The sequence below is a fragment of the Mustela putorius genome, unplaced genomic scaffold, assembly GCF_011764305.1.
Source record: "Mustela putorius furo isolate JIRA1106 unplaced genomic scaffold, ASM1176430v1.1 tig00000832_pilon_pilon_pilon, whole genome shotgun sequence".
NCBI classification, from domain to species: Eukaryota; Metazoa; Chordata; class Mammalia; order Carnivora; family Mustelidae; genus Mustela; species Mustela putorius.
In genome coordinates this window covers 4,076,003-4,136,950 of record NW_025421491.1, presented here as the reverse complement: position 1 = coordinate 4,136,950, position 60,948 = coordinate 4,076,003, and the positions used below count along the sequence as shown (strand labels likewise).

The following is a 60,948-nucleotide window of genomic DNA, read 5'->3' as shown; positions in this document are numbered from 1 at the left end:
GCGGCTTGTCCGAGTTGGCCGGGTCTTGCTGAGCCGATTGGAGCTGCCGACATTTTTGCTGACTGGAGTCATGCTATCTTTGCCAGTTTGCTGGAATAGACACAGACACCGATTGGGTCACGCTGAAGACATTCCTGTCTTGTGAAGCAAGTCTGTTTGTATTTTAGGTTTGCCAGGACTAATGAATTAAAACATTTGGACTCTCCACAACTTGCTGTTTATCAATGCCTCTGACAGGAGGAGGGTTTTCTTTTGCACTTGCTTTTTCTAGAAGCATGACCACATCCTGGCTGGTGGCGAGGCAAGGAAAGGAGAGAGGGGTTGCGGAGGGAAGCGGAACAGGGAGGCCCGTGGGACGCGGGGTCTGGGGGAGAGCAGGTAGCAGTGACGTGCCCTGACAGCTGTCCTTGCTCCTCAGACTGCCCGTGACTGCTATGCAGCAGGTGCAGCCTGCTCTCTTACTAGGTCTTCACTCCACAAAGGCAACGACTGGCCAAGGCAGTGGCCGGCCCTGGATGACACAAGTGCAGACACTCAACTAAGTGAGGTAAGGCAACAGGTGTGGAAACCGAACTAAACGCTCGGGGCACCAGCAACTTAACCGAAGCCCTGGTACAGCCTAGAGGAGGAATCAGTGGTCCATTTCCCCAGGCGGTGTGATGAAAAGGCAAGTTGGTTGAGGGGCTCTCCTGGCTGACACCGTGAGGAACTCAAAATCCACCCCACTTGGCCGCTGTCATCCTTTGCAAGGCAGACAGATGTTCTCGGTTGTGTGGAGGGGAGGGGCTCTCACGAGCTGTGTTTATCAGTTTCATTTCCCCGCGCTGGAAACCTTGAGGCAAATTCCCACCTCTCGTGCTTTATTTCTTGGTGCAGGAAAGCATTGGGAGATTGAGCCAAAAGAGCAGAGCTTTTCATCCTTAGATGTTAGGATATGATGGGTTGGTGATGGTACAGTGTATAACAGTCAGACTTTTTCTCTTAGCTACAACTTTAAGGTTTTTTTTTTTTTTTATTGTTTGTTTTGTTAAATTTGAGACAGTCTGTTCTATTCCCTAGGAACAGGTGGCTAACAAGATGGTTGATTCTAAGCAGAGGAGACTACACAGAAATGTATGTCAGAGCTAAGATAAAACAAATCCAGAGTCAAGTAACAGCAATTTTATATTACCCTTTTCTTAAGTTGAATGTTTCATGTTATTATTTTTTTTTCTAACTTAGAAGGACATGACTCGGAGTGCTTTATGGTTCATTGCTGTTTGTGGTTTTAAATGAATGGGCCAAATACGATTCTAACTGGGTGATAAACAGCTGCTGGTTTTTCTCCAAAGCTCTACTAGGTGTTTAGTATAAGCCTGTTCTCTTTCCATATACTGGGTAGGATGATTCCATATCTATGTATGTCTAAATATATGTGTGTATGTGTGTGTGTGTATGTATATATATGCATTTGAGTTTGCTCTATAAATATGTGTAAAAACAAATTCAGTGTTCTAGACACTATTTTTAGATACAAAAAAGTTATGGGAAAGAGTCGGAAACCTTGCTCTGAGAAAATGTCCTGCTAAACAGTTCCCAGAATCTTGCTGGGGATGGTTAAAGAGATGATTTATATTTTGCCATTTTTAGAGACGTTTTCCTAAAAATATCACTCAGAGCTTTTGCTTTATGGTCTACATGAGAAGGAAAGTAGAGAGTTTAGGGGAAGCAGGATTAAAAATAGAAAAGTTGCATATGTGTATTTAAATAATGAAGATATCATGTATTCATAACAATTTCTTTTCCTTAGTCCCACTGAACCAAAATTATCAAATATCTTGGTTAAAATGTATTTGGGCTAAATTCTATTATTATAACAAGGAAATATGCATGTATTTTTGCCCATCCCAACTCATCTGTAGGATGTTTTTCTATTCATTCGATCTGAGTTTATTAATGATAGTTTAGCAGGTACAGTGAAACATCTGTAGGATGTTTTTAAGTCCTTTTTTTTTTGCTTGCACAATGCATTGTTAAGATGTGCAACCTGATAAAAATTTGATAGATTTATAAGTAGTTAACTAGATATTTAAAGCACATAATATTCATATATTACAACTGCAGGATATTTTAAAATGTCTTTGGATTTCTTGAAGTGGTCCTTGATATTCATTCTTTATCACTCAATAATTCAGATCAATAATTCAGGTCCAATTTAGGCTTTTGAGTGTGAGAAGCTAATTTAATATGAAGCCATCTGATGCCCTACTAGGACTTCTTTATCCTCCTCAATTAAAAATAAAACACTATATAAGAACTTGAAGGCCAGGGTTAGATCAGTCAGTGTGAAGAGATACTAAAAAAGTGAGGTGGGTGGAGATTTTGCTCTATGTTGTATATTTTATTCTAGATATGTATTTCCAAAACAATTTTTTTTTATAAGCCAGAAAAAGAATTTTAAAAGGGGCAGGTGAATACTTTCCATGTAGGGAAAGAGAGCTAGGAACTGAGAGTATCTTCAAAATATGAATGCAGTGCTTACTAACTTTCCCTCCAATTCCCAAGATCCTCTGAGTATTTGAGGGATGACTTGGGTAAGTGACAACGGCTCTCCCTTGTCCTTACAGCTGGAAGACCCAGGGGAAGGCCAAGGCTCAGGTGCCCACATGATCAGCACAGCCAGGGTACCTGCGGATAAGCCAGTACGCATTGCTTTCAGCCTCGATAATGCCTCAGGTAAGCTCTGTTCCCCGGGGAGGGGGCCATTTCCCTGCCTGTCACTGCTTTGTGGTCATCCTTTCCTGCTCCACAGAGGATGTTTAAAAAATGCATGCCTGCCATGACCTAATGATGGGGTGTGTGATTTTTCATCAAGCATTATGGGAGCGTGGCTTCCAGAAATGCCTCTGGGGGTGCTTCTCCCCCCGCCCGCCCCCATCCCCCGCCTCTGATGTCTGGTTGTTTTAGCACAACCAGAGGAGTTGTTTAGCACTTTTTGCTTTCCCTATTTAACTTTCTTTTAGCATAAAATTCACGGAGCTATAACAATTTCTAACAATTCCACTGTATGTCATCATTGAAACTGTGTGAGGAGACGTTTATTAAAGCTCTGGCAGTTGGTTAGGTGATGTAAAAATAATCCCTGTCCCAGTTCCAGCAGCATTTCCTGGAGCCCGAGTTCCAAATGCTGGTTTCTCACTGCTGCTCCCACACTTCCGGCTGAGCAAACAGACTTCAGCCAAGAGTGATGAATGGGACAGGTGAGGCAGACCCTCTTGAAATAGTAAGGTCTGAGGTGAGGCTGCCACACTTAGAGCCCTTCAGTGACCTCTTAACACACATATTGAATTACACCACCTATGATGGGGACCTCAGGTGGTGTGAGGTCACAGACGCGAGGAAGGGAACGCTTGGATCTCTTTCGCTGGCATCAGCCTTGGCTGTCAGTCTGTCATCTGATAAAATCCATATCACACACTCAAACATTTCTCTTTCAACCTTGGGACTTTGGAGGACTGAGTCTATTTACATATCTATCCGTCGATCAGTCATCTATTTTTCTTTGTATGCTGCCCCTCGATGGGTAATATTTTAAGAAGTAATAATTGAGAAGAAGCAAGTTTATCCCCCAAATAATGCAGAGTAAGGATCTGGGCTCTGTGAAGTCCGACATTACCCAGCCAATTCAGGTTTCACTAATACCAAGTGATTATGGTGACGGTACATCTGCCTCCATTTTCCTGGACCGTGCAGCCCCCCGCAGAGGATTTGTTCTAGAGAAAGAAGAGGTGAAGCCTTGACTCTCAGTCACCTGTTCTTTCAACCCTCTTCCCAATGGCCTGCTGTTGTCCTATATCTTTGCTCAGGGGTTGCCTTGAAATGCAGTGGTAACGGGAAATCCTCCCAAAAGGCAAACCACCCAACCCAACAAGGAAAGGATGACTAACATTAATTGCATTTCGCATTTCTCTTTTGTATTAGGCATTCATATGTATTATTTTAAATCTTCAAAATAACCATGCAATGTAGGGGCACCTGGCTGGGTCAGTTGGTAGAACATGTGACTCTTGATCTCAGGGTTCTGAGTTCAAGCCTCACACTGGGTAGAGAGATTACTTAAATAAATAAGTAAATATTAACAAAAATAACCATGTAATATAGACATTAGTATTGCCAATTTGCAGACACAGAGCTTGAGGTCCAGAGACCACGCTGTTAGTAGGTAATAAAATTATGATTTAAGTGCAGGTCTCTAGACTTATGAATCTGAACTCTATTATTCTATATCACTACTCTAAAAAGAAAAAGAGGAACCCCTCCTGCTTTCATGCATTTCATAAATGTAAGATTTTGAGGAATAGTTCATGCTTGAGTGGTTCGCTTTCAAGACAGATACATGTGAGCCCCCAAATCTAGGGACAGAGAAGTATAATTTACTTCCTTGTGATTATGTGCCATGTGAGCAGAACAAGTCTGGTCACAATCAGCAGTCTTACAAAGACAATTTCAGTACATAAAGGTTAGTTATTCCAAGCAGTGTTATTATATCATAATTTTGCGTGAGACAAATACGTATACTGTTTCTTCTTTGTTGTATTTATTTATTAAGATTTTGTTTATTTATTTATTTATTTATTTGAGAGAGAGAGAGAGAGAGAGAGAGAAGGCGTATGAGCAGGGGGGAGGAACAGAGGGAGAAGCAGACTCCCCACTGAGCAGGGAGCCTGATGCGGGTTTCGATCCCAGGACCCTGGGATCATGACTTGAGCCAAAGGCAGATGCTTAGCTGTATGAGCTACCCAGGCGCCCTCCTCATCTTTATATTAACATAATTTAGTTCATGTACAGAAAAGAGCCATGGAGAGGTGGATCTTGATCTTTGAGCTGCATAGACTTTTCCTTGAAATACAAGATACACAACTTGTCATTAATTTGCCACCATCCTTTGAATGGTATCAGCCCCTGACTAGGAGCTCTTGCATTTTTTTTTTTTTTTTAATCAGTCAGTTTAGATTGATTCTTCCCAGTCTTTCAAACGTCCCAAGAATGCCCACTTTCAAAATTCATGTTTATTGATACGGGAGCTTCCAAAAGGGGTTGTTGTTTAAGTAATCCCTAATCTCTAGCTCCACAAAAAGATGCATGGGAAGATGTATAAATATACGGTTACAATTAAAAAATTTTTTTTTTTCCCTGTGATCTGTGTGTCCTCACATCTCTAAAAAGGCATCTAACTTGAGAATCCAAGGCAGGAGTAGGTTTCTGTGTTTCTCAGCCTTTCTTAAAATAATGACCTGACCAAAAATACATGTTCCAAGGCCCTACTCTTGTATATTCTGGGACAGTAGGGACAGAAGGAGGCCCAGCAATCTGTATTTCTGTATGCATGTGAAGTCGTGAGTGCACAGAAAGATGCTTCGCAGATATTTGGAGACACTCCCTCTGAATTCTTGAGTAAGGAGCCTGGGCAGTGTCACACTGAGCGACACTTGCAGTCACGCACCCTGTGCATGCCTTTTGAATTCCAGCGCATTCTAGAGCACACATTTAGAGGGAAAACAAAGGCAAACATCCTAGATTCCCATGGTAAATAGGGAAACTAGATGGAATTTTGGGAAGTAATTCCATATTTATGGACTGATCATTGAGGGGTATGCAGAGTCCATGAGAAAAGAGACCTCTTTGCCTGTTAATATTAAATTTATTCATTTCTTATGAGTCTAATACAGTGCTCATTCCTTTAGTTATTTTAGAATTTTTTTTGCCTATTTTTCTGACATGATTTGGTGTAGAGGTTAAGGACATAGGGCTTTGGAATCCCCAAGACATGGTTTCTAGACCCATCTCTATCTATCACGATGTGTGTGATCTTGGGCAAGTCACTCAATTTTGCTGAACCTCAGTTTCCCACAAGATGTATATAGTGATAAGTCATGCAGTGGTTATAACAATTAAATATCGCTATATAGGGAAAGCATTTAGCATAGTGCTTGACACAGATTCAGGACTCAAATGGTCCTTGTACCTATGATAATCGGTTCTGGAGTATTAAGGAACATATAGATGTCTTAAGCAGTTTTATGTCTCATCTACATCTTCCACATCCACTTAATGTCACGATGGAGATTATAGTACAACTGGCCTGAGATTATGTAGAGAGTGGTTATGCGATTGGTGGATTTTGGGTACCCCCGTCTTTCCTCTTATCAATGGGCTGAACTTAGTTTCTATGCTCTTGCACTCTGCCACAGGTGAGTGAGATGTGCAAATGCAAAGTATGCCATGATCCCTCCCATAGGTTTCATAAAGAGAGTTGGGGGAAAAATATCTGTGGCTTGAACAACTTCTTGGGAGATGTGATATTCAACCTGCTCTTGAAGAAGTGTGGGGTATTAAAAGGCAGTGTAGGAAAGGACCCATCTCTGGGTACCAGGTAAAAAAAAAGGGGGCTATATAACATTTATTTATTTATTTATTTATTTATTTATTTATTTATTTGACAGACAGAGATCACAAGTAGGCAGAGAGGCAGGCACAGAGAGAGGAGGAAACAGGCTCCCCGCGAGCAGAGAGCCCAATGAGGGGCTCGATCCCAGGACCCTGAGGTCATGACCCGAGCTGGAGGTAGCAGCTTTTACCCACTGAGCCACCCAGGCACCCCATGGGCTATATAACTTTTAAAAATTCTTCCTTTTCCTTCCAAACAGAAAGGCTGAGCAAAACCTAAAGGTCAGGAAGAGCATGATATATTCATGAGATAGTAAAATTCTCATCAGCTGGAGCAGAGGTCTGGGGGGTAGAAGAGTGGCGTATCATTTAATGAACCTGCTTTGAGTTTTACCTGGAATATCTGTGTATATAGCCATTGGCTAGGGTTAATAATATAATCCTAAAAGTTCAACAACAGGGTTTGGATTTGATCCGAAAAAATCGAGTGTCTACAGTTCTTGCGCAAGGGAGTGATAGGATGAAAATGGTAAATATTGGATTGGTTGAATAGTCTGGAATGGATAGAGAGGAGAGAATAGAAGAGGCTTTTTTTTTTTTAAAATATTATTTATTTATTTGAGAGAGAGAGAGAAAGAGAGAGAGAATGAAAGTGAGCCCAAGCAGGTAGAAAAGCAGAAGGAGAGGGAGAAGCAGGCTTCCCGGTGAGAAGGGAGCCTGACTTGGGGCTCGATCCCAGGACACTGGGATCATGACCCCAGCCGAAGGCAGACGCTCAACCGACAGAGCCACCCAAGCGTTGCGGAAGAGGCTTTTTGTAATGGTACAGAGACCAAGTACTGAGTGCCTAGATCAGACGATGGAATGGGATGACTGAATTCAGAGTGCATTATGAAGGGAGGGTTGAAAGGACTTGTTGACAGCCTGGCTCTGGATGGGGCGTTGATCATAGTCTATTGATAGCAGAATGTGCCACAAACTCCAGATAGACTGTGGACCTCCAGGGGCTTAAATACAGGAAATAAGTTTTTAGCGGGGAAGTGGGGGGTGGTGGTGGTGGTGGTGGTGTAGAAAAAGCTCTTTAAAATACAATCACCACTTCTAGCCCATCATCAGAACCTTTCATTAAGTAACACTTAGCTAACCACAGTTCCTGAAGGCATCAATGACTCTTTTTAATAAACTAATGATATGATTGGCATTACTTCTAACCTGAGAATTCCAAAGAGTTAACTTTCTAAATTAGGATATTTCTGGAGTTAGTTTTCCCAATAGAAAATATGCAGAATAGAAACATGAATCCCATCTCTTGGGTTATTAGAGAATCACTGGCTCTTCTCCAGTTGGAGAGAATTTGGAGTTGGACAGACATGAGGATTTCGTGTTCATTCCTTGAGAGTTTCCTTTATTTCAGTCAAGCTATTAAATCTGCTACACTCATGTGCACATTTAGACCTTGGCTTTGGGGCTCTTTTTGTTGTTGTTGTTAAGTTTTTAGGGTTTATTATTATTATTATTATTATTAGTGTCAGCCCAAACCGGTAGCTTCCAACATTTTTGTTTTTATTGTATTTTGTTTTATTTTATTTTTAAAAAGATTTTATTTATTTATTTGACAGACAGAGATCACAAGTAGTCAGAGGAGCAGGCAGAGAGAGAGAGAGAGAGAGAGAGAGAGAGAGGAGGAGGAGGAGGAAGCAGGCTCCCCGTGGAGCAGAGAGCCCGATGTGGGGCTCGATACCAGGACCCTCGGACCAGGACCTGAGCCGAAGGCAGAACCCACTGAGCCACCCAGGTGCCCCTCAACATTTTGTTTTTTAAAAAATTCTTTCAGACTATTAGAATTTTTCATATCTGGCCATGAATTAATCATATGACACTTAGTTAAAAAAAAAAATCCAAGACCCATTCGGTCAATATCTCTTTGAAGTACTACTATTCTCCTCACATATCAGGGAGTTTGTGTGGCAGCGGGAATTGTGTCGAGCAGCTGAAGTAGTGAACGTTGAATCTAATTTCACTGGCCGTTGTGTGAATGTCGAGTGTGCACGTGCACAACTGGTTCTCAGCAGAATCGTGACGGCGGTGAAAGGTCTCTTGTCATCATTGTTTTCCTTTGACTTTTTCTACCTTTGGTAGCTTTGGCAATTATTTCCCTCTCCCTCCTCAGGACCCTAATGCTTTCTGTCTTCTTTGGCTCCATGGTCTCAATCCTTGTATCTCTGGAAAGACTGGAAAGCCTCATTCACACTAAGCATTAAGTGAATGAATATTGAGGTTTACTTTAAAAACAAACAAACAAACTCTCGGGGTATTTTTTCTTTCTTTCTCTCTCTCTCTCTATATATATATATAATATTTTTTTCTTTATTTTTTAAATACCCACAGGGGAATTGGTAGGAAGTCAAGGTTTAAAGCTCCCCTTGGAATTTTACCAGCCAGTGAAGGGTCAGGATGGTGTTTAGAAGAATAGGGGCTCAGGGAGCCGTTTGGGGCTCTTTCAAGTGACCTTTCCTAACTCTGACCCTGCCTCCAAAGCTATTTTAGCACTCTGTAACAACAAGCAGTCAAAAGCCCTCATATGTCCATCTGGGGGGAATTGAGGGGGCAGGGATCTCCTATATTTACATCTTTTACAAAGCATGGAGTTGAGAACTGTAGTAGAAACATAATCATCAAATACCATAAAATCAATAATATAATATCTGTAACCACTTTGAGTTTGTTATTCTGATATGGATGAAGTTTCTTTGAGATACAACCAGATTTATGCATTTGTATCTGTTGCTTAAGGCCACAAAGGCTGGAAGGGAAGTCATTATTTGGGTACCGAGATGCTTTTACTCATATCATCTCATCCGTTTAGACTGGCAGCAGCTCTGTGGGAGGATGTCATTATACCCATTTCACAGATGCGGACCGTTGGCTAAGGGAGGTTAAGGAACTTACCTCAAATCAAGCCGTTAATAAGTAGTAGGAAGGGGTTGATTTTGGGCTTGATTTTGGGGCTGATTTTGCTTGATTACCTGTTTGAAGGTAGGGACCGTGTAATTGAGAGAGAAGCATGATTGTTTCTGATAGCAAACAGCTTTCTCAGTAGTCATGGGAAATGGTAGAGAAAGGTTAGTTGTGTTATATTTTTATAGAGCAGGAAAGAGGAAATGTAGAGATAAGTTTTATTTGGTGGTGTGCTGTGAAATAAATAGATCTCCAACTGGCTCTTTTCGAAGCAAATGTTTCTGGGAAAATATGTTGTAAGCTAAATAAGTAAAAATATTCTTACAAAAGAATAAACTGGTAAGATTCACAAACTCATAGCTACAATAATAGTGGCTAGATGAATGTTTTTAAGAAACATAAAACCTGTCTTTAAACTGAATCAGGTCTCTCTGTGTGGAGAAATTCAGTCTGTTTGATGTATGATCTTTTTTTTTTTTTTTTTAAAGATTTTATTTATTTATTTGTTAGAGAGAGAGTGTGCACAAGCGGGGGGGGGGGGGTAGGGTAGGGAGAGGGGGAAGGAGTCTCCCTGCTGAGCAAGGCGCCTGATGTGGGTCTCAGTGGTAGGGTCCTAAGATCATAACCTGAGCTGGAAGCAGATGCTTAACTGACTGAGCCACCCAGGAATCCCTTAATGTATGATTTTATTTGTAGGTACTGGCTGAGATGATATGATGATTACTATTAATTATAAAGAACTGGCATTCTGCTAGGTGTCATATGAAACTGATACCTGTATCCGTATCCATGTCTATACTTTTAATTTGATGGGCCCTGAAAATCCAGTGTGTATTGGAGGGTTCACATGTCCAATGTTTCACAGGCAGGAAGCAAAATTTCAAAAAGCTTTTGATGTGTTTCAAAATGACGTGATGTTCTAACAAGAACCAAGGTATACAGAGGTATACAGACATTTTTAAAAAGTTTTTTTTTTTTTTTTTGATATATTAGTTTATGTGCTGCCGAAGTAAGCACTTTTTTCTGATATATTGGTAATGTGAGTTGAGAACCTTAGATCACTTATTTCTAAAAATAAAATATGAATCTTGATTTAGATTTAAAATGAAAGTTCTCAAAGACCTTTCATGTATAAATTAGAAGTTTTTAAAATAGTATTTCATACAGAAAGTGTTTGCTTTAATAAGGAAGTTAAAGGGAAACCCTTCCTAAATTCAGATTTAAATGAAGAGAAAACCCACGAGACCTGAGGTTGGGGCTGCACCAGGGAACTCTCTCTTAACCAGCATGGGGAGAGCTAAGCAGTCAGAAACAATGATTCTCATCCTGTCTCCTGTCTGTATTAATCAGGCGAGGAATAATACTTTCACCCCCAACCATCATACACACACTCTCATGTGCACACCTCCACACGCAGGTCCCTTGCCCCCCATTACCCCTTTGGTTGGGTTTATGCTGAAAAGGAATGGAAAGTGAGCTCAGTTATATTAAACATTCATTATTGTTCTAGATTATTTCCTAGGTATCAGGCTTTAGGCTGAATGAATTGACATGCATTCCTTTACTAATAAGTTTTTGAGAAAGGGGAGGAGAAACCAGGTCTCGAAGAGATTATGTTGCTTGTCCGCATTAAAAAGTGCCTGACCTGAGTCCTATAGAATGTGGATTGATCCACTGGGTCTCGAGTGGTTAGGAGTCTTCACAGTTCCAAGAACGTTTTTGCATGAGTCTTGGCACTGTAGCCATTGTCTAAACCATCTGCCTTCTAAGTGTGAGTCTGTCCCTGGTGCCTTGAAGGATGATCTCCAGGACACTAACTGGCAGGATAGCTACATAATTTGTGGAGGCACAGTACAAAAAGCACCGGGCTACTCTCTAAGAATTTCAAGTCCTCTTGTTAGAGCATTGTTAGAGCATTACACCAGGAGCAGGGCCCAGCTGGGGGAAGGTCTCTGTGAGTCTTCGTAGACACAGGCTCATGGGGCCAGGTCTGACTACAGAAAATGCAGTCAAATGGAGTGCATTCCGGGCAGGGCTGCCTCTTGAGTTTCTGGGTAGAGATTGGGATGGGGCATGTCCTCTGAGCATGGCTTGTCTCTGTTCTGAGGTCTACTCTGTGTGGAAACCAAAACTCTTCCTGCCAAGGATTTGCCCACAGTTAATGCCCAGGTTGGAGAGCCCAGTGGAAGGGGGAGATAATGGATCCCAAAGTCCAGTCAAGATGTTGCCCAGAACAGTGGTTCTCAACTGCTGCTTTGCAGACCTGGTCTGGTTTTGATGAAGTTTTCACTTCTTCGATGTACAACAGAAGAAACAAGAGCATGGCAGGGAGGTTTCCTTGGTGTGTGTTTGCTTTCGTCTCTAAATTTAAATTTATCCATTTATAATGGACACTCTTCTTTGATTACCTTTGTCTTAAGATTTGGGGGCTAAAATGTTCTTTCTGTCGTAAAGAGATCCTAACGACACATGGTAGGTGTTTTGAGTCATCTTCACCTGCTGAATAAAAAGTTGGACACTCTAAGGCATGATTCCCAATGTTTTGAGGAAAATGCACTGTCGTGAAATATAAAAAAGTCTGGAGCCAATGGACCAGAAAGTGAAGGAGAGTGGAGTCGTATAGTGGAGACCCTGGGCAAGGAGATACCCCTTCATCTTATGAGACTCTTTTTCTTCGTTGGGGCACTTGTCCTTTGCTCTTCACTGACTCCTGGACCGGATGATGGCTTAGCCCTGTCCAGCTGCAGCATTCTCTGAAAACTCTAACCACATAGCTCTCATTGCTAAATAACATCGAGGGTTTGGATTACAGCCCCAGCGGTTCCCACTTATCTGATTCATGGAGAAACACAGAGAAGACAATTTAAAGAAATCTGAAACAGAATAACCACAAAAGTAACTCAACAGCTGCTCCATAGATGCTGGGACAAGCCCATCATAAAATGTACTATGGCATGTCTTAATGGTTGGGATATCAGTAAGAAAGTTCTATCTTAAGTACCATTGACTTAGTCATGTTGTGTTTTGCAAAACAGCAAATATCTGCTTATCCAAAAACAAACAAACAAACAAACAAACAAACAACAAAAAACCCCAACAAAACAAAACAAAAAACCCCCCACAAAAAACCCCCCAAATCTTTAAATTATTTCCTTTATATTCTAATATTCAAAAATTCTGTAGGATACACTTTGCTTGGTCCATTAAAGCCCACAGGGGCATTTTGAATAATGAAGCTGATGAATCACTTTAAAAAATAATAATATATTAAAAAACATGATAAAGTGATTTGCCAATTTAGCAAGAGCCCGACTACTTGCCTGGTACGTCATAGGCATTCAATGACTATTTGGTAAATAAATATATTTCAATAAAAATGTACTTGCATTCTGATTTTGTCATATTATAACTGCTCTCCTTTAAAAAAAAAAAAGCCAAATTTGCCCAAGAGAGGGTCTCTTGCATACCTACTGTACAATCCACTTTGTGCCTCTGAATTTTCAAAACAAATCTAACTGCTGTCAGGAACTCCGATCCAATGTCACTGTCAAAATGTTTTACAACGATTTGGCCAAATGTTGGTAGAACAGCTGTGCTCCTAGTCTGCTTGAATCATTTTCCTTCTTTCCTTTTGGCCCAATCCTATGATTCATCATTCTGCTTTTAGAATACTTGCCTATTTTTAAAACCAGTCAAAGAAGGCAGCCACTGTTTAAAAGTAAACACACCGCGCATCCACTCAGACCAGCTTTGTAAGCGGCTTCACAAGCCCTGAAATTTCTGGCGGGCAGGGGCGCCTGCTGAACCAGATGGCCTCGGGCAGTGAAGGCAGCCCTGGCTTCCAGACTCGGTCGTCTCCTTACATCTGTCTTTGGTTTTCTTATTTCCGCTGCCGTTTCCCGCTTGGATTAATCCAACGTGAACCATTCTTTAACCAAAGTCTTATCTTTATTTTGCTCAACATTATTACAACATCTGTTACATGTTTCTATGTCAGTGAGTTAGACTTTTTTTTTAAACTCAAGAAATCCAGTCTTAAGCCATGTCAAAATTATCAGCATACTTACATATAAGTGCCACGGTTTGATTAGATTTCTATAATGCACTGTATTAATTCCAGGTCATATCAGAATAGGCTACTTACTTTACTATAATAAAGCAATTGAATAACTTTCTTCGTTTTTATAACTAAGCAGGAAGGTATATGACTTCATAGACAGCAAGGTAGATTAAATCCCAGGAAGCCCTGAGCTCCCTTCCTGGCTGACTTTTAGGATTCTGGAAGGCATTATCTATTCTGGTACTTTACAGAAGTGGTTTCTCCTTCTAATGAGTGCCTGCTCATCTACGATTATTAGGGTTGGCGTGCCAACGTATAAGATGTTCCCATTGACCTGTGCCAAGTTGTTCTGGCCTTGAAGTCAATGAATTGACAAAATCATGATGTCAGGCTTATTGATATTTTATTGAAGTACATTTAAATCTGCCTTAGACCCAAGTTAGTTTTACAAATGATAGGTTTCATCGCGACGGCTCAGTAGCAGCAAGTGAATATCTCTGCTTTCTGTCCAGCTCTTTGCCGATGAAGGGATGCACTTGAAAACCACAGTATGTGGCGGACGTTGTCGTTCCGAGTAGGAAGTGAGCACTCACAGGGCCCGGGGCTCAGATCTCCTTGGGTCCTCTTGATGCAGTCCTCCAGCCCGCAGCAAGGATCCTGGGGAGATTTCTCCATTTCTCCATGCTCTGTGAAGCAGAACAGTGTTAGTGAACCTGCGGGCATCTCTCGTCTGGCATAGGTACAGGGAAAAGGAGATTCAAATGTGGTGATGCATTATCATTGTCGTAGCCACTTTTAAACGGAAGTATTCTTATACGACTCTTGACTAAAATATACCAGAGGCTATTAACTGCGGTGACCCGTGCGGTGCTTGGCAGAGGCAAATACTGTTCTCCTCTGAATTCTCTTTCTGGTAATTATCTTTGATGCCTTCAAAGAATCTTACTGCCTTAGAAGCCAGGAGCTCCTTGCATGCTGTGTTTTATTCTGGACTCTGCTTTCAGCGAGTAGGGAGAGGAGACTTGTTTCTTCATTGGGTACGGCCCATAGTCGTGCTCTTGTTCAAATAGAACAGCACAGTTTTATAAACAGATTGGGTTATGAGAGTGAGAACATAAAAGCCACGAACTTTCTTTTCTTTTGTTACAATGTAAAAGGGATTCGGTTTTTAGACGATTCTTTAGCTTGTCTTTTGTCTTATTCTCAGAGTTGTCTGTCTCGGGGTAGGTGTTGCCAACACGGAGGGGACAGGAATGGATGGCCCGGGAGAGCCAGAGTCTACCTGGACATAGGAGGTTCTGCTGACAAGGGGCTGTCCTCTTGTAGCGCAGCTGGGTCCCAGTTTGTTCTTGAAGACATTTGGGGGTGATTTGAATATTTTAGGCCAAACTCCTCTCGGGTTTCCTTGGAGGCCTCTGAGAACGTCTTTGGATCCAACAACACCTGCCCGTTGCCAGTCATCAGTGAGGGCGGTTGAGGTCAGAGTGCTCTTGGCTCTCCACATCAAGGCAGTGCATGGGGCCTCAGGTGGGGACTGCTGCCTCCTGCGCAGGGAAGAACCTCTCTGACTGGGTTGCTGCCTGGTGGTGGTGGTTTGTGGTAAGGACATCAAAGCTTGCCAACTTCGGAGTCACTCAGAGTCGAACTTCTATTTTTCACTAACACATTCTTCTGTCCCATTGAGGTTGCTCTGGTCACCTCATTAGCGCCTTGTTAAAGCACTTTCTTGCATACCAGGGAATCTGGTTTTGGCTACTGTGAGAATTTTGAAGGACAAGCAGTGCTTCTCAATTGTAGAGCCACCAGACTGAACTGTGGAGGATTCTGGTATTTGTTTGCAGAATTTTGGCTGGGTCATCTATGCTCTCCAGGCTTCTGTTTCTATCAAAAATGAACAAGATTTCTTTCTTTTTCTTTTTTTTTGTATTCTCTGTGGCCTCACCTGAAGTGATGAGAATAATTAAAGCAGTATATGTTGATGATTTAATTGTATAAGTCCAAAGATGGTGAGAACGGGACCCCCCACCACCCCCCACCTCAAGAGAGAAAGAGCTCTATAGTGAAGAATCCTTTTATTTTTCTTATTTTAGATGATACACCTTCTGAAGACGCCATTCCTCTGGTCTTTCCAGAATTAGACCAGCAGCTACAGGTAAGGATATATTGAGAGTCTTTCCTTTTTCCTCCTTAGCTTCACGGATGTAGTGAATGGACACGTGGCCTCATTGAGAAAGGACGGACTTGGAAACAGAGCGGGGAGCTTCCAAGTCAAGTCATCCAGGCTTCTACTTTTAGAACTCCAAAGTCATGCAACTCGCATTTAACCTCCCTGTCTGGGTATCTGGCTATAGCACCAGAATATCAAGAATTTATAGTGTAAGCAAGCACCTACTTTTAAAAAAATTTCTTTTCAGTGTTCCAGAATTCATTGTTTATGCACCACACCCAGTGCTCCATGCAATACATGCCCTCCATAATACCCACCACCAGGCTCACCCAACCCCCCACCTCTCTTCCCTCCAAAACCCTCAGATTGCTTCTCAGAGTCCACAGTCTTTTTTGGTTTGTCTCCCCCTCCAGTTTCCCCCAACTCACTTCTCTCCATCTCCCCATGTCCTCCATGCTATTTGTTATGCTCCACTAGTAAGTGAAACCATATGATAATTGACTCTCTCTGCTTGACTTATTTCACTCAGCATAATCTCTTCCAGTCCCGTCCATGTTGCCACAAAAGTTGGGTATTCGTCCTTTCTGATGGAGGCATAATACTCCACAGTGAATATGGACCATATCTTCCTCATCCATTTGTCCGTTGAAGGGCATTTTGGTTCTTTCCAGTTTGGCGACTGTGGCCATTGCTGCTATGAACATGGGGGTACAGATGCCCCTTCTGTTCACTACATCTGTATATTTGAGGTAGATACCCAATAGGCAAGCACCTACTTTTAAGGAGTTCTGGAGCCTGGGAACAGGGCTGGTCCCTGCCTTCTTTCACTGAGAATGTCTCTGTACCATGGCACTGGTTGCCGATTTTGAATTAGTGACTAGGGGCAAACTGTATGGAGGTGACTTGTCATGGATGGGGGTAGGGGATGGATAGGAGCTTCAGAATAATCTTTCCCTCCTCCGCCTGCAGCCCCTCCCCAGTCCTCTGACAACTTTCTGTAGAATATAATTATTGTGAGTTAAACATTCTGAATGCTGTGTGGTTTTGGTCCACAGAAAAACTATTTTGTGTGCCTAGGTACGGATGCTCTTATCAAAAAGATCCCATTTTAGTACACCAGAATCCTTTGAAAGGGGCTGACTTATGACATTTCAGTTTTCTTTAGATGATATATGGTGATTCCAGGTGAAGATGGCTTTAGGAAGAGGCTCTGCCCAGAAGACGTGGATATTGGCTGTGGGTCAGACGAGCTCTTGAGCACCTCACTTTGCAGTCAAACTTAGACAAACTGAATAGGGGACTTGAATCTGGCACACAGATATTTACTCAGTCACTACTTTTTAATTTTCCCTCTAAGTATGGATTTTGAAAGCCTTTAGGAGGGATCTGCATCCTCTACTTCCTATCGGGCCTCATGTCCACCATTGTCTTACACCCCACAGCTTTTCCTATTTGCAGGTGTGACTGGTATCCTGACGTCATTCACATTCGTGACCCCCAGTCCTGAACAGTCCCCGATTGAGGTGGGAAGAACCAAAAATGAGCCCTGGTGCAACCCAAACAATGCCCTTTTTGATGGGTTCCAGTTCTGATTTCAGCACCCAGTGCACTGAGTTAAAAACCTAGAAGTAGCCAGGTCAGATCAGAAGAGCCTGTGTTCCAGTACTGGAAGGGTCTCTTAAAAAAAACAAACACAAACACAAACAAACAAACAACAACAACAAAAAAAAAAACAAGAACCCAGCAAGACTCCAGCGTCACTAGGCTGCTTGGAGGAGAGTCCTCCTTCTTACGTCTGCCGTGGTCCTGGGCATCGTCACAGCCCTCCAACAGAAAGTCCGCTGAACAGACCGGGATCCGTTATGCCGAGGTTACTGGACAGCGCCGGAAGTGGGAGGGTTATGCTGATCACCACACAGTGGTCAGAGGACAGAGCTGTTCTCCTTGAAGATTTCTTCTGTGGCTATCAGCCACCTTATCTCCTCCTTCTCCTGCTCCGCATGCAGGGTCTTCAACCCAGCTCCCCTAGATCCTGATAGCTAACTTCGTTCCAGTATCGCTTTTTCTCACCACGGAGAACGATTCAGCTCTCAGTTTGCTTTGCTGCCCGAGGTGTTCTATACACACAACTTTCCCCACTTTCATTCTGTCCTCACAAAACGGCTGTGCACGTGCTACTGGTGTTAGAGATTATAACATAAAACGAGATATTGCGGGCGCCTGGGTGGCTCAGTGGGTTAAGCCGCTGCCTTCGGCTCAGGTCATGATCTCGGGGTCCTGGGATCGAGTCCCGCATCGGGCTCTCTGCTCAGCAGGGGGCCTGCTTCCCTCTCTCTCTCTCTCTCTCTGCCTGCCTCTCCGTCTACTTGTGATTTCTCTCTGTCAATAAATAAATAAAATCTTAAAAACAAACAAACAAACAAAAAAACGAGATATTGCTCCTCCAAGTCCCAGTTTTTTTTTTTTTTCTTCTTGATTTTATTGTCACCTCAAGGTTATTTCATTAATTATCATGGCAGCTAGGTGAAAATAATGAGTATACATGTTTTGGAAATAAAACAAGAAAAACATGTTTAGTTATGGTCTCCATCCAACAATCGATCATTAATTCTACTGTTTTTTTTTTTTTTTAAGATTTTATTTATTTATTTGATAGAGAGAGACACAGTAAAAGAGGGAACACAGACAGCAGGAGGGGGAGAGGGAGAAACAGGCTTCCTGCTGAGCAGGGAGCTGGATCCCAGGACCCTGGGATCATGACCCGAGCCAAAGGCAGACACTTAACAAGTGAGCCACCTAGGCGCCCCATTAATTCTACTTTTTTTGTATTGACAAATTTTTTTTTTTCCTTTGGGAACATTGATGGTCTTCCCTGTTTCACAGATTATTCTTTAAAAGATATTCATAGTGCCCTTGACAATTCTCTAGACATTTTTCTGTTAGAACATCTCGAGATCCATTTGGATTTTATGGTTTTAATTCTGTTTTATATATATATATATATCTATATATATATATACACATTAGAAATTAGGTCTATTTAGTTATTTTAATCCAATGAGACTATTTCATCTTCATTGATCCTTAACAAGAGAAGCAGTTGAGATACTACTTTCTGACTCATGGGTTTTGAGCCCCCAATTCCCTACCCTTAAAATATGGTATTGTTTTACCTCTTCATGAATAGAGGGAACAATCCCAGCTTCACACCTAAAATCATCTAAGTAAGTGCTTGCTTCCTGAGTGAAGGATCTGATCCAGTTTGCTATAAACATCTGCCAGTTGTCCATGTCCTAACCATTTGGTTAGGGTCCCCTTTGCCTGGTGATAACCTACTACCTTTATTCTATACTCCAGGGCATCAATGACTCAAAAACCAAATGGTGGGAATTGAGAGGGGGGAAGCTAAGACAAAAAAATCACATCTAAAACCAGATTCTTCTTTCCATGCTTTGCATAAGCGTATAAATTTAAGGCATTCAGCAGGAAGTCTCTGTACTGAAAGCAATGAAAATGCTTTATGTAGGAAAGGAGCAATCCATTCTGTGGAACAGACCATCTTCACAGTCAGTGTCATGGGCTTTCATCACACAGTGATGGCTCTTGGAATTTTTCCGACCATCATAATCCTCTATGGAAGAATAAAAGTTAGGTTACAAAGGCAGAGGAAGTGCCTTGTGGTTGTCACTATTCGCTCGAGGATAAACTGAGTCTTCATTATCTCTATAGGAGCCTTCAAAACATGCCAAATGAAAAATAAATGATGCCAGGTGATTACTGCCAGTGCTATTCTCTGCATAGCCTCAGATTTAAATCCCACCATGCATACAGAGTGTCGCTAGACAAGTGACGTTTCCTCACAGATAATCTCATGTGAGCCTTGCCATAATTGTGTAAGCTAGCTATTATGTCTCCACTTTAGAGATGAGAAACCCAGGGCCAGATTTTGACCTGAGTAAATTTGCTATTTCTGACTCCATCTGGAATTCTGCATCTTGGTGGCTTTCTTTCCCTTATAGCTTTTGGGAAACCTGTGGATTGCTTAAATTACTTTGATAGGTAGAGGGGTTTTTTCGTTTGTTTCTGGTTTGTGAGGTGGCCCTGATGAGGTTATAGGACAACGTTGTCAAGTCGGTTCTGACTTTCTGATATCTCTTACGCATTCTTGTGTTGTTTATAAAATGGAGCTATAAAGTAGCTATTTGGTAGACACTCTCTCACCAGTTTGACCCCCTAGATTTTTCTGTTGCTTTGCCAAGAATGTGGACATGTTGGAGCATGTAATTCATGGTACTTCTATTTTCACAGAAGCCAAAAAAAGCCCTATGCAAGAATAGCCGTGACAAACATTTCTCTTGATGTCTCTATTAAAGCAAAAGGTTGGGCAAGAGACTTTGGGGTAAGGTAGGTGTTAAAAGGAGCATCTCTTTATAATGTTTGTTTGTGGGCCTTAGGCCTCAGCGAGGGGGCAATGGGTAGGTTGATTCTATTTTATGCAGATTCCTTTCCTAGAACTTGGTTTCTAAATTCTCTCTGGCTATTAGAGGCAGTAGTTGGGTAGAGCTGGTTTAGCACACAGTCCAAAGAAAGGAGGCTCAATTCTATGTCCACTTCTAAGAATGATTAAAAATCACTCTTTTTTCTTTAGGCTCCAGTTTCCTTCTATTGGAAAACAAGGGTATGCCCAACCTCCCTCTTTGTTCTGAAGGATGGTCTGAGTTGGCATCACGTTTGTTTTAAAATTTAACCATATTGTTGTGTTTTGGAGATTGTTATTTGACCTATAGATGACCCAAAGCTGAGCTGTAATCTGGTCTTAATTGCATTGCAGTGAAGAATATGCTTTCATAATCAGGTAGAGAATATTGTAACAAGTAAATTGTAACAAACTTCCTTAATGGGGAATTATAATGGTTGGAATAGGGACAGTGGCATTAGATTGCCCTGAATTTGGATCTCAGCTATGTACCATTTTCACAATTTGGGGCACAGTATTTACTTCTTCTAAACCTCACTTTTCTGAACTGCAAAGTGGAGACAATATTGATCTCACAATGTTGTGAGAATTAAATGTGGTAATGAGTAGATCTAGCACAGTGCTTGGCAAAATAATTGCTCACTTTATGTTAATTTCCTTCTTTAGTGAAATCTTTTTTTTTTTAAAATGAAGTATTTAAGAACTAGTCATTTATTTTTGTATGTGTACACCGACAAGAGAATCATCTCTTTGGATATTTGAGTTAGGGATACAGGTTCTGATGCTCTCTTCTTTCCATTAAGCTAAGATACTTTGAAAATAATATGGCTTTATTTTTCAAGCCAAATTGAGCAAGAGCTTCAATCCTTCCTAACATCCTCTCCTCTAATCTGAGAAGACAGGGACAGGTGTCTCTGTGGTACACACTGAACTTGCCTTTTCTCAGACAGAGTCTAGTAAGTCCAGAAACTGATGTCACCTCCACAAATAAACAATTTCCTAGCTTCAGTTGTGTGCTGTAATATCTTGTTATCCGAACAGTCTCTCCAGAAATTTCTTTTAGGTCTTATTGTCAGTGTATTGCTTGATATCTTGGAAAGGAAAATGAGAGCGAATGGGGAAGTCTTAGTATTCTGGAATTCTGCTATGCTGGTCTTGAACATCCATCTGGAAATGCAATTAGGAAATAATCCCATAGAAAACACTGAAAATGTCTGCATTTTCTTCCCTATACGCATGTTGAAAAGTATTTTATCATTCATTGGCTGCTGTGACCACATGGAAAATATAGCCAGATACCTTGGAGCTTTACTATGGTATCTTACTTTTATTTATTTATTTATTTATTTGCTTGCTTATTTTGAGAAGCCTAATAGCCATCCAATAAGATGCTTTATTGGAAAGTTTGAGACACTCTTGAGTAATCTCTCCTTTTAATATTGCTTACGTTAATAAAAATGACTTAAATATCTGTCATTTCAATTCTATAGAAGATATGCAGTACAATGACTAGTGTTGACTCTGGCCATCAGGTAGATACTATAGAAGTGCCAATTCTTAAAACAGTTTCAGAAGTGTTTTAAATTCTAAGATAACAGAGTTTTCAAATATTGTGATTAGTCCTGATGATGTTTTTTTTCCTTTTAGTTTTAACAAATTGTACCTTTTCATTTGGGGACATTAAAATGCAACATAAATTCAAACCAGATACCTCCACCCCCCCCTGCAATAAAGATAACACTGAGATTCAAGGAATAAATAAAAAGTCTGCTCAGCAACTGTAGAATATTTAGCTTCCTAAATATAATCTTCTGTGTGGGAAGCTGGGAGAGGAAAGTTAAATTCTTACATTTTTTGAAGTAGATGGGGCCAGTAGTATTTGAAGAAGCCAAGTAGAAAACGGAAGCACTCAAGTTGGCTTTGCCCCTTGCAGAGAGAGATGCTTGGCTTGGTTCTTTCCCACGGGGCGCTCTCCAGAGGACGGGAGTCCATTTCAGGAGGAGCTTGCTATAAACTCCCAGGCAGAGAGCAGAGAGGGATGGTGTGGCTCAAGCCAGCATTCTTGGAACAGGAGCCTGCGGTTTCTCTCTTACTTCATCTTGTTAAATCTGTCCTGTTGATTGGGTGGATACCAGGGGTAGTAGCAATTCACTCACTGTGTGTGTAATTTAAAGCCCTTACAAGTTTCATCCTCAGGCAGCTGCGGGATGGGGTGGAGAGGAGAATAGGGGGTGAGTGTGGAGCAAGTGCCCCCTCCTGGGCTCTGACCTCATCCCAACCTCAATGTGGGTCTCGGAAAAATGTGCTTCAAAATTGGCTTGAGTTGCTATTAGGAGAATATCTTGATTTAACCTTCTTAGAACTGCTGTATTGTGATTAGGCTAGATACCAAAGCATTAAGGGGAATGAAGGGTCGTCTCTGTGATTCCACAGGACACGTGCTCTAGTGCATGAAGGATACCTTTACCTTTTCACTTTCAAATCAAGTATCTTTGGACTCCTTGTCTTTGGGATGCAGTAGTTCATCCTTTAGGCAGGAGTGTGGGAGAAATGTATCCAGAGTGTGGGAAGAGGTAGTAATTATGGATAAAACAAGGAAATTTTTTTTTTCTCCTAATGTGAAAAGAAATTCCCTGTCAACATGAAGAGTTTATTTATTCTTTGCTTGTTCCCAGCGAATGACGACTACAAAAGCCTCTTGCACGGAATAGTCGAAACAAACAATGAGCAGTAAAGCAAAAATATGTGTTAATTTTTATCCCAAGAAACTAATAGAGGGGCGCCTGGGTGGCTCAGTGGGTTGGGGCCTCTGCCTTCGGCTCAGGTTGTGATCCCAGGGTTTTGGGATCGAGCCCCGCATTGGGCTTTCTCCTCGGCAGGGAGCCTGCTTCCCTTCCTCTCTGCCTGTCTCTCTGCCTACTTGTGATCTCTATCTCAAAACAAAACAAAACAAAAAAACCAAAACAAACAAAAAAATTTTCAAAAAAAAAATAGCTAATAGATTTTTTCATTTCGTTATCACCAGTATTGTCTTACATTATTTTTTAGTTTTCAGTGTGAACATGTGTTAAAATGCTATCTTTACCTATGCATGACTGATTAATTCATGAATGCCAGTGTTTCAAATATCACATGATATAAACCCATCGATAGCTCCATTTTTGCCCCAGAAACCCAATTCTTGTGTTTAAATTCTAAGAATCTGTTTCCTCAGGCAAACACTTTCATTTTATTCAATGAATGCTGGTGGTCATATGTCCTCTCTTATTTTGTGGGGTTATAAGAAGGTTAGAGAGAGTCACCCTCAGGGAAGACCTTGGGATGCTACACACACACAAACATGCAAACACAAGTGACAAGCAGTGACAGTGTTTTATATTGTACAGAACAAAATGTCATTACCTATAGCTATACTTTTTTTGGGGTGGTATAAAACCAAATATCTCTCTTTTTTGAAGATTTTATTTATTTATTTGACAGAGACAGAGAGAGAAGGAATATAAGCAGGGGGAGCAGGAGAGGGGGAAGCAGGCTTACTGTTGAGCAGGGAGCCCGATGTGGGGCTTGATCCCAGGACCCTGGGATCATGACCTAAGCCGAAGGCAGACGTTTAACAATTGAGCCACCCAGGCTCCCCTAAACCTAAATATCTTAATACTCTTCTTCATCAGAATTTGTGTTGGGATGGGAACCGTATGTATTTTAAAAATGCTCTGATGAGTTTCTTTGGCTGGGATAAACGTCCAATGCCTTCCAACGACAGTGCATCCTGCTGCCAGGGGTAATTTGTTTTGTCTAATGACATTTAGGGTTTGTGATGAATGACTGTAGACATAAAGGGATGAGAAACTTTAAGTTCCCTGGGGAGAAATTTGGGAAGGAGGGAGCATTAGGTTGCATATGAAGTGAGCCTCAGATAGCGAATCCTTGCCATAATTCTTAGAAGTGAATCTTTGCAGCAATTCTTAGAAGATGAGTGGGGTGGCAGCTGCGTGGCTCAGTGGGTTAAGCCTCTGCCTTCAGCTCAGGTCATGATCTCAGGGTCCGGGGATCGAGCCCTGCATTGGGCTCTCTGCTCAGCAGCAAACCTGCTTACCCCAATCTCTCTGCCTACTTGTGATCTCTCTCATTCTGTCAAATAAATAAATAATATCTTAAAAAAACAAAAACAGAAGAGTAGGGATAGTAGAAAGCTCTAAAGATAATTTTCTTTTTTTGCATTAACTTTTTAAATTTGTGGTGGAAACGCATAGCACATTTTCTTGGTGATTTTTTAAGTGTACAGTTGAGTAATGTTAAGTCTATTCACATTATTGTACAACTAACTTCCAGAACATTTTCATCTTGGAAAACTGAAACTCTATACCCATTAAATAGCTCCTCATTTCCCCCACTTCTCTCCCAGCCCCCGGCATCTAATGAAATGACTTTACAATGTTGTGGTGGGCTGTGCAATGTAACTTCCTTCCTTGCTTCAGAAAACCTTCTCTATTGGTCTTTAATGCTTTCATACAAATTGAGAGAACTGAAAGTGGTGCTGAGTTACATGCCAGGTTGGGTGAAGTCAGAGCTTGTGGGAGCTGAAGGCTTGAAGTGACACCTGGCATTCTTTTTTTCCCTGAGATATGGAACACTAAGTATTTTTGGCTTTTCCTTTTTAAATTGGCACTACTTTTTAATCGTGGGAAATCTTGAAAATAGTGTTATGTGTAAGTAGCATGATTATCCTCTAAGAGCATATGAGGATACTGAATCTATTCTGAAATTGTCCTTATCCTCAATACCCTTAGCAGCACGATCACACTACCTATACGTAATATCTTCAAATTTCCCACAATTAAGAAGTGTCAGTAAATCAGAACAGACAAAAAAAATTCCCACTAGTAAAATGGATTGCAAAGTAGAAAGCTAAGGGGGGAAAAGCACTCTGTTCTTCAGAAAATTATATATGTAAATGTATATTCTCTTCTTAAGAGAATTATATATGTGAACTTAAAAAATTATATATAGAACTTTATGACATAGTGTTGTATGTTCACACACAGACACACGTATATGTAACTTTCAGTTTTCCTTCTTGATCATAGCAGCCAAGGGCATTTCTTCCTGTACATGGCTACATTCATTTATTTCCTCTTAAGGACATGAACCCTTTGCACAGAATCCTAGAATCTTTTGGCTGTCACATAGGTGACTATGCTGATTTTGTGACTCAGGGACCTACAAGTGGTGGCAAGTTACGGAATGAGCTGAATATAGTCTACATGATGTTTGTAAGGACAGGAAATAGGATGCGAAGAGTCTTAGGGCTTTCAAGTGAGGACAGAGGATACAGATGATTTAATAGCAACTTGGCCAGGGTGCCCGGAGTAAATTGTTTTCATTCTCCTTACTGTTATACCTGGTAATCTGCCAGGGTAACAGGTGAAAATTGATGAGGGGGTGGTGATTTCTAGGACATAGACCAGAGGAGCCAGGAGTTCTGAATTCCTTTGGCAAGAGCTTTGTTTCATGGGGTGCATTATACTGTAATATTACTGGGCAGTACTTTTCAATTTATTTCTATAAAGAGAGATGATAATGGTTCCAACAGGCTGAGTTCATGTTGTAAATGTGTTCATGGGGCAGAAGGGAAAGATGCTCCATAATGCAATTATTATTAGATTTTCCGTGAATTTGGATATGAAATGTTCCACATGGAGGTAAATTCTATGCAAATTTATTTCAAATTTTATTTCCTTTAGAAGACCTCTAATCGGAGGCCTCATGATAAATAAGAAGGGTCATCTTATTTGTTGATCAGACTTTATAGGCTTTTATAGAACTTCATAGAATTTCTATTACATCCTGGGTGGGGTTGCTGAATACAATACCTGAAGAAATCTTTGTCCTCAAAGAATATAAAGAGAGGAGAAAACAGGAAGAAATGCATCACTTCCTAATTTCTGAATATAAAATTAGTGAAAATATTACTTAGTCAGACACATACTTAGATATATAGACTATAACAAGAAAAGGATTTAACCAGAGAGCCCACTCAGCAATGAAATTGTTATTTCTGAGACGTATATGCCATTTTCTGTGAATTATTGTGATTTAAACACTCTTTAAAAGACTATTAGCTAGTGTTTCTTAAGGTAATGTTTTTAATAATATGTTCCAAAGTAAAAATTAGAATTACAAACTCAAGGAAAGCTAGTTCTTTAAAAAATAACTTCTGGAAAGGAGTAGGATTTTCCACATGTTTAGGGTTTAAAGGCTTTCCCTCCTGGTCTTTGTTTTCCTTGTGGATGAGAGAGGAAAAAAAAGACAAAAATCCACATTCTCTTTGGCCTCACATGTGACAAGCATTGTTTCACTTGAGGTTTGGGTCTTTCATGGGGTTTGTTAATCCTCTATTTCCAGCCCAGCAAGATTTCTTCAGTTTGTTTGCATTTCTCAGAAGAGAACCTTTCTCGTAGGGCTACTCCATTCCCCAAGATGAGACTATGCCTCTGGGCTGCAGGTGTCGAAAGCAGGGGATGGTTAAAGCAGACCACTGAAATACTCCCCCCGCCACTGCCCTTCTCCAGGGCGGAGTTTAAGATTTCTGGAGAGAAGTAGGGAATTATTAGATGACCTATTTTTACAGGCCTGAGAAAGCCCATGAACGACACCGGAAGGTGACCGTGGGGAAACGTCAGGCCACCTCCCTATTTTCAGTCTAGTAGAATGAGCCAAACTCTGTCCAGTGTTGACCAACAATGCTATTCTTACGCAAAAAAAAAAAAAAAAAAAAAAAAAAAATCCCTCTAAAGGACATCAGTGGAGCGAAATCATTGATAATACATTCTGATGCGAAGAAATGGACTGATTTCTGCTTCTTCTTGTTTGTGAAGCCTCTGCCGCCTTGCCATGACTCCGCGGAATCCATGCAGGTGTTCAAACAGCACTGCCAGATAGCGGAAGAATACAATGAGGTCAAAAAAGAAATCGCTCTGCTTGAGGAAAGGAAGTGAGTACTGCCCCCTCGGAGTGCTGTCTGCTGGTCCTGGCCCTGGGGGAGGCAGGGAAGGAACGGGCTGAGCTTGAGGGTGAGAGGGAGGGAGCGGGGCAAGGGGGTCACAGGTTACTAGGCCACTTCTGTGGATATCATGCTTGATGACAGAAAAGATCCAAATGGGACTGCTGAAGACAAAATGCTTTACTTTATGGAGTACTGAGAAGAACAGTAGGAAGACTTCTGACCAGAAACTTAAATTAAAAAAAAATTCTTTTAAATTTTTTTCATACAGGAACTTAATTTTTTTTTTTTAAAGATTTTATTCATTTATTTGACAGACAGAGAGAGCGATCACAAGTAGGCGGGGGTGGGGGGGAACAGGCTCCCTGCTGAGCGGAAAGCCTGATGTGGGGCTTGATCTCAGGACCTTGAGATCATGACCTGAGCCAAAGGCAGAGACTTAACCCACTGAGCCACCCAGGTGCCCCCCGAAACTTAAATTTTTAATAAGCATTTTTAGTTCAAGAAATTAAAAATACCAGAATACCACCCAGAGTCACACTGTGCCCCCCCGTGCATGTGCCCAAAGGCCCCAGAGCACTTTGGCTTGGAAGGAATTTTGATGATGCTTAATGGAGGAGTTCCCGCATCAAGTCAAGTAAGGGAGCCTGTAGGACAGATCTTTGGAATAATGTAAATATATGAGTCGACTAACTGCATTTTATAGTCCAGTAGCCCGAGGAGGTTTGTTTGTTTGTTTTAATCTGATAGCTTCCATTAGCATTCCAGTTCTGCTGTAGGGAATTATAGAATCCTAATAATTAAATTAATTAAAGCATTCTAATTTTAATCACACGTAGCTTTTTCTTGCAGAATTCTCCTCCTTTTAATTGCACTCGGTTCTACCAGTGTCTACCCCAGTGATCCCCATTCTTTCATGCTTTCAAAGTCTCAGAAATCTTGTCACCCCAGCACTGCTTAGCCCATCCTTATGTATTTATTAGTGAAATCTTTTGGCTAATATTTGCATCTCCTACTACATGGTAATTGCTAAGTGCTTTTGATCCCTGAATGCAGGGAGAGCCAGGTGATGCTCACTGTCGTACTTCTGAAGCCAAGCACAGTACGTGGGATGCAGATGCTGAATCAGGTTTTGCTGAGAGCCTGACGTTAATCAAAACACATTTTGATTCCTTAACTTTCTACTTTGTTTCCACTTTCTCTTCCTGAAGTGATACGTGGTATGCATTTATTACCTTGTTTTTAAATCAAAGCAAGTGAAATATGCTTTGAGAAATTTATAAAATTCTTGGGACTCTGTTAAGACCCTCCCTGAGCTCCCCTCCCCCATCTGCCTCCCCCAGAATGGTGGCTGGACAGAGTAACATGGTGGGGAGTGGTATGGGTTGTAGGGTTAGACCTTGCACTTACTCTAAGAGCTCTCCGTTAACAATCTTTTTCTTACTTCCTTTCTGTGTTGTGCTTCTAACATAAAATCACCCCTGGTCTTATGGCTAAAGGGATGAAAAGATGTTTATGAGGACATCAGAAAAACACAACTTCCCCTCATTTATCTGAGACTTTGGTTTTGATCTGAGAGTTCTCATAAATTGGTTGGAAAGCTCAGATTGCACATTTGCACACAATCTGAGTCCTAAAAAAGCCTCTTAGAGGAGCTGAAGAAGCTTATTAATAATACCCATGGGGAAGTCAAAGGAGGACTTGTATAATCAGTAGCCTATGAATGTATCTCCTCGTGTGTGTGTGTGTGTGTGTGTGTGTGTGTGTGTGAACTGTGCCGTTTAGACAGAAAAAACAGGTAATCATGTATCTATTTGTAAACTCTTCAGATTGAAAGTATGGGAGGACTTGGCCTATTTCAATTAATCCATGGATGGCCTTTTTTTTTTTTTTTTTTGGCAATGCCAAATTCACCCACTAAATTGTATGTTTCGTAAGTTTATATATTTGTGTGTTTCATTAAAAAATAGGATAAGATGTACTGGTGACTCATATGGTCTTTTATTGAAAACATATCCTTGCTGTTTCTGCATAACTAATCTTATGTTTCCCCTAAGCCTGTTCGAACTTCGGACTTTTCTTGAAACTGTGATGTTATCTCCTCCCCCTCCTCAACTTTCTTCTTAAATAATTGGCTAGATGTACAGCAAAGGCCAAATTCTTTTGTTATCTTTTTTTCCTTTCTTTCTTTTCTTTTCTTTTCTTTTTGTTTTTTTTTTTAAATAAAGTCTCTTAAATTCTTTTTTCTCCATTCCTGATTCTGCTATTTGGGATTAGGACCTGCTGCTTCAAATCCTGGTCAACTGGTTTCCCTGCCTGTGGTTTCACATTGCTGGAAAAGGACACCAAGTTCTTGGCCTGGCTTGTAAGCTCTAGCTCAGGATGGCCTTAGCACCCCTGTGGAATATTCTACCTCATCCTTAGTCTTCAGCTATGTTGGCCTATTCACTCTTCCTGCTCCTGTGCCCTGGCTCACACAACAAGCTCTAGGTCTGGAGCACTGGGTCCTTCCTTTTTGCCTGCCCAAACGCCACTCTCAAGGAGATCTTAGCCAATATCCCTGCCCAACCAGGGCACGGGGTTCATCTTTCTTACTGGGTGAAAGAAAACACTCCAGAATGGTTCTTTTTTTTCTTTTTTGAGATTTAATATTTATTTATTCGAGAGAGAGAGAGAGAGAAAGAGAGCAGGCAGGTGCAAGCGAGCTGGGGGAAGGCCAGAAGGAGAAGGAGAGAGAGTCTTTCTGGAAGACTCCACACTGAGCACAGAGCCCAGGGTGGCGCTGGACCTCATGACCCTGAGGTCATAACCTGAGCCAAAATCAAGAGCTAGAAGCCCAACTAGTCGACTGAGCCACCCTGGAGCCGCTGGAATGATTTTGGGGGCATATTTGTGGGCTGGTGTTATCAGTAGTTATCTATTTAACTTTATGTCCTGACTTTCTGCCTGTGCAGAATTCCCTACAAATATGGTCACCTTTTAACATCTCGTTGTGTCCCAACCACCGAGCAGGGACACGTGCGTAGAGTCAAACACGAGTGACTAATTATAAGACATGGTAGTACCCTCTATGTATACAAACACTGTAACAGATGTGTCATTTGTAATTTGTAGGGTCCATATTTAAAATACAGAGTCAATATCAGCAATAAGGAATTGCTAAGATAAATTGTTAAAATAGGAAGGATGGTATATATTTTATTTAATAAATAAATAAGACTGGTTCTCCAGGCGTTCCTGGTGATCACTGTTTTCATGAACACTTTACTGAAGCAGAAATTCATTACATGACAGGTGTTTTCCTGGACATTCTTTGTGTTCAAGCAAGATAAATTAGGTCAAATGGATCTGAACCAATTCATTAGCTCTCTGTGTTTTGATGATTTGGATGTGAATTTATTTCCCTCATTTCATAAAGTGTGGGCAATTATGTTGTCTCTGGTGATTGGCTAGCATGAGCTAGACCAAGGAGAGGTGCTCACTCAGGTATTTTAAAAAGAGTTTTTCTTTGGTGGAACCATGTGGGGACAGGTGAAGCTGAACTTCTCTCTCATCTCCAGAGGGGGTCACCCTGGATCAAGTTTGGGAGACTTTGCAGAGGCGAGAGAAGAGTTGATTATAACCATTATTTTAAATCATGTCTATTAGATAGATAAAGAGAGTCAAACATTTTCTTGGACTATAAACTCAGCATGCGGTGAATTTAATTTAAAGAATCACTTCCGGCTCATTTGATGTATGAAAAGCTTGTTCTTACTTTTATTGGATTTTTTTTTCCTTCTCAATTGAAAAAAATGACGATTTTATTGAAGGCTTTAAAAACTTACCAAGAATTCTGACATCTGTCCAGAATTCCTACTATTATTTCTGCCTCTTTTTAGGCCTTTTGAATGTGAACCAGTAGTTTTGTAAAATTGCATATATAATAAAATGGAATGTGTACATGCTTTTCTCAGCTTTTAAAATATAACACAGTCTTTTTGTAGATGTTATGGGAAAAAGTGAGAGGGAGACATTTTATGACTTCTGGAATTTATCACCAATATTTTGACAGCAAGTTAAAGTATATGATTAAGCTACAATTAGATCTACAACCAGATTTACAATTAGTAAAGGTGGCTTTGCTCCAGATAGGGTATTTCATCTTGTTTAAAGGAGAAGCCATTTGTCTTCTGTATATGTGGAATGTGTGCCAGATGCTGGGGTATTTAAAAGATTGACTTAGAATGTCAGAAAGAGAGATAAACTCTTAGAAAAGTCAGGATGAAAAATGTTACATAATTAAAGATAACTCTGGGTTTCGGTATGTTCCCAGAATTGTGTTGCCACCCTGACAGTTTTAGAGCATTTTCATCACCAGGAAATAAACCTTGAACCCCTTTTTTCTCCCCAGCTCCAAGCCACTGGTCCACACTCATCTACCTTCTCTCTGTGGATTTGTCTATCCTGGATATGTCATATAAATGGAGTCATACAATATCCATTTTTTTTCGACTGGCTTCTTTCACTTGGCATGATGTTTTCAAGGTTCATCTATGTGGTAGTATGTAGCATAATTTTCATACTCAATATCCCATTGGACGGGCAGTCTGTATTTTATTTATCCACCCATCAGTTGATGGAAACTTGGATTGTTTGCCCTTTGGTTAAATAGGAACATCTGAGTACAAGTTTTTGTGTGGAGGTATGTTTTCAGTTCACGTCGGTATGTGCCCCAGACTAGAATGGCTGGGTCATGTGATAACTCAATGGGTAATCTTTGGAAGAACTGTCAGACTGTTTCTAAAGTGGCTACACCATTTTATAGTCCCACCAGAAAGGTATGAAGGTTTTGATTTCTCCATACCTTTGCTGACTCTTATTATGTCTCTTTGGTTATAGCCAGGCTAGTGGGTGCAGAATGACATCCCATTGTGTTTTTGACTGATGCTTCCCTGATAGCTGAACTTTGTTGAGCATCCTTTCATGGGCTTTTTGGCAATTTTTATGTCTTCTTGGAGAAATGTGCATTCAGATTCTTTGCCCATTTTCCGGTTGGGTTATTATGGAATTGAAAAAACTGTTATATAATTTTTTGTGGGTTCAGGCAAAACATAAAAATATGGGGGTAACATAAAAATATCAGACCTATATCTTTAGATCTCTTTTTAAAAAGATTTATTTACTTACTTCAGAGAGAGAAAAAGAGAGAGCTCGCACATGAATGGAGAGGGGAGGGTGCAGCGGAAGAAGAACAAGAGATTCCCCGCTCAGTGGGAATCCTGGCACAGGGCTCAATCCTGGGACTCTGAAACCAAGAGTCTGACACTTAACTGAGTCACCCAGGACCCCCTATCTTCAGATCTTTTAAAAATATCATAAAACGGTGATTGAAAGAGCAACATCTCATTGAGGGAAACATATCAGGATGGGGAAAAGGGAGCATATGTGATTGGTAACAGCATTGCCTGAAAATAGCCCTGTTAGGATTTGTTTTCCGTCATGACATTTAATTTGTTCTTTATTTTCCAGTAGTGATAGATTTTTATGTTTAACCAGAAACAGTCATTTCTTTAGGACATCCCTGATGGTAGAGATGTTTAAGCTATGTTCTGGGGACCATTTCAAAGATTGGGAATAGAGCAGGTGTCACACAGGGAACTGTCCAAAGACCAACCAGAGAAAAGTCCTATCTGGTCGGTTTTATTTGCTTTACTTCAGGGTGAAATTTTCCTTGAAAAATGGTATCACAGTTAGAAAACATTGAACACCAAACTTCACTTTTATATTCCAGGCACTTAAAAAAATTCTTTGAAAAAATTTACACAGCCTCCAGAAATTAGCAAATTTGTTGTCATAAAGCAATAGTAAATGGAACCCCGTCACCCAGTATCACCCAGTACCAGCGTGTACCCTAGTCATAATGATTTGGCCTTTGATGCCACCTAATTATCTGATGTTCAGTCTTCTACCTAGAATCTCATTCCTCAGTATCTCTCCTTCTAATCTCTGCCTGGAACCATAATAAAAGGGACAGAATATTTACCACTTCTCAATGAGAGTGTCTTTTTAAGTAGATCTCCCTGGCTAAGGAAAGAGGCTCCAATCTTTGGGGGAGTAGAATGAGGAAAATTTTGCCTTTCATCCATTCCTATTCCTAGATTAACTCTCTCTCTCTCTCTCTCTCTCTTTTTTAAAGACTTTATTTATTTATTTGACACAGAGAGAAAAAGAGAGAGAGAGAGAGAGAGAGAGAACAAACAAGCAGGGGGAGCATTAGGCAGAAGGAGGGAGTAGGCTTCCACTGAGCAAGGAGCCTGATGTGGGCTTCGATCCCAGGACTCTGGGATCATGACCAGAGCTGAGGGCAGAGGCTTAACCCACTGAGCCACCCAGGCACCCCTCCAGGATTAACTCTTTGTGGGGTGATCAATAGGGGAAATCTCCATTTCCTTTGGGGTCGTGGTTCTTAACTAGACCAATTCCTCAGTTCCCGACCCCTGGTTATTGGCAATGTCTGGACACATTTTTGGTTGTAATCATCAGGGGTGGGGAAAGATGCTACCGGCATTTAGTGAATCGAGGCCAAAGATGATGCTAAACCTTCTGTGATGCCAGTGAATAGAGCAGCCTCCAATAACAAAGAGTTTTCCCGCCCAAAAGATTAATTGTGCCAAGAGAAACTCTAGAGCAAATCTCACTTCTTCCTGCAAGAAGTGTTGCCCTTTGGCTCCCAAATGATGTAATACATTTATTTCTTATGCATTATTCATTTGTAGGGCTTCAATTACCACAGTCTAGACTGTGCTTTGCAATTCCATTTCAATAACATCGATTGTTCCCCCACCCACATAAAATGAAGGTAGATTTTCACATCCTTTTTCGCCATCTGGAGGCATCTGCTTCTTTTTTCCTGTGCATCAATGCTTGTACTAGAACACACATCTTTTAAGAACCACCAATAGTGCAGTCTAAATCACTATTTAGAATAAAATTCTTCCCATGATGAAGATAGTATTTTATCACATTATTATCCAGAACTCTTTAGCTCATTATAGCAAAAACATCTTAGATTTTGTCTTTTCCAAATAAATGTCTTAGTCATCTTTGAAAGTCCCGAGAACAATGGTAGTGGTCTTGCCAGAAACAGGTGAATTCATGTTTTAATTTTGGAGTTAGTTTCCACGAAGTTTCAAAGGTCTCTTCACTTGCACTTTCCCTTCCTCCATTTGTTGTAGTAAAAAAACAAAAACAAATGAACAAACAAAAACTTTTCCAGGCATACATGGCATAGGATGGGGATGGTTGATGATCTCTGATGGACCCAAGGTCAAGGTCTTTCCAAAGTTGAAGTACATCATGTTGGAAACTGTATTATAGGTTCTTGATTTCAGAAATAGGATTCCATGGAGCACCTGGGTGGCTCAGTGGGCTAAGCCTCTGCCTTCAGCTCAGGTCATGATCCCAGAGTCCTGGGATCGAACCCCACATCGGGCTCTCTGCTCAGCAGGGAGCCCGCTTCCTCCTCTCTCTCTGCCTGCCTCTCTGCCTGCTTGCGATCTCGCTCTCTCTGTCAAATAAATAAATAATATCTTAAAAAAAAAAGGAAATAATATTCCTGTAATGATGGCCTCCTACCCCCTTATCATATTACACTGAAAGGAGTGCTAGAAATGATAAACACACAGTCAAAGGCAGGGCCACATTTTAGCCAATTATAGATATTGATTTGTTCCTCAGATCATCTGTTTATAAGATTGTCTCCATAGCTTGATATGCAAGGTTTAATTATGATTTGCTAATGGATGAACATAAATATATCTATAGAGATATGTCTTGGACAGAAGACAACATACATTTTGACAGTATTCATTGAATATGTATATGTTTGCTTATCAGATACATCAAACTAATTTATAAACCTATCATTTGAGCCCTCTTGATTCCAGTAAGGAAGAAATTATTACTGACTTTCTCCAACACAAGAAAACTGAACTAGAACATCATGATCATTCCTTTTAGTTGCAAATTCTGTGATTTTGTGATTTATCTTTTCTTACCAGTTAAAACTAATAACAGATGTCCTGAGGAGTTTTAAGCAAGGTCAGATATGGAGCCACAAACATCGCTGTTGTTATACCTGGTACTCCCAATTTCCAGACCATGATTTGAAAGCAAAACTCTATTTCGATGAGAATTATTTGTGTCACACAGTTCATTTGAGTTTTAAGTCTTATTAATTTCTCTAGGACAGTTACATAAGGAACTTTACTAATACTTAATTATTGACATTTCCTGCTTAAACTATGCTTAGAGGCAAAGAGCCATAAACATTTAATGAGAAGGATAGGTTTGATTTTTGGCTCTTTCTTATGAGTTAGGTGATTTTTTCCCAATAAGTTAAGCACTGTGCATTCCCATTTCCTCGTCTTTTAAAATACACGTGATTTGTCTCTGAAGTATCTTACTCTTTAATTATTCATTCAGCAAGTATTTATTAAGAGCCTTTATGTTCTAAATACCATGGAAAATTCAAAGAGCAATAAGAAACCTTTTGCATTTATATAGCAGTGTTCTAGCTGATCTTCCTTTTGTCCCCTTTGGGCACTTTCTTGCCAAGGCCTAGTTTTGATCAGTGGTCATCAAAGTCGGTGCACAAGGCAGTGCATGGGGTGAAGGACGAATATACAAGAACTTCAACTCTGATTTGTGTTTTGTCCGTTTCCTGGGTAACTTTTTATTTTGATACTTTCAAACTTACAGCAAAGTTGCAAAAATGATATAAAGAACTGACGTATATCCTTTGCTGGATTCACTAATTATTCAAAGCTTCTCCAGTTGTACTTTATTATATAGTCAACATTGCATACTACTGGTGTTCTCTCTCTCTCCCTCTTTCAGTGAGATGAGATATTTATCTGTCTGCAGTCTATCTATCTAATCATGCCCCATTGCTCTAAATGCTTCAGTACTTCAGCATTTTCTAAGAATAAGGACATTCTCTCATTACCATAGTACCATAATTACAAATTAAGAATTTCAGCATTGATGCATTACTACTACTTAATCCATGTTTAAATTGCATCAATTTCTGAACAATGTCCTTCAAAGCAATTTTTTTCCAGTCCAGAATTGTACATTGCACTTAGTTGTCATTTTTCTTTAGTTTCCTTAAATACGGAACAGTTCAGGCTAGCAATTTGAAGACTACAGGCTAGCAATTTTGCAAAAATTTCCATCAATTTGAGGTTGTCTAGTGTATGCATTTTTGGCAAAAATACCAGAAAAAGGATGTGTCCTTGGTGCCGGCGGTATCTTATTTATCTCCTTACTGGTGAGGTCAAGGTTGGTCACTTGGTTAAGGCAGTCTTCCAGGTTTCTTACGCTTTTACCTATAGAGAAGGAAATCTGACACATGTTTATAGGCAAAGAATTTGGTTAGATCTAGTTCAGGATTAATTAACTCACATAAGGGGAGTGGACCTGTTTTGGGTCGTCATGTTTGATGAATCTAAACATAGAAGGGGAATCTACAGCTCCTTATTATATGTATTTATATCAACGAATTATTTACACGCAACTACTGAGAACTGAATTTAAGAACTTATCACTACAAGTTCCTTCCGATAACCTTAGCCTACCTCCTGAATTCTAGAGTCAGGCCAGCATGAATCGTAGATACATTGTTTGTTAAATAGGGCTGCACAATACACATAAGCAGCAAGGAAGGAGATGGAAAATAATATTTGTAGGAAGGAGTTGGATTCTTTAGTTCAAAGAAGCTTAATAAAGATTTGTTAAGCTCTGAAGCAGAAAACAAAGGAAGACAGTATTTGAATTTGGAAGACAAAGACAAGGTAAGAGACAAACTATAGTTCTACCCACAGGACAACAGATCCCATCTTAAATAAGAAACTCACTTTTGGTTTTTTTTCTGCCCTAAACTAGTTGCAATTTTTATGATCTGTTACATTCTTAAAAAAAAAAAATCACTTTTGTTTTGACCATTGAAGGACTCATTGAGCTTTTTTGGTCTCTATTTAGTATTTTGGAGGTGTCTGTTTGAGGTTCTAGAGTAAAATAAGGTGGCTAAAAATCATGAAGTTGGAAAAGCTAAAAGGAAGTCACTGGAAGCCAGTAGAGATGGTGAAATTCAGGAAAGCCAAAGGAAACGTTCTGCTTCCATTATGCTGTCGCTGCACCCTTTAATTTGCTTGCATTAACTCTTGTGCTCTTCTACTGGGTATTTACCCCAAAGATACAGATGTAGTGAAAGGAAGGGCCATCTGTACCCCAATGTTTATAGCCGCAATGGACACGGTCGCCCAACTGTGGGAAGTACCAAGATGCCCTTCAACGGACGAATGGATAAGGAAGATGTGGTCCATATACACTATGGAGTATGATGCCTCCATCAGAAAGGACGAATACCCAACTTCTGTAGCAACATGGACGGGACTGGAAGAGATGATGCTGAGTGAAATAAGTCAAGCAGAGAGAGTCAATTATCATATGGTTTCACTTACTTGTGGAGCATAACAAATAGCATGGAGGACAAGGGGAGATGGAGAGGAGAAGGGAGTTGAGGGACATTGGAAGAGGAGATGAACCATGAGAGACTGTGGACTCTGAAAAACAATCTGAGGGTTTTGAAGGGGGTGGGAGGTTGGGGAAGCCAGGTGGTGGGTATTAAGGAGGGCACGAATTGCATGGAGCACTAGGTGTGGTGCAAAAACAATGAATTCTGTTATGCTGAAAAGAAATTAAAAAAAAAAAAAAAATCTTGTGCTCTTTTCCTCACCCATCCCCTGGATCTTCAGAAAGGAGCTCATCGCCAAGCTGGATCAGGCAGAGAAGGAGAAGGTGGATGCCGCTCAGCTGGCTCGGGAATTCGAGGTGCTGATGGAGGAGAACCGGACGTTGAAGTTGGCTCAGTCCCAATGTGTGGAACAGCTGGAGAAACTTAGAATACAGTATCAGAAGAGACAGGGCTCGTCCTAACTTTGAATGATTCAGTGTGAGCATAGAAGGTTGGTGACTGTTGTGTGCTGGCCAAAAGATTTTTATTTTCAAGGGCTAGTGTGTAAAATTTTATTGTTCCTTTTTATTACCCACGTGGCAAACGTCTATAATGAATTTAATGCTTGCCAGATCGAGTTTGACAGAAGGGATATTTTATTTGAAATAAGATGATTAAAGCAAACCTATGGCCATAATATGTTTTCAGAGATCAATTATTCATTTCCAAAGATTTTTTTTTTTTTCTTTAGGAAGATGTGATCACCCTGTACATCAGGGTACAAAATGAAGGAAAATAGAATATTGACTGACTCGTCTAAGAATCTTGAACAGATTTGAGCCATGAAACAAACCAGTGAGAGGCTTGCCACAGGTTCATAACCATGTATCTTTAAATTTCACGTCTTGACTCTTTCAACTGTGCTTGGACCTGAAGTCAGAAATGTCTGCACACATATTTATGTTCACCAGAGTTAGGTTTAATCCCTCAATGATTGATCGTACTAAGAATAAATGGTTGCCTATCATAAAAGCTTTCTCATGAAAATATTAGCAGAAAGCATGTTTGTGCCAAAAACACATCTGCCAGTGCTAACTTGCTGTTGGAATAAAATGCTGATAAGGCTGCATTTCTTTCACGCCACGTTACCAACCAGTAAACATCTCTGCCTTTGCTTGTGTGTGTTCTGGGGGCATGGGGGGGAATGGAAAAGTATGGTTTGGACATGACTTTGGTGAGTTCCCATGAAAACATCCACAAAACTGTAACTATGACTTTGTTTTGGATTTGAGGAGATATTTTGGATCAGGAATAACAAGTAGGATATATGAATAAATTCAGGAATAAAAGGATTTTTCCCTTGTTCCACCTTTCACCGTCTTTCCCCAAACTGATCTCTTTGTTTTGTGTCCATTTCTATTCATGTAAGTTCTTTTTCATTAAACATGAATCAAAATTGTCAGTCTGTGTTTTGTCTCTTTCTGAGCTTCTCTTAGGCTAAAAATTAGTTGGGTTTGGTTACCCCAAGTCAGGCTGTGTTCTTAGTTGTATCTGAATGTGTGAAATAAGCAGTGAAGTCCCTTTTCTTGGAAAGACTGTGGTTTCTCACAGGAATCATTCAGAGTTCCAATATTTAATATGATGCATCAACATCTTAAGGTATTTTCCAGAAAACATAAAAGAGAATAGTTGATTATGCCAGTATGATGGTTTAGAAGAGACCAGCTGTTATGGGACAGGGGAAGATTTTATCCCGGGGGGACATGTGGCAAAGTCTAGGGGCATTTTGTTGTGGTGGTCATGACCCGGTTAAAGGGTTGCTACTGGTCTCTAGAGACTAGAGGTCAGTGATGCAAGGACAACACCCCAACTACAGAGAATCATCTGGCCCAATGTACCCATGATGACAAAGTTGATACACCCAGGACCAGCCTAGTCACTGGGAAGACATTGCGGGGTCACAAGTTTCTTGCCATGTGCTGGGGAGTCCATGACGTCCTTCTATCTCCTGACTCTCAATTTCCTCATTTGTAAAATACAGCTTTTAGATAGATCTCAAAGTTTTCAATGTTACATGTGCCTATTCACCCTGAAGCTGGTTTAACATTTGACCAAAAATGAAAGTCTCTATTATCCTGGTAGAACCTCCTTCTTTAGTAACCCCAAGGCTCATAGATACTAATACAAAGGAGGGATTGTCCACTAAGTTTCTATAAATCCAGGATTAATGAACTGGGAGGAAGAAGAGTATGTTACCAACATTTACACACAAGAATTCGTTTTTGGTCATTGCCCGTCTGAAGATAGTTACATCTATTTGCAGAATTCAAGCAGTCATGGCCCCTTATAGATAATGGGGAGGAACAGGGAAATATAGTTCCAAAATATCTTTGGTCTATCAGAACGAAAATAATTTTGTTTGTCAAAATGTTTGAACACTACTGGTAATATATTAAGGAGACACTGAATAAATAGTTTTCATGTCTGTGCCAGTCTCAGCCTGAAAGTTTACTATGTGCTTCCAAAAGGTATCTATTCATGACTCAAAAGTAAGAATTTCCCTAGGTGTGTGTGTGTTATTCATTGAAAATATGCAAACATCATCTACTTTTGAAGCATTACCAGAGCAGTCCAAAGGTAAAATATTTTACATTGTCAGTCCCATATATTTCTTCATTTGACAGATTTCCCCCAATCTTACTTACTGCTGCATATTACCGATATAACCCAGAATAATTTAAGGATTTTCTATCTTCAAATACATTTACTGTATTCTTGCTACTAGCAATAATGAAAACGTTACAGAGCATTAAAAATGAGCAGAGAGGTCCTATTAATATCAAGGTGAAAATACTTGCATTGGAGCTAGAATTAAAGGAAAATGTAACCTGTATTACATCCTGCAATTGCTCTACGAAAGAGTCGCTGTTTGCAGGTCCTTTAGTTTATGTAGATGTGAAAAGAACATGGTCCTGTGTGGCTAGAAGTCAAATCTCTCATCATCGGTACGGGCAGACCATGTTGCTCTATCTTATTCTGGTACTGGGCTGGGATGTATCATTAAGGTGGTACAAATAAGGAAATAAAAACCATCTAGAATCCAAACTCAATTCAACAGAAGTTTATTATACTCTTTCCTGGTGCAGGGCAGAGGAACTACAATAGAGGATGTAAGAATGAGTGGCATAGTCCCAGCTTCGATGGGTTTCCAATTTAGTAACAGAAATAGCACACACTCTAGTTCCTGGAACCCGTGAATAAACACAAATGCAATAAGATAAATTGGGTTTATAGTAGGCGCTCAAAGAAGAAAAGAATGGCATAAGCAGAAGGACAGTGGTTGGGAAGCACAGAGCAAGGGCTACACATCTGTGGGCAGTAAGTCGTCTTCTTGGAGAGTGTGCATGGGGGGTCGTGGAAAATTAAGTTGGGCAATTCCACTGGGCTCTGGTTGTGGGGGGGGGAGTTTGGACAAAAACGATTTGAAATGCGGAAAGTTTAAAGATCTTTCACGTGGTTGCGGAACATGGGATGGGTCACACAAAACAGATCCCAGAAGGACGAGGAATTGTCAGGAGGGCATAGGAAGCAGGGAGCAAGACAGAGAATGGTAGCAATGGAAGTGGAGTCACAGTCTGGGAGTGATGGAGGGATGCGAGAAGCAGAGTCCGTGTGGCCTGGGGAGTCTGCTTATGTCATTGAAACAAAGAAGATGAGAAGTAATATTTAATGAGCCCCATTCTGTGCCAGATGGTGCTGGGTGCTTTACATAGGCTGTATTGTTTAATTCTTACAATAGCCTGAGAGGTAGCTGGAATTAAACCCAATATCCAAAACCAGTGACTGATATTAGAAAATTTGTCCAGAGTTCCCTAACACTGGGATTGAAATACAAAGGTTCATTCCTTTATCATTTAATTCATTCTTTTAACGATTTCCTGAATGCTGTACTTTGCCAGGCATTCCAGAAGGTGCCAGGGATACAACAGTGAACAAGAGAAACATGGGTCCTATTCTCAAGATACCCTTGGTCTAGTAAGGGAGGTAGACATTTACCCAAAAGTAGTCTTGGGTTAGTCTTAAAATATATCCAAAAATCCCTTCCAAATGTGGAGCTTAATTTCCCGGCCCTTCACTGTGAGCTGGACTTGAAGACTTGTTTCTCACAAACAGAATGGAGGAGTAGAGTACGTGACTTCTAAGACCAGGTTCTAAAAGACCTAGGGCTTCTTTCTCTTCTGTTTTCTTGGATCACTTGCTCTGGGATGAGCCGGCTTCCATTGTTCTGAAAAGATTCAGGCAAGTCCTGGAGAGGCCCCCATGGTAAGGAAAACTGAGGCCATACTAGTGAACCTGGAAGCAGTCCCTCCATCTCCAGGCAGGACTTCAAATGACTATAGTGGGCCGACATCATCTTTTCTCTCTCTCTCTTTCTTTCTTTCCTTTTTTTTAAATTGTTATTTTTTTTAAGAGAGGAAAGTGGGAAGGGGCAGAGGGAGAGAGAGAATCTTAATCAGTGTCCACACCCAGTGTGGAGTCCAATGAGGGTCTCCATCTCACAATCCTGAGATCACAATCTGAGCTGAAATCAAGAGTCAGATGCTTAATTGATTGAGTCACCCAGGCACCCCCTGGCTGACGTCTTGATGCAATGTAACGAGACTCTGAGCCAGAACCACCCAACCCGGCTGCTCCTAGATCCTGATTAATAGGAACCAAGAGATAATAAATGTTTGTTGTATGAAGCCACTAAATTTCAAGAGGATTTGTTATGCAGCAATAGATAACAGATATACCATAGAAATGAGGTAAGTAAATGCCAAGCAGAAAAGAAACATACTTTATGAATGCACATATGAAAGAGAATCTAACTGAGATAAGGAATCTGGAATGATTTCCTAAAGGTGATAAGTACTGAGCGAAGATCTGGTGGATGAATAAGAGCTTAAGACACAAGTGGAGGCAGGTGGAGGAAGGCATCTAGACAGAATGAAAATGTGCAAAGGCCCTGTGGCATATTCAAAGCCTTGAAGAAAGACTAATGTGGCTGATTATGAAGATGTTGGGAGAGTGTGATTTGGGATGAGTTTGTAGAATAAAGCAGAAACTTGAAGATTACATTAAAAATTTTGGCCTTAATCCCCAAAGCATTAGGAAGTCATTGAATTTTAAGCACAGGGAGTACCCTGTGAACACATTATCTTCTACAGTGACATGTTTTAAGAGTTTTTCTTTTTAAAGTTACCTTACCTTCCATTGTTGGAAATGCTATAGAGGGTATTTGTGTTGTATGTATTTGGCTAGCTGGCCAGAAAGTCTGAAGATGGGGTTAGTTACATAGGTTATTGCATACATTTTACTTGATAATTCATTTCAATGAATATTTTTCTCCTTAGAGAATAATAAACCCTCAGTAGTATTGTGTGTCCTGACAGAATAAAAGACAGACTGAGTCTACCTTCACAGTCACCATTAATATGTTTAATTTGATGACAAATATTCCTGCTTTTCCATGACTATTTCTACCCGCCACCTTTTTAAAAATGTTTAATAAACATTTCAAAGTTTCCAAGCCTAGAATGGGCAAGAGAATCCTCTGAAGCAATTCGAACTTCTAAGACAATGTTTTCACCCCTCTTGTTATTTTAAAGAACCATAACAATCAGAGCCGGAGTGAAATTCAATCACACGTGAACGTAGAAACTCAAAATGCACATAATCCGAGGTGAAGTAACCATGATGTTGATAGCATGAACCATTCGATTCCTTGAATTCCCTTCCAGTTCTGACTGTCCATATTACATCATTGGGTGAATATATTATTTCTCACGGCTACCAACAAATGCTCCCTCAAAGAGAGATATCTTATACTCAAAAAGGTTTTAGGTTACAGTGTTAAAATCATATGTTTCATTTTGCTCTTGGAAACCTTGGAAACATCCCTTCCTAGTCAGTCCTTGTGTGTGGGTGGCTTTGCAAGTGTAGATAATACGATAATGATGGGGAGGCAATGGCCTGAGTCACACCAGCCAGAACACACAGTTGTTCCCTCTGGAGTCTGTCTTCTAAAAACTCGTTATTGGCTGCTTTTGGACTCAGGCGTTCAGGACAAGAATTCTGAGCCGAAGCACCGAGCCCAGTGGGAATGGAATAAAGGAGGAACCAAGGTTTTCAACAGCGGAATGAGAGGAAGAATTCACATTAGCAATCGGCTTCTCTGAACCAATTTTGTCTGTCACGGAACATGTCCGGGCAGTGGCTGTTCTCTCAGATCGGACTCTTGGAAAGGGAAAGATAAAGAGATAGCAGGACGAGGTAAAATTATGTGTGAAAGAGACTGTCCTCCCCGGCCCCTGCCCCCAGCTTCTGGTCGGCTCATTTCTCAAAAATGGAGTAAATACTGAACATGCTGACTTTCCCCATCATTCCTGTAAATAAGGCTATGACTCACAAGCCCTGCAATCTTTAGAATGCCATAGATACTATGGTGATTTGATCATTTAAAAATAGCTGGGAAAAAGCAAGAAATCGGCCATGGCTAAGTTGGGAGGGTTTCTTTCTTTCTTTCTTTTTTTTTTTCTCCCCACTTTTGTTTTTGTTTTTCATTTAACTTGCAATTGTGTCAGGCCCCAAGGATCCTGACAACATCTGGTTTACCAGTCACATTTTAGGGTTTTCTGGGAACTAACACGGTGAACACAGTGATCAGATCCTAGGCAAGAAGCAAGACTCAAGACTTTCCAGGAGTCACTGTGGTCTACAGGCATATCTCTAGCTGATTATATGTTCTTCTTTTCACAGAGAGAAATGAGTGTTGCAGCATTTGAATACACTGGCCTGCACCCCCAAACTGTTGCACAACCATTGCAACATTATAAATACAGATATTTAGGGTGCTAACTACAATAATAGCGGTTGAAATAACAGTAACTATAAACACCTACTGATCGGGGCGCCTGGGTGGCTCAGTTGTTAAAGGTCTGCCTTCAGCTCAGGTCAAGATCCCAGTGTTCTGGGATTGAGCTCGTATTGGTCTCCCTGCTGGGCAGGAAGCCTGCTTCTCCGTCGCCCACTCCCCCCCGCTTGTGTTCCCTCTCTTGCTGTGTTTCTCTCTGTCAAATAAATAAAATCTTAAAACAAACCAAAACTAAAACCAAAACCAAAAACCTACTGATTGGCATTCACTGATTTTTAGCTAGCTGATCCAGAAATGGGAAGTCAGGAACCTCTTTATTAGTGGTGCTAAAATCCCCAAAGCAAGACTTTCTGCAAACCTCGTTTCAGTTTGAGATTTAGGATTAAGGTACAGGTGAGGAATTTCCCAAATCTCAGTCTTACCTTGAATAATCAATGTCCTGGTGGGGAACAGGAGCACATTCAAAAGGGGCCAATAGAAGAGACCTAACAAAGGGAATATTGACAAAGCTGGGGGAGAGTTAAGGGAAACCGGGAGGGTTGGTGAAGCCCTGGGGACTGGCAGCCTCGGGAAAGTCTCTCTTAAGCTTCCGAAGATGAAGGGGAGAAGAAGCAGGACTAGGACCTGGCAGAGACTGTGTCTGGAGGGGAGGTTTCTCCCCATCACATCCTCAAGAACTTGTGCTTTGGTGGGAATGGGAGGCCACAGGGCTCCCAGGGCTTAGCAGGGAGAGGCCTGAGCTTAGCAGGGAGAGGCCTGGGCAATAAATACTTGTCCTTCCCTCTTCTGCTGGTGGCTCCCAGGGCGCAAACCCAATCACAAGTCAACTTTGTGGCTTTAGTTCAGATAGGCAGTCAGTCCCCTGGGGGAACATAGCAGGAGGGAAAGGCAGGGACAGGGGATCAGCAGGGGCGCACGGAGGGTGTTTAGCACAGATGACCAACAAGCTAAAGAAGGTAAAAATAGCTCAGAAGTGCATAAGAAAAGTAGGATAGCCACGCTTGTGATTTTAACCCAGCATCCTTTCTACTTTGTAAAACCCCATTAAATGTCCAGAAACACAAACCAAGAGGGCCCTCAGCTCCTCCTCCCTGAGGAGGGATTAGGGGCAGGAATGCCAAACAAATACGAGATGCCCAGTTAAAACTGAATTTCAGAAATCAGATAAACAATGAATAGATATATAAATATATATAGTATTAGTATGTCCCAAACACTACGTTAAAAAAAAAAAAAAAAGCTGCTTATCTGCTGTTCAGTTTTAACTGAAAACTCTGGTATTTTTAATTGGATAAATCTATCAATCCTAATTAGGGAGGTTGGTGTGGAGATGGCTCTGTGGATGTATCCTGCCCTGTCTCAACCTCGACCTTAACTGCCATTTGTTTAGAAGAAAGTGCTCTGGAAGTAGAAAGTGGTATAGGATTTCTGAAACCATGCTCTTGCAACATCAGTGTTTGACGTGTGAAGCATTAAAAAAAAAAAAAAAAGGAGAAGAAAACACTGTTTCATGATCAAATAAGTTAGAGTAACACAGGGTTAAAGTTAAAGAGCTCTCCCAGCTTTAGGCTTTCTCCTGAACTTTTCATTTATTTATTTATAGATTCTATTTTATTTTTATTTATTTATTTTTAAAGCTCTTATTTATTTATTTGTCAGAGTGAGAGAGAGAGAGAGAGTACAAGCAGGAGGAGCAGCAGGCAGAGGGAGAAGCAGGCTCCCTGCTGAGCAAGGAGCCCGATGATGCAATTCGAGACTCCATCCCAGGACCCTGAAATCATGACCTGAGTTGAAGACAGATATTTAACTGACTGAGCCACCCAGGCATCCCATAGATTTTACTTTTAAGTAATCTCTACACCCAACATAGGGCTTGAACTCACAGGCCCGACATCAAGAGTCGCATGCTCCATTGACTGAACCAGCCAGGCCCCCCTCTCCTGGCCTTTAATGCCACTATGCACTGTGACACCAACAATGGGGCTTTCTGGCTTTATTGAAAACTCAGTACAGCCAACAAATGACAGGCCCAAGATTCTTTTGTTCCACAGTGACCAGAGGGTTCCATTGAAATGCAATTTAAATTTAGCAGTCATTTTGATGTCCATCATGTTAAAACAGAATTTTGCCAGTACCTCAGAATCTTGCTTTAAGGCTTAATCTGCATTTATAAAGAGGTTTTTAAAGCTCCCCATAAATGTTTGTAAACTGATAGCGATCTATTGAATAAGATATTAGATTGTTCGCTTGATACCGCATGGTTTTGCTTAGCTTAAAATGAGGAATCATTTAGGGCGCCTGGGTGGCTCAGTGTGTTAAGCCGCTGCCTTCGGCTCAGGGAGTCTGCTTCCTCCTCTCTCTCTCTGCCTGCCTCTCTGCCTACTTGTGATCTCTCTCTCTGTCAAATAAATAAATAAATCTTTTTAAAAAAATGAGGAATCATTTAAAACCAAATTATCATCCAAGCAGGAGCGATCCTGGATTTTTCAGAGAGAAAAACAAGGACAAAAATATAAGCTTTCTCTGCTTCGCAAGGTTCTTTTTGGAAAGAAATGGGATGTTGTGAAAGACACACAAAAGATTACTGTGTTGAATGAAGTTTTCTTCTTACCCTCACTGTACTGTTGGTGGGCTATGCAGGTCTTACGGTTTTCCTTCTTTCCAGTCCTAAGTATTTTAGCTAACTTACTGTCCAATTCGTAACCTTATTCTGTAATGTGCAATGGGAGAAAAAGGGAGGCACATCAGGTTAGGATTAGAATCTGCCGTGAAATAAGTCTGTCGGAGAAAGACAAATACCATTCGATTCCACTCATATGTGGATTTTTTTTTTTTTTTTTGACAGAGATAACAAGTAGGCAGAGAGGCAGGCAGAGAGAAAGGAAGGGAAGCAGGCTCCCGTCTGAGCAGAGAGCCCGATGTGGGGCTCGATCCCAGGACCCTGGGATCATGACCTGAGCCGAAGGCAGAGGCTTTAACCCACTGAGCCACCCAGGTGCCCCTCATATGTGGAATTTAAGAAATAAAACTGACCAATATAGGGGAAGGGGAGGAAAAATAAGGTGAAATCAAAGAGGGCGGTAAACTATAAGACACTCTTAACTCCAGGAAACACTGAGGGCTGCTGGAGGGGGTAACTGGGTGATGGCATGAAGGAGGCACTTGATGGGATGAGCACTGGGTGTTGTATGGAACGAAGAAATCATTAAACTCTACCTCTGAAACTAATAATACACTATATGTTCATTAACTGATTTAAATAAAAAAAGAATCAGGGGCATCTGGGTGGCTTAGTGTGTTAAAGCCTCTGCCTTTGGCTCAGGTCATGATTCTAGGGTTCTGGGATGGAGTCCCACATCAGGCTCTCTGCTCAGCAGGGAGCCTGCTTCCCTCTCTCTCTCTCTCTCTGCCTGCCTCTTCGCCTGTGATCTCTGTCAAACAAATAAATAAAATCTTAAAAAAAAAAAAAAAAGAATCAGCTTCGAAGGGCAGATTGCATGCTTGCCCCCTACCCTCTGTCACCACATCAAGTAACAGTGGAAAGATGTTTTTTTCTATGATATGAAAAACTGGAGATGTAGATCCCTGGGTTGAGTTGGAGGTTCCGCTCCATAAAAATCTTGGAAGCCTCAAATTTCTCTGTCATTATTGAGGGATCTCCCTCATTATTAATGTCCAAGATGGCAGCAGCTCATTGTTGTGGTTTAAGATGGCTACGTGAGGAAAGGACATAGAAGAAGAGCGGCTGACTGGGGTGGTCTGGCTATCCTGGGAGGTGCCGCAAGATGCTTCTGGGCCATGGGGTGCTCAATATTTGCTCAAACGTGATTCTGGGTGTGTGAGAATGTTTTTGCATGAGATTTGCTTTTAAATGAGTGAACTGAATAAAGCAGATTGTCCTCCTGATTGTGGGAAGATTTTTTTCTTAAGATTTTATTTATTTATTTATTTATTTATTTATTTATTTATTTATTTTTCAGAGAGAGAGAGAGAGAGAGAACATAAGTAGGCAGAGTGGAGGCAGAGGCAGAGTGAGAAACAGGCTCCCTACTGAGGAAGGAGTCCTATGTGGGACTCGATCCCAGGACTCTGGGATCATGACCTGAGCTAAAGGCAGTGGCTTAACCGACTGAGCCACCCAGGCGTCCCTGTGGGAAAATTTCATTTGATCAGTTGAATAGAACATAAAGGCTCTGAGTAAGAGGGAAATCCTTCTCCTGCCTGCCTGCCTACCTTGAGTTAGGATGTTGGCTCTTTCCTGCCTTCAGACGAGGACAGAAACATTGGCTCTTTCTGGCTCTCAAGCTGCTGGCTTTCAGAGGAGAATGACACCATTGCTTGCCTGGGACTCTAGCTTTCAGATGACAAATCTGGAGACTTGTTAGCCTCCATAAACACATGAGCCAATTCCTTATCATAAATCCCCCTCTCCTTCTGTATCTCTTGTTGGTTCTCTTTCTCTGGGGGAATGCTTACTCATACAATCTTATTGTCTGGAACTTAGTATGGAAGAAAAAGAGCAAGTATGTGGAGTGAACTGTGTTGGGGGGGTGCAAGCAGAAGATTCTGCCACAGGAAGGAAATGCAAACCCTTCAGGCTACGTGTGAGTCAGCAGGGGTGCAGCCTTTCACTGGGGGAGCTGACCAAGAGCACAGTCATATCAGCAGGTCGGGCTCTCCATTTATCTATTTGGACAGCAGTGTCTTCCTTTGTCCTACCAGTTCAAAGTTCTTGGAAAATATTAATCATATCCACATTCCTTCATTTTCAATATCTATCCAGAGTATGTTAATACAAATATCTCTACAAATAGAAAGCTCTGTCACTTTGTGCAGTGATGCATGTTGGTATTGATACGAATATATGTGTATAAAACATGCAAATAGGATATTTGGTCTGTTTTAATGACTGAAATGGAAGTAAGGGTGATTACTTTTGTGTACCAAGTAATAGACCCCCAGCTTCTTGGCATTTTCTTTTTCTTACACCGGGTAACTGTCAAGGGTGAAAGATGGATGACAAAAAGTTTTGACAATGGTGAGAAATTTTTCAGTTCCTAGACTGGGGATTTTTTTTTATTATTATTATTAGTTTTAAGGGTAGAATTCAGTGATTCATCAGTTGCATGTAACACCCAGTGCTCATTCCATCAAGTGCCTCCTTCGTGCCCATCACCCAGTTACCTCATCCCCCATCCCCTTTCCAGCAACCCTCAGGTTGTTTCTTAGAGTTAAGAGTCTCTTTTTTTTTTTTTTTAAGATTTTATTTATTTATTTGACAGAGAGAGATCACAAGTAGGCAGAGAGGCAGGCAGAGAGAGAGAGAGAGGAAGGGAAGCAGGCTCCCTGCTGAGCAGAGAGCCCAATGCGGGACTCGATCCCAGGACCCTGAGATCATGACCTGAGCAGAAGGCAGAGGCTTTAACCCACTGAGCCACCCAGGTGCCCGAGTTAAGAGTCTCTTATGGTTTGCTACCTTCTCAATTTTCATCTTATTTTATTTTTCCTTCCCTTCCCCTATGTTCATCTGTTTTGTTTCTTAAATTCCACATATGAGTGAAATCATATGGTGTTTGTTTTTCTCTGACTGACTTGTTTCACTTAGGATAATACCCTCTAGTTCCATCCATGTCATTGCAAATAGCAAGATTTCATTCTTTTTTGATGGCTGCACTATATCTGTATCTATATCTATATCTATATCTATCTATCTATTTATCTATGTATATCTATATCTCCCACCACTTCTTTATCTACTCATCAGTCAATGGATATCTGGGCTCTTTCCATAGTTTGTCTATTGTGGACGTTGATTCTGTAAACATTGGGGTGCATGTGCCCCTTTGAATCACTATGTTTGTATCCTTTGGCTAAATACCTAGTAGTGTAATTGCTGGGTCTTAGGTCGGGGATTTTGAAGCCACTTCACTGGCTGGATGCAGATGTTACCCCACTATTAGAGGTCTAGTTCTTGATTTTCAGAGCAGTGATCCAAGCTCTTGTAAGAACTGCTGAGAGTAGCCTACATCTCTCTCCAAGCTTTGTACAAAGATCAATTGTACACAACTCCTGATTGTTTTTGCTCAAAGTCTTTTCTTGTTTTTTCTTCTTTCCATCTGTGGGAAGGGCATGGGAGTATGAGATCTGTTTGGTTTACTATTTTTAGATCCTAGTATAAAGCCATCAAAATGATCAGCTGGTGGAATGTTGAATAAATGCTTACACTTAATTTGTAATTGGTTTCCAAACTTGAAGTGTTATGTAGCATCAGAACTAATCACATAATTTGTGTGAAATTTCACACCAAGTGTGAAATGAAAATTTGGGGCCCCTTGGTTCAAAACTGAGAATCTCAAGATGCTGATGTAGAGCATTTAAAACCGAGCAGAGCCCTTCTGAGTGCGGATCCTGGGCAACTGCGCAGGTGGCACACCTATGAAGCCAACCCCTCTTAGTATTGTATCATTGTCACTTTGATGTCCTTGAAGGCTCCACAAAACTCCACTATACCCCTCACTCTGTGCCCTCAAATCTTCTCTTTCTTCCCAAATCTTTACTTTGCATAACATCATAGGAGATAAGAGGATCTAAAGAGAAAACATTAATTGGTCTTAGATTTTTTTCCTCTTTCCTGAATATTAGAACTCACAGATATTTCCCTGTCTTCTGACTGCCTCTAAGATGAGGCAGTACCCTGAGTTGCTTCCTTGTCATGTATGCACACGTGGAGAACACTCATGAGGCTATATGTATGAAGGGGACTGAGTCCTTCTAAATAAACTAGGAATATTTGTCAAAGTACCTTGACCTATAAGAATCACATTGCCCATGTGTAGTGAAGAGTGAACTCATTTCCCAGGAAGACGGGATACACCTGGATCGTGAAAGATTTATAAGACAAATCAAAAGCACACATTCTTTTTTTTTTTTTTTAAGGTTTTATTTATTTATTTGACAGAGAGAGAGATCACACATAGGCAGAGAGGCAGGCAGAGAGAGAGGGAGGAAGAAGCAGGCTCCCTGCCAAGCAGAGAGCTCCATGTGGGGCTCAATCCCAGGACCCTGAGATCATAACCTGAGCTGAAGGCAGAGGTTTTAACCCACTGAGCCACCCAGGCACACCGAAAAGCACATATTCTTTTTTTTAAATTTAATTTTAATTTTTTATAAACATAAAAATATATTTTTATCCCCAGGGGTACAGGTCTGTGAATCGCCAGGTTTACACACTTCACAGCACTCACCATAGCACATACCCTCCCCAATGTCCATAACCCCACCCCCCTCTCCTGATCCCCCTCCCCCCAGCAACCCTCAGTTTGTTTTGTGAGATTAAGAGTCCCTTATGGTTTGTCTCCCTCCCAATCCCATCTCGTGAAAAGCACATATTCTAATCAAAATAGCTTCTGATTGCTTTGTTTCCTGTGCTACTGTATTTGTTAGGGCTCTCCAGAGAAGCAAAACCAGTAAAAGGAACTGGCTCATGCAGTTACCAAGGTGGGCAAGTTCCCAAATCTCCAGGGTGAGTCAGTAAGCTGGAGGCTCCGGAGAGCATCCGGAGAGCGGTATGTATCCAATCTGAGTCCGAAGGCCTGAGAACCAGGGCAGCCAGTGGTGTGGCTCCTGTCTGAAGGCAGGCCCTTGGAGACCTAGGAGGAGCTGGCTTTCAGGCAGAAAGAATTCCCTTCCGTTTGGGAGGGGGTCCGCCATTCTGTTCCATTCAAGCCTCGCGTGCGGCGAAGCACGCCCACTTTGGAAGGTGCAGTGTGCTTTATTCTAACACTTTAACGGCTAATCTCATCCCCAAACACCCCTATAGAAACACCCAAGCTAATGTCTGACCCAATATCTGGGCCTTCTGGGGCCCAGGCAAGTTGTCACATAAAGTTAACGATTACAGATACCCTGTTGTCACCAACTTCGCCTGGCTCTTAAAATTCCTGGCTTCCCACGTGGTAAAGAAAACAAGCTACTGTTTATGCCATTTGTTTAGGTCTGTCACCCACCGTAATGGAAGAGCTAATGAGAACAAAAGGTGAATTCCTGGGCAGAAGATATGAACAGACACTTCTCCAATAAAGACATACAAATGGCTATCAGACACATGAAAAAATGTTCATCATCACTAGCCATCAGGGAGATTCAAGTTAAAACTACATTGAGATATCACCTTACACCAGTTAGAATGGCCAAAATTAGCAAGACAGGAAACAACATGTTTTGGAGGGGATGTGGAGAAAGGGGAACCCTCTTACACTGTTGGTGGGAATGCAAGTTGGTGCAGCCTCTTTGGAGAACCATGTGGAGATTCCTCAAGAAATTAAAAATAGAGCTTCTCTATGACCCTGCAATTGCACTACTGGGTATTTACCCCAAAGATACAGATATAGTGAAAAGAAGGGCCATTTGTACCCCAATGTTTATAGTAGCAATGGCCACGGTCACCAAACTGTGGGAAGTGCCAAGATGCCCTTCAACGGACGAATGGATAAGGAAGATGTGGTCCATATACACTATGGAGTATTATGTCTCCATCAGAAAGGATGAATACCCAACTTTTGTAGCAACATGGACGGGACTGGAAGAGATTATGCTGAGTGAAATAAGTCAAGCAGAGAGAGTCAATTATCATATGGTTTCACTTATTTGTGGAGCATAACAAATAGCATGGAGGACATGGGGAGATAGAGAGAAGGGGGTTGGGGTAAATTGGAAGGGGAGGTGAACCATAAGAGACTATGGACTCTGAAAAACAATCTGAGGGTTTTGAAGGGGCGGGGGGTGGGAGGTCGGGGTACCAGGTGGTGGGTATTAGAGAGGGCACGACTGCATGGAGCACTGGGTGTGGTGCAAAAATAATGATACTGTTATGCTGAAAATAAATAAATTAAAAAAATTTATTAAAAAAAAAAAAGGTGAATTCCTACATCAAAGTTTACTGAGTGTGAAGCACAAGCCAGGGAGGAGAAACTAAGCAACAATAGTTGATTTCTACAAAGAATACTGGTGACGACGCAGCTTTATTCAAGTGGGTGTTACCTACCAATTTCCCTCTTTCACCTGTCAGCCTTCTTGCCAGGGTCGTGACTTTGTTTTCTCTCGTGTTTGCCATTTTAGGGCTGGAGCTGAGCGAGGGTCCTCTCTGCTGCTGTACGGACGAGGCTGGGTTAGGTAGGACGTACAGAATGAGGGTGCATCGTGGAAAGCGGGTGAGCTGTGGGTGCCGGCACCCATCACCGCGGGGCAAGGAGAGTTGGAAGGAGTAAGCTGAGGAGAGGATAGGGAACAATGTTGGAAGGAGCAGAGAGGGGAAGGCTGGACGGCGTGACGTGAGCCCGGGTGAGCTGGCCACGGTCAGCTCTACATTCTTTTAATTTGATTTTTTAAAAAATATTTTATTTATGTATTTGAGAGAGCAGTGGGGGGAGAGGCGAGGGAGAAGGAGAAGCAGACTCCCCGCTGAGCAGGGAGCCCATTGGGAACTCAGTCCCAGGACCCTGGGATCAAGACCTGAGTTGAAGGCAGACGAGACGCTTCCCCAGCTGAGCCACCCAGGCTCCCCCCAGCTTTACATTCTTAAAGAAGATGCACAGATTACAGCAGGAGAGAGAAACCAGCCTGGAGCTTGGAGAAGACTCAGGTAATAGGAGAGGAAAAAGAGCGGTCATCACTGAAGTCCTTGAGGAAAAAAAACACAGAAAACTATTAAGAAACAGCTTAAAAGACAGTGGCATCCATGGGTCAAACAAGTTTGAACTAAAGGACAGATTTGATTCAATAGTGAAGCACGAATGTCATGGTCTTACTTACCTTAGGGCTTTGTTCAGGTTGTTCTCTCTGCTGGGACCTGGAGTGCCTTCCCTCTCTGACGCCCTCTGGTTCATGCCTGTTAATTATTAGGTCTCCACCTAGCAACTTTTCTGCCCAGAAGACCCCTCTGACCCCTGAAGACTGGGTTTCGTGCCTTCCTCCCGTGTGCTCAACTCACCGTGTTTTGGAACTTATTGTACTGATTGAGATTGCTTTCTGCCACGTCTGTTTTCCTGAAGGAGCTGGAAGCTCCTTTATGATAAGGGTTGTGTCTTGTTTAAACTTGCATCTCCAGAATATCCTTCAGTGCCTGGCGCTGTATAGGCGTTGAATAGGTATTTGCTACCTGTAGGAATCAAAGAATGCAGGAGGACCCTACTCTTGTCCTCCCAGTGGTCTTTAAGGCACCGTGCTGGGCATTTGGTGATGGAGCGTTAGGAAGACTGAGGTAGAATTGAGGGTGAGACAAAGCAGTTGGACACTCAGCTTGGCCTTCGAGAGCCTGGTCACAGCTGTGACTCATGGTGTAACTTAAGACAAGTGAAATGATACAATATAGGACAGCAGGAGTGCCCTATTTAAGTCAATAAAAATATACGGTGTCCAGTTAAATTTGAGTTTCAGATAAACAGCCCATAGTACACACACGTCTCATGGAATCTTGAGGGCATACTAATGCTGATAATTATGCATTATTTATTAAAATAAAGGTTTGACTTGACCTTCTGTAGTTTATTACCCTAAAAGAGAGGAACATGGCCTATAAGAGATGATATGACCTCTGTCTTTTAGGTGGTGATATAGAGATCTAAGAGAAAGACAATACAGAAAAAATTTTTTAGGCAAAATGGGAACTGAACTGGGTTGCAAAAGATGCAAGCCAAAACATGGAAGAAATGCAGTTGAGGCAGGAGACATCTTGGGTGGAAAGTCCTTGGCAGCTTTAGACACTGGCTGCCATCTGGTTTGGCCAGTGTGAGGAGGTGTGAAATGGGTGGTGAGAAATCCAGCTAGGTGGTGGGCCAGGTCTGGTGACTCCCCATGTGTCAGAGCCTCAGCACCCCCCAGTATCCCCACCCCTAGGAACAGGCGGGGCAGGATCTTTCTGTCTGGGCCAGCGTTTCATCGCTATCCAGCTGAGCAGTGCTGGACATTCGTTTCTCCTTGTCAATGATGAAGAAGAAGCACCAGGGACATTTTGCAAGGGTCAGAAATTGCTCAGTCATTTGCATTTTTTTCAAACACTGGTGTCAAAACAGCATCTCTAGCCAAGTCGAGGAGAAAGTACTAATAATGACTTACCAAAACAAGATGGGAAATACTAACAACTTTGAAGGCATTCATAATTCACTCTTTTCCACTTTTCTCTTACAACATTTATTTAGCATTATATGTAAATATATGATGAAATTGATAAAATAGCTTACTTAGCATCCAGGTAAGAGGTGGAAACGTTTATATAATCTTTATTAAGCATCGGCTATGCTCCAGGATGCAACATACCCAATTTCCCCTAGTCTTTTTTTTTTTTCTTAGATTTTATTTTTTTAAGTAATCTCCATATCCAACATGGGGCTCGAACTCACAACCCCAGGATCAATAGTTGCATGTTCCATGGACTGACAACCAGGCACCTGGCAATTTTCCTGTCTTAGTCACAATACTACTGTAATGCTATAGTACATACATAAGCATACGTATAACATTATAACACTACTGCGCATATAAGCATATACAATCATACTAAAATGGTTATGTACCTCTTGCTGAAGTTCATGTTTACTTGCTCATCTGTGATCATTCAAGCAGCAATTTAGTTAATTTGGAATTCAAATCTGATTTGACTCTAACATCTATATTATTTCCATTATATCATATCTATAGATATAGACTGATGGTAAATAACAATTATTTAGCCTTTCAGCATACACCCTACGGAAGCAGAAAGGAAAGAACATTTAATTCTGTCTTATGGGCATCACGCGTGGCTTCATAGAGAAGGTGACACTTGAATTGTGATTGACAAAATTTTCTCATCTTCTAGTCAAAACAATTATAGTCAATGTGTGGAGGATACTGGCAATAAAAGAATTATTACTAGTTTCAAAAACATACTGTATTAATTCAAAAAAGCTCTCATTAGTTTTTTGTGATCGTTTATTAAATGTTCCACATTGGTGACACATCCTTAAATTCTCATACTTGCTTCTTTTTTTATTACACACCCACTAATATAATTAGTCATATTCATTAGATGGTCATTATTTATAATCTTCAGTTATTATATGATTATAGTTTGATACCACTTTTGTTAGAAACCCTACACATTCACATAGAAATATGTTTTAAATGTCTTTATCATTCTATAACCTACATGATGGTTACATAGTTGGGTTGACTAGATTCCTCCCACATAATTATTTCAATTATATAAAATGTTACTTACATAAGTGGAATGGTATTATAGTAGTAAAATATTCAATTCTGTAATTATGTAAGATTAAAGTAAGAAGAAAGCCCTGAAATTTTAGCAACATACTTCCTAGAGAAAATCTGAACGGTTCTATTCCTAGGTTTTATTTTATTTTATTTTTAAAGTTTATTTATTTAAGTAATCTCTACACCCAACGTGGGACTGGAACGCATGATCCCGACATCAAGAGTTGCACGCCTTTCCAACTGAGCCAGCCAGTCCCTCTATTCTTGTATTTTAAGCACCTATAATGATAAAATATGAAAACAAAATGCTTTTCAATGATTTGCTTTCTCATAAGACATTAGCCAAATTTTAGTTTAAAACCTCAAAGAGTGTTAGTTTTGAATACATTCTTTTAAGTTGAATCCTCTTTGAACCCAAATCTGGCTTCCAAATTTTCTCTCCAGGAAGCTCTCTAGAGGGATCTTACTTCCCTGAGGTTAATACTTATTTTTACCATACCCCCCCCCCCCCCCCGGGCAACTCATTGTAATATTGCAGGCTTTTCTTGTATAGAAAAAGCTATTTAAAAATGCCCGGGACACTAGTCTTCCCTTGGTAAGCTTCGACAGCCATCTTTGACTGACTGACTTTCTGACGATGACTGTCCAGAAGCCACAGGAAGAAGGGCTAATTCTGGCCTTGACTAGAACGTTTCCGGGGAAGGTTCAATGCTTGAATTTCAGATGTGTTTCTCAGGAAGTCATATAAACTGGATGCTTATGCTTATTAAAGGAGAGATTTTAAATGATGATAAAATTATGACTTCCATACAATATAAAATGAAACACGTATCAAAGGTTTTTGTTAACTCAGGAATTAATGAGGGACCAACAGACGTTCTCGCTCCTTTAAAAAGAGAACCACAAGTTTATAGTCAGGTAAAGAATGTGACATGAATTCTCAAATACATGAAAAACTGGTAAAACTGGTCAATAGCCACAGGAATACAATTTGCATTTTTATGGACAGGAATTGTTTGCATTACAATAAATTTTCCACAAGTTAACTTTTGTATCTTAAAGGTGGTGAAATGGCCTCCTTGGAGGCAAACAAACACATAGATAACCCAGGGGATGAGCTAGAAGATGCTTAGCAAATTTCAAAGTTTGCCCCATTATTTATTTATTTTTTTTTATCATGTAGTCTTTCTTTAAAGGGTGCTCTTGTGGGGGTGCCTGGGTGGCTCAGTCAGTTAAGCCGCTGCCTTAGGCTCAGGTCATGATTCCAGGGCCCTGGGATTGAGCCCCAAGTCAGGGTCCCTGTTCAGAGGGGAGTCTGCTTCTCCCTCCCCCTCCCTAACCTCTGCTTTTACTCTCTCTCTCTCTCAAATAAATAAATTAATTAATAAAATCTTTTAAAAAAGTATTTGGGGGCATATGACATCTTTATAATGATAAATAACTAAAGATTTAGAAATTAACCGGTGAATAAATTAGCTATTGGGGTCTAAGACTCACACACAGGAATTTGGCCCTGAAGTTCATTTTGGACAATAGCATGAAAATTAAGGATTCTTTTGAGAATCTGGCACTAATTATATGTTGATGTAAAAACTGAAATATTATTTTATTTTCTGTACATGTCCGTGAAATACAATATAAGCATTCTGAATAATTTGAATCAGTTCTCTAACTAACAGAAACATCCCTGTCACTCACAGATCGACCTCCATAATAATGGCCAAGCTAATTCCAGCAATAATAATTAAAAGTACGGCAGCCAAGTCTTACTGATTCCTTTTTAAAAAAATTTTTTTTAAAGATTTTATTTATTTATTTGACAGACAGAAGTCAAAAGTAGGGAGAGACACAGGCAGAGAGTGTGGGGGAGGAGGCTCCCTGTGGAGCAGAGAGTTGGATGCGGGGCTCGATCCCAAGACCCTGGGATCATGACCAGAGCTGAAGGCAGAGGCTTTAACCCACTGAGCCACCCAGGCACCCCATTACTGATTCCTTAATACATGCCAGACACTGTGTTAGGTCTTTTACCTATAAATTTTTAAATTTGATTTTCATACCGCCATATACAGTGGGGTATATTTATACCTGTTTCATGGAGTAGCAGTTCATGCCTTCCTTACTCAAGTCCTTCTTTTTTAATAAAGAAAAGGAAATTTTAAGCAAACAAGTTTCATTGAACGATCTGAATTATAGTATTTCAAAAGCAGCATGGTTCAGTGAACTAAATAGCAATCCTTTTTTGGCTCTGGTTTCCTCAACGACTTGGCTTCTTTCCCCTCAGTTTTAAGTGATGAATAGCTTTACATAATTGCTGATGCTTAATCTCTATGCAATGCTTCGAGAAATCTCTTAAGGTATAAAACCCTCAATTATTCCTCTTTATGAGTGAATTGGAAAGGACCTGAGTGCTTTGCTTCCACAGACAGAAGTCTGAGACTGTTGACTTCTAGCCATTCAGAGAGAAAACATCTCAAAGAGGAATGCAATGAAATTACAAAACAGAGTTTGGGGAACTGAGATCCTATCTGGACTACCCACGCTGGAAAACTATGTTCACACTTACCTCCCTCCTTTACACTTCTTTCTCCTCCTCTTCATCACCTCTGTTCTCTTTATTGGCTTTGTATGCTTCAAGAGTCATTTAGTACCTGACCACCCAAACAAAGAAATGTGCTGAGTCTGACTTTCTTGGTGGCGTACATTCAGGAGTTCATTTTAATGTATGTTGCATTTATTTTACGGATGACTCTTTCTTGTCGTCCTATAGTTATGGTTCTAAACTCTATCTTCCTCTGAACTTTTATTTCCTTGCTTTGCCTTGTGGCAAAAGGAAAACAAAAAACAATCCCGACAGCAAGGACACCCTCTCAGTCAAGATGGTTTCCCCCAGGCCTGCCTGGGAGCTTTCTCCACCCCGCTCGTAGAAAGGGTTAGAAGAAGGAAGTAGCGTGAGTCATTACGATTGCCACACTTTCAGGAAAACCCCTGTTCTGTCTTCCTCTCTACCCTGGGTAACAGGAGGTAAAATTTCAGAACATATGTTCAGGAGTTTTCTGTAGGAATGCAGTGTCGATTTGATTAAAAACAACAGAAAGGACACAAGTAAAACAATCTTTGAAGAGCAGAAGAATGGATCTGATCTAAATTTGTTCATAAGCTAGTTGTTTGGATGTGGGAATGCAGTTGCCATTTCTTACACATCTTCTAAAATTGCTCCTAGCTTAGTTCAACCAAGCATATCCCACCCCGCTGTGGCTGGCATACATGTAGTATGTATATCACATACATTTGACACATTTGGCTTTCCAGTTTGAGTACCAGAGACATGTTCAACAAAGTGAAAAGACGGCCTGCAGAATGGGAGATAATATTTGTAAACCATATAGTTAATTTTATGAAGTAGAGGGTTTAATTTTATTCTTTCACATTGGTTGTTCCAGCACTGTATGTTGAAAAGATTATTGTTGTTGTTTTGTGTATGTGTGTGTTAAAGTATACTCTCTATTTTCTTTTTTTTTTTTTTTTTTTCCCAGAGAACAGTTTTTCTTCAGTCCTAAAGACTTAGCTCTTTACATGGGTTTTTGTGGAAGTTGTCGGGTAGTACCCTTGGGTCTAAATCAAGGTTGTGTGTGTGTGTGGGGGGGGTGGTCCTTCCAGGTTTCATGAGTGCAATTCCTGACTCCCTTGCTGTCAATGTCACAGCTCACACAGTGATGTAGTTTCACACAGAGCTTGGGAAGCATATAGGCATCGAAGACACTTGCTTTGGCAATGTCCCTGATGACAGTGGCCTCTACTATGTTCTGAATAATGAACTTCTTAATGGCCTTGCCCTTGGGCACACAACTAGCAGAGCTGGTGAAGCAAACACCAGCTGCACTTGGTCAGAACCCTTTCTGGCACCACCATTATTCCTTCTTGTCTTGGTTATCTTGGAAGTGAGGACCCAAGAGAGTGAAAAGATTATTACTTATCCATTGACTTATGTCATTACCAAATTGTCTCTACTACTTTACTACTGCAGCTTTGTAATAAATAATTTTGAAACTGGGAGGTCTAAATTCTGTAAGTTTCGGGATGCCTTGGTTGTTCAGTCAGTTGAGCATCTGACTCCTGATTTTGGCTCAGGTCATGATCTCAGGGTTACGAGATGGAGCCCTGTGTTGGACACTAGGCATGGAGTCTGCTTAAGAT

The 60,948-nt window shown here is 40.9% G+C and overlaps 1 protein-coding gene across 2 annotated transcripts; it reads left to right on the top strand.

The window, feature by feature from the left end:
* Positions 1–266: 266 nt before the first annotated feature.
* MAP3K7CL (MAP3K7 C-terminal like) lies at positions 267–39,051 on the top strand. Of its 2 annotated transcripts, XM_004757470.3 has the most exons (6): positions 267–547; positions 1,060–1,113; positions 2,607–2,715; positions 15,535–15,596; positions 26,967–27,082; positions 37,891–39,051. In XM_004757470.3, the coding sequence occupies exons 2-6, from the start codon at positions 1,078–1,080 to the stop codon at positions 38,069–38,071; spliced, it is 504 nt and encodes a 167-aa protein (XP_004757527.1). In that variant the 5' UTR covers positions 267–547; positions 1,060–1,077; the 3' UTR covers positions 38,072–39,051. The 2 variants fall into 2 exon arrangements, with proteins under 2 accessions (XP_004757527.1, XP_004757528.1); XM_004757471.3 differs by lacking the exon at positions 1,060–1,113 and having other exon boundaries at positions 268–547.
* The last annotated feature ends 21,897 nt before the right edge of the window (positions 39,052–60,948 follow it).

Bases quoted from the DNA above. Each gene is read 5' to 3' on its own strand.
- MAP3K7CL (XM_004757470.3), top strand. From the start codon at position 1,078: ATGGTTGATTCTAAGCAGAGGAGACTACACAGAAAT. The intron at 1,114-2,606 runs GTATGTCAGAGC...TTGTCCTTACAG, and splicing joins AGAGGAGACTACACAGAAAT to CTGGAAGACCCAGGGGAAGG. The intron at 27,083-37,890 runs GTGAGTACTGCC...CTGGATCTTCAG, and splicing joins GCTCTGCTTGAGGAAAGGAA to AAAGGAGCTCATCGCCAAGC.